The sequence below is a fragment of the Lampris incognitus genome, chromosome 9 (assembly GCF_029633865.1).
Source record: "Lampris incognitus isolate fLamInc1 chromosome 9, fLamInc1.hap2, whole genome shotgun sequence".
NCBI classification, from domain to species: Eukaryota; Metazoa; Chordata; class Actinopteri; order Lampriformes; family Lampridae; genus Lampris; species Lampris incognitus.
In genome coordinates this window covers 3,225,269-3,297,138 of record NC_079219.1, presented here as the reverse complement: position 1 = coordinate 3,297,138, position 71,870 = coordinate 3,225,269, and the positions used below count along the sequence as shown (strand labels likewise).

At 44.2% G+C, this 71,870-nt stretch overlaps 3 protein-coding genes and 1 non-coding gene across 4 annotated transcripts; 2 read left to right on the top strand and 2 right to left on the bottom strand.

Moving 5' to 3' along the window:
- Positions 1 to 19,239: 19,239 nt before the first annotated feature.
- Positions 19,240 to 22,506, bottom strand: themis2 (thymocyte selection associated family member 2). The gene is made up of 4 exons (XM_056286676.1): positions 22,401 to 22,506; positions 21,922 to 22,062; positions 21,416 to 21,841; positions 19,240 to 20,698 (listed from the first exon to the last, which is right to left on the bottom strand). The coding sequence occupies exons 1-4, from the start codon at positions 22,504 to 22,506 to the stop codon at positions 19,350 to 19,352; spliced, it is 2,022 nt and encodes a 673-aa protein (XP_056142651.1). The 3' UTR covers positions 19,240 to 19,349.
- A 15,755-nt stretch (positions 22,507 to 38,261) lies between these two features.
- On the top strand, positions 38,262 to 55,110 carry ppp1r8b (protein phosphatase 1, regulatory subunit 8b). Its single transcript, XM_056285789.1, has 7 exons — positions 38,262 to 38,314; positions 39,025 to 39,085; positions 40,408 to 40,561; positions 40,801 to 41,018; positions 42,741 to 42,885; positions 45,264 to 45,328; positions 51,334 to 55,110. Exons 1-7 carry the CDS (start codon positions 38,262 to 38,264, stop codon positions 51,685 to 51,687), a joined length of 1,050 nt encoding a protein of 349 aa, XP_056141764.1. The 3' UTR covers positions 51,688 to 55,110.
- On the top strand, positions 40,148 to 40,316 carry LOC130118742 (small Cajal body-specific RNA 1). Its single transcript, XR_008810796.1, has one exon. It is a non-coding gene; the product is annotated as a small Cajal body-specific RNA 1 (non-coding RNA).
- A 285-nt stretch (positions 55,111 to 55,395) lies between the features above and the next one.
- On the bottom strand, positions 55,396 to 69,569 carry LOC130117651 (cytochrome P450 4B1). Its single transcript, XM_056285788.1, has 12 exons — positions 69,322 to 69,569; positions 65,980 to 66,124; positions 65,743 to 65,787; positions 64,401 to 64,528; positions 62,990 to 63,114; positions 61,974 to 62,128; positions 61,695 to 61,801; positions 60,403 to 60,593; positions 60,105 to 60,238; positions 59,242 to 59,306; positions 58,359 to 58,441; positions 55,396 to 56,392 (listed from the first exon to the last, which is right to left on the bottom strand). Exons 1-12 carry the CDS (start codon positions 69,520 to 69,522, stop codon positions 56,215 to 56,217), a joined length of 1,557 nt encoding a protein of 518 aa, XP_056141763.1. The 5' UTR covers positions 69,523 to 69,569; the 3' UTR covers positions 55,396 to 56,214.
- Positions 69,570 to 71,870: the final 2,301 nt, after the last annotated feature.

Below are 71,870 nucleotides of genomic sequence, written 5' to 3'. Positions count from 1 at the left end.
TATGGCCTTTGACATGGGTGGGGAAAGTGACATGCTGGGTGAGGTTGAAATTGTCTAGTAGAGTGATGAATTCTGATGCAAACTTGGAGGTGGGTAAATCAATGTGGATGTTAAAATCACCAAGCAGTAGTAAGTGTGAGGAGAGAGATGAGGCTATTGTGAGGAGTTCAGAGAGGTCAGACAGGAAGAATGGATTTGGTGTGGATTATTGGTACCGTAATACAATGAGTAAAGGCGCCATCAAATAACAACACTTAACACCCCCACTCGCTCTTAGCTCACTGGGTTACCTGGAGAGAGAAAAAAAAATTTCTTTACCTTGACAATGAGAACACACTCTTTGCACTTCTAAGTGCCAAACATGTCTTGAGCAAACCTCTTTAGCTTGGTGGCTGGCTTTGTCATTACATCAGCGATCATTTGGTCAGTAGGACAGTATTTCAAGATTACCTTTCCATTATTTACAGTTTCCCTTATGAAGTGGTACTTAATATCAATGTGCTTCCACCAATGCCTGTTTACTGGGTTTCTGGCTAGGGCTATAGTACCTTGGTTGTCTTCGTACACCTTTGTGTATATTTGTATTTGTCTATACCTCTGAGTAGCTGTTCTAGGTACATACATTCCTATATAGCTGATGCTAAGGACATGTACTCTGCTTCGCAAGTAGATAGTGCTACTGTCTGTTGTCTTGTCTTCCATGAGATCAAAGAGCTTCCTTCACTTAGACTGACACAATAGCCTGATGTACTACGTCTGATGCCCAGTCAGCATCACTGTACACTCTTGGACCTAGTCTGTGTCATTTCTCTTGAAGCGTAACTTCTGTTTTGCTGTACCTTTGAGGTATCTGAACACGTGTTTTACAGTGTCCCAGTGTTCTTCTGTTGGTTCAGCAAAGTGCTGAGATAGTTTACTGACCACGAAACTTATATCTGGTCGAGTGCATGTGGACAAGTAAATTAAACTTCCCACTGCCTCTCTGTACTTTCTTGGCTCTTTCATTTTTTTCAGCATTTTCTGAGTACTCAAGTTTTGGCTCACATGGAGTCTCTCTGGACCTGCAATCCTGCATTTCAAATCTCTCCAGTATTTTGCTTACATATCTCTTCTGTGACATTTGAACTTGACCTTCTGCTTGCTCAAAATCTGTCCCCAAGAAATGTTTCAACTTTCCCAGGTCTTTCATTTTGAACATTTCGGTGAGCATCCCCTTTACACTTTTCAGTACACCCTTGTCGCTAGCTGCTATGATCAGATCGTTAACCCATATTATCAAGATTACATTTTCGTTATGTTTTTCTCTTGTATACACACAGTTATCAGTGGGGTTCTGTAAAAAAACATTTTCACTCAAACATGTATGTAACATAGCATTCCAGTTTCTGCCTGACTGCTTTGGACCATAGAGAGACTTCTACAACTTACATACTAGCTTTTCACACGTTTCTGGCTTTTTCTCATAACCTTCTGGTTGCTCTATATAGATTTCACAGTAAATTGGTGCATGCAAATATGCTGTCTTAACGTCCATCTGGTGTAAGACTACTTTCTCCTGCGCTGCCTTCTGCATGACCACTCTTTCACTTGTCATATCAGCTGTGGGTGAGAACGTCTCCTCGTAGTCAGTTCCTGGTTTCTGACTGTAGCCTTTTGCTATGAATCTCGCCTTGTATTTATTTGATCCATCTATGTCACACTTGAGTGCGTAGACCCATCTACCCCCCACTGCCTGTTTACCTGGTGGCAACTGGGTGAGGCTGAAGGTCTCGTTCTCCTCCAGTGACCACATTGCCTCGTTCATGGCATTTTTTCACTGCCTTGATTTGGTTGACGTTATGGCGTCCTGGTAGGTTTGAGGAATGTCGCATACTGCTCTATAACAAGAGTCCACGCATGTTTGCAGTTTGTCCTCTGTATCCTCAGTCTCAAATTCCTGTAGGTGAGCTGGTCTCCTCTTGGTTTGCGGTGGGTTCCTTCTGATTATAGTTTCGGTGACTTTGCCCGGCTGTGTGCGTTCAGTCTATTCAGATAAAGTCCCAGAAACTCCACTCTGAACACCCTGACCTGGTACATTTTCCACATTTTCATCAACTTTTTCTTCGCTGTCGTTGACCCTGGTATGTACATTCCTATCACCATATTCTATGTATGACTCAGGTGTTTGTGTTTCCTTTTTTTTTTTGGCTGTCTTGGTTGTGAACTTCACCAACCTGTGCTTTTGGACCCTCTCTGTGTCTGGATAGTACACTAGATAAGCTGAGCTGTTTTTATCGTAGCCAATGAAAACACCTTGCTCGCACCTACAGTCTAGCTTCCCTTTCTCTTGCTTGTAAGCAAAACACATTGATCCAAATTTCTGTAGTTTGGATATGTTTGGTTTCTTGCCTGTGAACAGCTCGTATGGCGTTTTCTTTGTGCACCTACTCCTCATATAAGCTGCTGTCTGTATAGCGTCGTTCCATAGCTTATCTGGTAACTCGCTTTCTATCAGTAAGCATCTGCTGATATCATAGAGAGCTTGCCAACCTCTCTGCTGTGCCATTTTGGTGGGGTGAATAGGGTGCAGACATCTCGTGTCTAATCCTATTCTTGGTTAACAGTGCCTGGAAGTCTCGGCTTGTCAGTGCCGTTATCTGAACAGATACACTTGACTTCTCTGTAAGGTGCTATGTCTGCTAAGAACCTTTCTGTGGCTTGCACTGTATCACTCTTGGACCTTAGAAAATACACCAACACGGTACCTGAGTAGTCGTCTGTAAAAGACTGTGCATATCTGTACCCTTCTGTGCTCGGTGTTGGCATGGGACCGGCTAAGTCAGTGTGGACTAGTTCTAAGGGTTTCTTAGCCTTTCTGTCTGGCTCCCTATTTCTTGTCTTTGTGAATTTGCCCTGTGTACACACTTCACATAATTGATCTGGTCTGACTGCACTTCCTTTTATCTCTATGCCTTTCATCACACCTTGTAACTTTTGTACATCTTCGTAGTTACAATGACCCAATATTTCATGCCAAGTTTGCATGTCGTGACACCCTTGACATTGGTCAACACTCTCCTCAACAGTTGGCAATAAGCAGATAAACCACTTAAAGAATCTTCAATAGGATTCGTAATAGCCTAGAAGGACTTTAATTCTAGGTATGTTGATATTATTTTTTTTAAAAAGCATCAAGGCCTAATTTCCGCTATTACGATCTCACCTTTATGACATTGCAATTATTGACCCACGGACTGGACCGGAAAAAACATATCTCTTTATGGTGTGGACCAAAGAAAAGCAGCACCATTTGCCGGCTAAAGAGAGATGAGTGTTTTCTTCTTGAAAATCTTCCCAAGGCTGAAGTCTTCTTCATGGACCACCTCCTTCCGGAACTTATCTGCCGCTGCAAAGACCCCCACCTGGCTGAAGAAATCAAATGTCTGTACTGCAAAAGGCCTAGCTTTGGCAAAATGATCAAGTGCACAGACTGCTGCCAACACTTTCACTATGCATGTGTGAACAGTACCGGATACTCAAATTTTCTTAACTGTGAATGAAAATAGATCGAAATCATAAATAGAAAGAAGTGCACTTGCAGTTTTGCAGACACTGAAGATAACACTCAAAATTCAAGAAGAAATAAATAATTCACCTCAAGACAGAAATCTTACATATATGTTCATTTGGTATTATTATCCACATCTGTCGTTGGAAACACAAATTTACATTTCATTTTACATTGAAATTTACATTTCATTTTGATTACGTTATTTACATTTCATTTTAAATGCAATGACAATAAAATCTATCTATCAATATTGTATTATTATCATTTGTTTATTGTCCTTTATTATTGGTTATAGGCCTACCCTGTTCTAATGTCCTGTCTTGACGTTCTATCTTAGTGTCATCTTCTTAAGTGTTCATTATGTAGTTATTGTTCACTTGGTATTGTCTGTTATGTTCTTGCACGGTTAAAAAAAAATCTCTCTATCTATCTATCTATCTATCTATCTATCTATCTATCTATCTATCTATCTATCTATCTATCTGTCTATCTATCTCTATTGATGACTGATTTTGAGACATTTTCTGTTCCTCTTCTGATTTGGCTGAGAGATACGGTGGTTTTCCTCTCGCAGGATGTGATGGATTCTGATGCGTAAGAACAACTTGACCATGTAGATGAGTGCCTCTTGACGCTTGTTACACGCCACTCTGTTGCACTCACTCACAATCTGCATGCTGTCTCCGTCTGGGTTGAGAGGCCTGAGCAATTCTTCTGTCATCTGGTAGAGCAGGGGGAGGGATGTTATACTAGATTTCATGTGTTTGTCCATGCATCGAATGCATAAGGCCTTGTACATAGGTATACAAAAACAAACTCCAATAATCAACACTAATATTATGACCAATATGGGTCCGGCCAGAGAGGACAGCCAATTTCCCCATTTGCCGAACCATTTTGACATCGAGTTTCCAAATGGGTCATTTACTCCCGAATGTTCCTGGAGCTCGTCTGAGAGCATCTTTAGACCTGTCAATGCCCTGGTAAGTGTGCCATCAGGCACGGTGTTATTTGGGATAAAAGTACAACACTGAGAGCCGAACATTGCACATACACCTCCCGAATGTCGGGTGCCGCCCCGTCATTCCACAGAGGTATATGTCATAACCTCTCCATGCCTGGGGATTCCCCCCACAGTTAATTACATCGCATAGGTCAAATTGGAAAGTGTAGCTTTTCCCTGTAGTATAATTTAGTTCTATTCCCCCGTAAATTGATAAACATTTGTCCCTTAGAGCTGTGTTGACTGCTCTTTTAGTTATGTGGTGGCGTAATTGGGTCAGCTTGGTATCGTTAGCGATGTCAGTTAGTGGGGTTCCAGGTCTCTTAATATGAATTGACTCTAGGTTAGATCGTTCTCGTAAGGCCTGAGCCATTTTCCACCACAACAGTGGTCCTGCTATCATCAGTGAGAGACACCATAGGGTGATCAGTCCTTGGAGTCTGTCACATCCGAGTAGCCTAAATGGATTTCTTGTGTCATGTCTAGGTCTCGTCAGGGTTGTCATAGTCACTGTCGAGGTCCTTCAGGTTTTTCCTGATGTCAGTCAGTGTCCGCTCGGTCGGAGCGTCTGTCTTGCAGCACTGAGTCTTCTGCCATCAGTTGCTTAGTGTGCCTGTTTGCAACCAGACTTTCAGGGAGTAGTCAGTAGCTTGGGCCACTTGGAATGGGCCGAGCCAACGTGGTTCACTCCAATTTCTTCGGTGTTGTTTCCTCAACACCCATTCCCCTATTTCCACCAGTGGTGGGACGACGTCGTCTGAATCATGCAGAAGTGCTTCCTGTACCTGTTAGGACAAACACTTCACCGCTATGTTAAGCATTGTTACATAATCACCAATCTGTTCTCTTTTTCCTGTAAGAGTGTGTTTGTCTGTGGTAGGGCAAGTAGTGAATGAACATGGCATTTTTCTACCCGTTAGCACCTCATGAGGGGTTAACCCATGTGCTGCATTTGGTTGAGAGCTCATGTTGAACAGTACCCATGGTATGGCGTCTAGCCATTTCAGGCTTAGTTCGCTACATAATTTCCCCAATTGTTCCTTGATTGTCCTATTTGCTCTTTCCACCAGTCCCTGCGAGGCAGGGTGATAGACTGAGCCATATTTGTGTTTGATCCCAAACATTTCCTCAACCTTCTGAAGGTCCTCACTTGTGAAGTGGGTACCGTTATCTGATCTGATGGTTCTTGGCAACCCGTATCTGGGCACGAGTTCTTTAACCAGCCATTTAATTACTTCCTGTGCTGTTTCCGTTTTGGTCAGGATTGCCTCAACCCAACGGGAGAACGTGTCCACTGCCACTAGAATGTATCTAAATCCCCTGACTCTGTTGTCTACACCCATATCAGTGAAGTCTCTAACCACATCTGACCATGGGTAGGATGGGACCGGGAAGCCCCCTTGTCCTGTTTTCAATGTAATTTGCTTTCAGTCTGTTTCATGTCTAGCTGGCTTAACGGGCTGTACGTTACCTGGGCCTGTCCTCCCTGTCCTACGGTAGTGAGCAGGGGGAATTGCCCCTTGGGGGACTTCTGTTTTCTTTTTGATCTGGGATGGGTTTCTATGATCAGATCATATGAAGAGCAGCCCTTTTTATCCTGTGCGGCTATCCTTGCTGATCGTCTTATTTGTGCCTCGTCTTCCGAGCTGCTTGTATCAACTTCACTGCTACTTTCTTTCTTTTGTACACTACTTTTTCTTCTTTCTCTTAACCTTAGTTGGGTTTTCTTGCTTCTCCCTTTCTTCATCTTTTGCCAATCCATTCTACGTTCTCTTCATCCTCTCTGTCTGCTTTTTGTATAACGTCCTCGTCTCCTTCCTCTATCACTTCCACATATCCCCCTAAGTTGCTAGCATATGCTTTTCCTTGTCTTACTAGTTTTTGAGCGGTCATTCCCCACAGCTCGATTATTCCTTTTTTTTTTTTATCTCGTTCATGTGTTTGCTTATCAGCGTGAGTTTCTGCTCCAGGTCTGCTTGAGTGACGGGAGAGTCTTCTGCGTTGTCTGGGGCGATGCTTACACGTATGACCCTGCTTTTAACAGTCATTAGAGGGGCCTGTATATCTTGTCCCCTAGTTTGGGCCCCCCTTTTTCTGCTTCTTCCTCCTTTACTTTGGTTGCTTTATCCTGCCGTTTTCTGCTTTTCTGCTTTGTTTCCTGGCTGAGTTGGTTTCGACGTTTTCGGCATAGTCTGTAACATTTCGAAAAACCAGACGACCATGGTGGCCTGTCTGTCTGCCTCATTCTGCTTTTCGTATCTGTGACTTCTTTGTTAGACATCCCGTCTGTCCAACTTTTTCTTCCGCCTTAGCCGCTTTAACGCGGGCTTGTGCCTCATATTGTTCTAGTTGTTGTGCACTGGGTGGTGGATCAGTCCATGCCCCTAGCAGGCGTTCTTCCTGCATTTCATGTGCCCAAATCACTAATTAATTTTTTATTTTTTTTATTTTATTGCCAATTTCTTTCTTTCTCCGGGCAGAGTCCTGTATGCTCTTAACATTAGGGCTTTGTGCAGGACCCTGCCTAATGTCTCTTGAGGTAGTTTTTGCCAGCCATCTATCACTGCTTTAATTTTATCAGACATTTTTAAAACACACTTTTTCATATACACTGATGCGCCAACCAGGTGGACTCTAGGTCCGGGGGAGGGCGGGGAACTCAGCCACGGGAGAGGTTGGGGCCCCGTCGGGTCACCCAGTGTCAACTGCCGGTTCTTTGATCACCTGAGCGAGAACGATACAGCAGGCTTCTACCCACACGGGGCGGCTGTACCTTCACTTCAAATCTCGCTCAGGTATCACTCCCCGAGTGTCCCCTTTTACTCTGGAGGCGCTATACAGTGTTCTAGGTCCCTGACCTTATCTCTTTCCCCTTATATAAGTCCCTGACCTTATCTCTTTCCCCTTATATAGGTCCCTGACCTTATCTCTTTCCCCTTATATAGGTCCCTGACCTTATCGCTTGTCCCTTATATAGGTCCCTGACCTTATCGCTTGTCCCTTATATAGGTCCCTGACCTTATCTCTTGTCCCTTATATAGGTCCCTGACCTTATCTCTTTCCCCTTATATAGGTCCCTGACCTTATCTCTTGTCCCTTATATAGGTCCCTGACCTTATCTCTTGTCCCTTATATAGGTCCCTGACCTTATCTCTTGTCCCTTATATAGGTCCATGACCTTATCTCTTGTCCCTTATATAGGTCCCTGACCTTATCTCTTGTCCCTTACATAGGTCCCTGACCTTATCTCTTGTCCCTTATATAGTTCCCTGACCTTATCTCTTGTCCCTTTTATAGGTCCCTGACCTTATCTCTTGTCCCTTATATAGGTCCCTGACCTTATCGCTTGTCCCTTATATAGGTCCCTGACCTTATCTCTTGTTCCTTATATAGGTCCCTGACCTTATCGCTTGTCCCTTATATAGGTCCCTGACCTTATCTCTTGTCCCTTATATTCTGCTAGGCCTTCCCCGTTTGACAAGCAAACACACTGGTTTCGGAGCCTGGTGTGTGTTTAAAACTTCCACACAGGCAAAAAGGTCTCGTAAACCAGGAAACCACCCCACAGTTTGTGAAAAAAAACAAATCTTTCCCTGTGTCCTTATTCTTTCTCTTACTTATTTCTTCCTAAATTTGCGACAACTCTCCGTTTTTACAGGAAAGAAAAAGACGGTCCCAGACTCGTTCTTTTGATTACGTCTTATTTTGTTGAAATGATTTTGCTGTACAAGTAAGTTTTTCCTAAATTAGCGACAACTCTCCATTTTTACAGGAGAGAAAAAGACGGTCCCAGACTCATACTTTTAATTACGTCTTATTTTGTCCAAATGGTTTTGCTATACTAAACTAGGACACTTATTTTCTTTCCCTCGTGGTGTTTCTCTATGTGTTTTAAACATTACATGTGAAACACATTCATTGCATGGTATGCCACAATACAATTATATTTTCTCATACTTTTTAGTAGGGACCTTTTCTCCTCCATCTCCCCCTCTCCATCCAATTTGCAAACGGACCGGGGTCCAGCAGAATTATTATAGAAAAGATATTCTGCTTACCTTAGTTACAGAGCTCCTGCAATTTGGATGGAGAGTTGGTGACGGTTGGCTGTAGTCCCAGAGTGTGTCGAATTGTCCGTCGAGCCAGAATCCGGGTCACGGCACCAATTGTTGAGTCTTATCTCTTGCAAAAGGCTCACCCGGTTCTTTGATTCAGGTCGACATAGGCAAATAAGAAGTCAGACGACTTCTTGCTGGTTCGTGATGTTTTATTTAGCACACAACAAATAGTTCACAGGTAATGCTGCAGCGCTGGAGACGTACCCTCGGTGCAACCGGGAGTCGTCTGCCAAATAACAGAAACACATAGTGATATATACTAAAACAACAAGGCGTGGTGCTTTTCGGAGACAGGCGTGATCTTCTTCTTGGGTTCCTTTCATCACTGTCGGTCCCGTTTCCCTCATGTTTTCTTGGAGGTGTAGCACGTGTCTTAATCAGATTTATGTGCATAGCATTCCTGCTTCAAGGCCGTCCTAATGAGGTTGGTGCACATAGTGCTTCTACTCCAAGGCCGTCTCGATCAGGCCGGCGTACAATGTTCCTACTCTCAGGCCCAGCTCCAGTGGCGCCCCCAAGGGGTGGCCAGGGGTGGCCATGGCCACCCTGATACTATCCCTGGCCCCCCCGCTGGCCCCCCCAGCCACGAGTCGCATATGCAGAATATGCTTCTGATTATGCATAATATGCTTCTTCTATCTGATATCTTACATTAGGTGCTGTTCATTTAAATCAATAATGTATATTTTTCTTAACTCTCATATTGACAGTTTTCAACCAGCCTATACAGTATACTACAACAGCATCATAGAATTCCCGAAATTCAGTCATGGCTTTTGGTTTTGGTGTGCCACCCCAAGATTTTCAGTGGCCCCATTTGGCCCCCCCTATGAAAAATTTCTGGGGGCGCCACTGCCCAGCTCCTTTAACAGTTAATAGCTGAACACTGTTTTCGATTTTTTTTTAAATTTGTTTCCGCGGAATCCGCGACTGTTTGACGTTAGTATTCATGCTGACTGACTGGTCTTGAGATTTCTCCAGATTTCAGTCCATAATGGCGGAATCGCTACGTCAGCGCCCTCTTCAGGCTGTTACAGAAAAACGATCGAGTGTCCGCTCTTGTTATCTAAGCTCTTTGACAATAATACGGCTGGCACCTGTAGTGTATGGAGATACACACGAAAGCAAATGCTTTTATTTGCAGTAATATGTATTTTATGTTTGACCTCTGACCCTCGATGTCTATTGGTTGTGTATGTTGTATAAATGTACGCGCGCCACTCTGGTGCGCGCCCTTGGAAGAAGACAGAGCAAGAGGGTCACTCATGCGTTTTCGTGCCTGCTTAACGCAGTCGTTTTGTAATGTTACTATGGTCTAGCAAATAAAAGAGGAAGACCAAGATACACCTTGATCGTTGTATAATTCAGATATCCTGTAGATACACGACAGTACCGTAATACAACGAGTAAGGGCGCCATCAAATATCAACACTTAACAGTACGATGCACAGGATTTGGGAATGTTTGCAATCACAGAATCACAGTATTGTAGCGAATTCGGGGGACAACGCAACCACGGGAACTGCCGCGGCCGGGAAGCGAATCTGTATCGCCCGCACCGCAGGAGACATCGCTAACTGCTCGACTAAAGGGTCAGACCCGCCGGCCAGCGTGTCTACTAATCCATGCACGTTACAGTATTGTGAGATGGCAACATATGTACTCTTAGCCCCCCACCCTCGGTTCAGGGATGGTCGTTCCGTCTTCACCTAGATGGCCTCTTTGACTCCCTGTTCAAACCAGCGTTCCCCCCTATCAAGGATGTGCACATCCTCATCCTTGAGAGAGTGGCCACTGGCCTGTAGATGGGTGTAGACTGCGGAGTCCCGACCTGATGCGTTATCTCTCTGTAGTTCCCCGGTGGCGGAACGAGTTATCAAACTCCATTCGATCTGATGAGTCCTTCTCCATCTTTAAGAAGAAGCTAAAACCCCAGCTCTTTCTCAAACACCCCCACACCTGATGGTATTAAAAAAAATCGCTTCTATGCACCTTTGCCTTTGTGCACTGCTTATTGACACATATGTCCTATCGGACTTGAACCTAGTTTTTTGACAGTTGCATTGTGGCCTCCTGACTAGATCCTTGCTTGTCTTGTATTAACTCTCAGATGTACGTCCTCTCGGATAAAAGCGTCTGCTAAATGAAATTGTAAAATTGTAAATCCTGTGTTGTGCCATCCTCTTGGCCCGCGTCTGTTTAGTTTCCCCAGTGTACAAGTCACGGCAATCCTCCTGGCACTTAACTGTGGAGGAATCAGTAATACCGCAGGGGACTTTTATTTTGAAAAGCTACCGGGAATAGACTCCAGAGTGTCTTCCGAGTTATATGGACTAAAGACGTTCACATTATTCTAGATAACAGATTGTTGGAATCATTTACGCATAACACGGCATGGTGTCAGAAGCGGGGTTGCAGTAAGGACTGAACTTTGTGACAGCTAGGGAGAGCTTTAAGTTATTTAGTCGTAGGTAATATCTGCGAACGGCGAGATGTCCCAAGACAACAACGGTGCAGCAGCACAGCCTCCCCAGCTAGCAGCTAACCCTGCTAACACACCTCCTAGCACAACTTTCACAATCCAGCCTCCAGAAGCGTTCGACTTTTCAAAACCCCAAGACTGGGAAAGATGGATGGGGAGGTTTAAAAGATTTAGACTGGCCAGCAACCTGCATCTTAGTTCAGAAGCTAATCAAGTGAACACATGAGTCTACTGCATGGGAGATGACGCAGACGACATACTGCGGGGCCAAGTTTTAACCGATGCAGGGAGACAACAGTACAGCGCGGTAAGAGACACTTTCGGGAAATACTCCGTGCCCAGGAAAAACGTAATATATGAGAGGGCAAGCCAAGATTCAACCAACGAGTGCAGCTAGCTAATGAGACTGTAGACTCTTTTATCACTGCATTGTATGCCCTAGCAGAAAACTGCAGCTATGGCGCACTTCACGACGAGTTAATCAGAGACCGCCTTGTAGTACGACTGAGAGATGCCAGTCTTGCTGAGAGAATGCAGGGCCAATGGACTTAGTCTGTATAGACTTCCTCTCCGTGGAGCCAGACTCCAAGGGTATTGGCAACGTGCTAGTGGTCACTGATCACTTTACCTGCTATGCACAAGCCTACCCAACGAAAAACCAGAAGGCGCTCACAGTCGCAAAAGTTCTCAACGAGAAGTTCTTCGTAAACTATGGTCTGCCAGCAAGGATCCACTCAGACCAAGGCCGAGACTTCGAAAGCCAGACAATCAGAGAAATGCTGAAAGTGATGGGGACACAAAAGTCCAGAACCTCTCCCTACCACCCACAAGGAGATCCACAACCAGAACGGTTCAACCGTACCCTGCTGTCCATACTAGGCACACTGAATCCAGAGAAGAGGAGGCGATGGAGTGAGCAAGTGCCCCATGTTGTGCATGCCTACAATGCCAGTAGGTCTGATGCAACCGGCTACTCGCCATACTACTTACTATACGGGAGAGAGGCAAGGCTGGCCGTGGATGTGTGTTTCGGGACGTCTCCCGATGGCTGTGATGTCGGTCACCACTCAAGCTATGTGGCTAGACTCAAAGAAGATCTGCAGAAGGCATACCAACTGGCCTCTGCCACAGCCGACAAAACACACCAGAGGAACAAGAGAGCCTATGACAGCAGGGTGGGATCACAAACCCTGGAACCTGGCGACAGAATGTTGGTGAAGAATCTCGGACTCAAAGGCAAGCACAAACTCCAAAGCCGATGGAAAGAGATTCCTCATGTGGTTGTGAGTCAGACGCCAAACTTACCTGTCTACAGAGTGAAGCAGGAGGATGGAAACGGAGGAATCAGAACATTGCACCGAGATCATCTCTTACCTATCGGGCAACAAGTCAGAATGCAAAGAGAAGAGAGCGACCACAGACCACCACCAAAGCCAAAGACAAGAGCCGACACAAGAAAGAAGCAACAAACCAAACCGTCTCAAACAGTCAGTACAGAAGAAGAGGATAGTGAAGAGGGCTCGACCGACTCATCTACAGAGTCTGAGTACGAGAGACCGATACCAAGACCCTACAGCACTTACCTGAAAGATGTCCTGAACAAGCGTAGAGCTGCACGGGAACAAGCAGTTATCCCTCAGGAGGAAGAGGAACCTCCTGGTGCTAGAACTGAAGAGCAGAATGACGAAGACCAAAAGTGAAGAAGAAGAAGAGAGGGAGAATGAGTCTGAAGAGGAGTTAGCTCAAGAGTCAGAGTCTGACATAGATGATGGCCAAGCTAGCAGCGTAGATGAGGAAGCTAGTCCCCAAAGACAACCAGTAGGTAGGCCGAAGAGGTTAGTAAAGCCAGTCGTAAGACTTGCCTATGATGAGCCAGGAAAAGCCAGAGATAAGCCTATAACTGTAGTACACAGAGGTGTCACTATCAGGATAGGAAAGAATTAGTGCACCACACTTAGTTTATACCCTCAGATGTTCAGAGACCTTACTAGTTAGATTTAGGTGAATGAGGGCATTCACACGTTCAGTAGGGGGAGGGTGTAACCCTGTGGTTAAATTATAGGCCTTAGATATATTGCACTATTAGATAAGAGTTTGGCCTATGTTTGTTATTTTGTTAACCTTTTGAATATGAATATATTATATTGTCGATATTGTTCTGCAAAACAGTTGTTTACCAATGTGAAATGCATTTACTTTTATTGTTGAAAACTTACCATGGTTGTGATTGGTTGGCTGTGGAGAGAATAACTTACCTTGAATGTGATTGGTTGAGAGGGCAGCGGGGAACGTCAGCGCGAGCAGACTGAACTGGGAGAGAAGGGAGGTCACTCGTCCCTTGTGTGAGCAAAACGGAGCAGTTTGATGTCGAGTTGTTATATGCTATGTTGCGGCGAGAGAAATGTAATTGAAGTTTAGTGAACAGTGACGTGTGCGGGTGTCTGACCGAGACCTGTTTGTGTGGACTGGGGAGACAAACTGACTACTCGTCAGTCCCATATGTGGACCCAGCGACGTTACGGAGCGAGCTAGCCAGTCGGTGTTCGTTGCTAGCACAGCAAGACGCGCGAATGGACTGGATGCGGTAAGGGGCTTGCCCCACAGTGAGTCGAGCCGTCTTCTAGTTTAGCGAAGTAACGTTATCAGTTACAGTGTAGTGTTGTGTTCATGCGACCATCGAGGAACGCAGAAGGAGTCGTCTGTTGCCGTGTTGTGCTGCCGAGGCGAGCGCACGGTTCGACCGTGAGATGGTGCTAACGGCTAACTAGCCAGTTAGCTAGGAGGGCTGCCTGCCTGACGTTCGCTGCTGCGCTGCGGTGGGAAGCGCGAGACGAAGAGGAGCACTCATTCTTTGTGAGTACAAGCTGGATATGCGGGCTCCCAAGGGGAGCGAAGAGGGCTGTTTAGGGTCCCAACGTACCCGATAAAGAAACAGGCCTGCAACTGGGGGTTGACTTTCTTTTATTTTTATTGCCGGCTTGGTTGTGAGTGTGGATTATTCATGTGTGTTTATTCCTGTGGTGTCTAGGCTATGGTAAGTGACATGCGTTAGCCTTAAAAGGGCCGCCCACCATATTTTTACAACCTTAAAGGGTTAGTCCACCTTTTTACTGGAAGTAATCTAGTGACACCCAGAGATGTGTATACCATAGTATACAACCTTAAAGGGCTAATACACCATATTTTAGAACCTTAAAGGGCTAGTCCACCGTTTTAATATAAGTTACTCGGTGACACAGACCAGTGTTTCTCAACCGGGGGTCCGCGGACCCCTAGTGGTCCGTGGTGTAATTGCAAGGGGTCCGTGAAAATACAATATCTTTAAAAAAAAGATCCTATGACATTTATAGAAATAGGATTATTTTACTCAAATGTGACTGAGACCTTTATCTACCTAAACTATAAAGGGTAACAGGACTTTTTTCTCTAATTACATCTGTTTCACAAGTGTAATTTATTATATTTTAATAAGAGATCTCGCTCCCGTTTGCATTGTTAAAAGTTACTGCATAAAAATTCTGTTGTTACAAATATCTGAAAGTTACTGAATACATATTCTGTTTTGTTACATATATTTGAAAGTTACTGCATAAGAATTCTGTTTTGTTAACTATATCTAAGTTACAACTGAAAGCTCTTATTTTTGCCCCAAAGAGTGAATAAATGCTATAATGCAATTTAAAATGCAGTTTCTACTGTTTCTATCAAATTGCAACCCCCCCTCCCCCAAGATCAGGTGGAGGGGTCCTCAGGGTAGATCAAAAATACGCAGGGGGTCCAGGACCCCAAAAAGGTTGAGAACCACTGGTCTAGACCATGTTAGATTGCCTTAAAGGGGTCCTGTGCCATATTTAAGCGCCTTAAAGGGGTAGTCAACCTTTTTAGTTGGAGTTACCAGATGACACTGTAAGACATTTAGAGCCTTTAGAACATACTTTAAACACATAAGAAGCGAAGTTAGCATACTTCAATAGTTTATTGGATACCGAGTTGTATAGAGAACTCAGGAGCATTGTCCTTGACAGTTAAAAGGGATAGATAGCGCTACACTAGGCTCCATAGATGCAGACACAGGCACAGACCCATGGTATGCAGATCTGACTATCAGAAACCATAAAGTCGGGTTTAAAATAGATACGGGAGCTGACGTCTCCATCATTCCAGCTCAGACATACTACACTATAGCAGAGACAGACACCCATTTGACTAAAACAGACAGACCACTAGTCAGCCCGGGAGCTAAGCCACTTCCTGTTTTAGTCAGGTACACTGAGTCACTAGGCAAAGGTGAGCTAGTGATCCAGGGGGATGTGTATGTTATAAAAGACTTATTAATGGCCTTGTTAAGCAGACCAGCTAGCGTGAAGCTTAACCTCGTGTCCAGGCTAGACAGTGTAGACAAAGCTGAGATAGAAGAGTCATATCCAAAACTGTGCCAGGGCTTAGGAATGATACAGCAGCCATACTCTATTAAGCTCAAGCCTGACGGCATTCCCCTTTCCCTGGCAACACAGAGACTTGCCCCCAGCATTCCTCTCTACTCGTCCCTGCTCTTCCTAATGGGGCCGATGTGGCAGCCAGAGAAAGAGAGAGGAGGTCAGAGGTCACGCAGGTGTTCAATAAAAGACACAGAGTGAGGGACTTAAGTCAGCTCACACCTGGACAGTCAGTGTGGGTCACTGATACCAAGTCTCAGGGCACTGTGGTTTCGTCTCACTCCACACCTGGTTCATATTTAGTGGACGGCCCTACAGGCACCATCAGGCAAAACAGACACCATCTCGTCCCCTTGCCTGAGACAGCACCTCAGCCACAGACACCCAGCACACCAGCTTAGCGAGCTGGGTCTGCTCTGGCTACCCCAGACCACCTTGAGTCTCCAACACAGACTCCAAAGACAGTCATGCCCATCCGTACCAGGACTAGTTTTGGCAGAGTGGTAGTAAAGCCTCACAGACTGGATTTGTGAGCACGTAGAGAAGTGAGAGATTTCTATCCTGTAATGCTCCAGGTGTTATGTGGAGAGAGAAAAAGAAGCTAAGTTCAACATGGCTTGCCAAGTATGTTCAATGTGAGATGTGCAGAGAAATTTATTGATTGACATTATTATTGGTTTGTTGTCTGATATACTTTTGGTACAGTCTGCGCTGTTTTTCTTAGAAAGGGAGATGTGGAGGAATAAGTAATACCGCAAGGGACTTTTGTTTTGAAAAGCTACCGGGATAGACTTCAGAGTGTCTCCCGAGTTGTATGGAATGAAGACGTTCGCATGACTCTCGATAACAGACTGTTGGAATCATCTACGCATAACACGACATTAACAGCATGAAGCGCCTTGGGTGGCTGTTGCATCTAGAAAAGCGCTATGTAAAACGCAACTTCATTGACAGACTATATTGCTCAGCGTGCACTAGACTGTGGTCTGTGGATCACACTGAGAACGGTTGCGTGACCTGCAATTTTGAGCACGAGGTTGCGTTTATGGGTGCCACAGGGCGGAAGTGGTCGTGCGTGCATGTTTTTGCAGGTTGTTGAAGGTCGAACAGACAGTGAGACAGAGTTGGAGTATATTTAACGAGGAACTAAATGGTCTCAGGAGCTGCATGTCTCGTATCAAAGAGGAACAAAGTTTTATGTGCAAAATCTATAAAAAAAACTTTATGCACTTCTGGTTTGACTTAGCAAAAGGCATGTTTTAGAGACACGGTGTTGCTAATAGTGTACACCCATCACAACTGCTACCGATATTTCGATGTATTTTTTTTTACATTTTTTGCCACCAGAAATTCATAGTTCATTGCCTTTTTGATGCTGATACTATAGAGCTGTGCAAAGGATTGCATATTCGAGTGCACAACAATATAGTGTCATAATTTGTAACTAAAGAATTTCATTCCACAAAGAGAGATCAACAGTTCGAATGAGGAAAATGTTATCTAGATGTGAAGCGCTACTGATATCGAGTCCGAACAAGCAACAACTTGGTGAATGTGTAGGTAGTAGACTTGAGCTATCCTCTGGACAACAGTGTGAACGTGTTTCCAGTACATTTGTATTGTTTTCTATGCAAGGGTAGTGCTTTGCAGGGATCTGACCTCTTTTTAGAGCCCGCTCCCCCTCAATTCAAAATTGAAACAAGGCATGAGAGATGAGAGGAAACATTACGTGACTTAGCAGCAAATATAAGTGAGCGGAGAGCTTAATGCTCCAAGAGGCAAACATGTTTGAATGATGCAAAAGCATGTGTACCAACATTCTTGAGCAGCTGCGATGGTGAGAAAGTCATGCTTATGTAAAGCTTGGGGTCGTCTTTGCCTGCAGGGGCCAACATCTTGGGCCGATTGTTATTTTGTAAATGGGAGAGCGCTGTGTCAGGATGCATAATCCCCTAAAGGTTCATTAGAATCGTAATGGTTGTGTGTCCGAGATAGAAGAAAGAAAGAAAGCCACTTTATTTTTGTCACTGTACAGGTTACGGCGAAATGTATCTTATGCATTTAACCCAGCCGACTGTATAGGAGCGCTGGACAGCTGCCGTGCCTGGGGAACAACTCCAGTTCTTCTTTCCATTGCATTGCTCATGGTTGCAGGAGTATTAACCCAAACATGCATGTCTCTTTGATGGTGGGAGGAAACCGGCGCACCCAGAGGAAACCCACGCAGTCACAGGGAGAACATGCAAACTCCACACAGAAAGGACCTGAGATGGCCTGAGGTTCAAACCGAGACTCTTCTTGCTGTGAGGCAACAGTGCTAACCACTGGGACACCCTAGTTCGTAGTCTCCCACTCAAGTATTTCAGTCGGCAACCATTTTAGTTTCTGCTGAAGTGCACAGCTTATCAACGTCACCTGTAGTTCTACCTACCATTAAGAATAAAGGAACGGCAGGACCAAGGAGGACACAAAACTCTTAGATCTTTCTCTGAGCAGATAGGAGAAATGGAAGCAAATGAATGAACAGAAGAACCCTGTTTAATCCCTGTTTTATTTACATTTCGTTTGTGCATTATCGCTACATGAACAGCAGAAAGCAGGAGGAATATTCAATTCTAGTCAAATGTATGTAATTATCACACAGCACTACCCCCACCCTCCCCTGTAGCGACGGACCAATCATTGTTGGGTGTGCAAGCACTTTTCAGTGTCACCCATGACATGTTTTTAAATATCCATCCATCATTGTCTTAACCGTTTATCCTGCTCTCATGGTCGCTCATTCCAGCAGTCATTGGGCGGCAGGCAGGGAGACATCCTGGACAGGCCGCCAGGCCATCACAGGGCACACACACACACACACACACACACACACACACACACACACACACACACACCCAATCATTCCTAGGGACAATTTAGTATCGCCAATTCCCCTGACCTACATGTCTTTGGACTGTGGGAGGAAACCAGAGCCCCCGGAGGAAACCCACGCAGACACGGGGAGAACATGCAAACTCCACACAGAGGACGACCCGGGATGACCCACCAAGGTTGGACTACCCCGGGGCTCGAACCCAGGACCTTTATTTAAAATTCTATTTAAAATTCTTTTAAATAATGAACAATAATTTAACTAATAATGACCAACAATGTTGCATTGCATCTAAAAGGCAATGTATAGTGGTTAATAGGATCATCTGTAATTCTAGAGCACATTTTAAGACAACTGTTTGGTGTATTGGCAATTAGGAGAAGTAGCCAACCACTTTGCGATATTTATACGGCATACAACAAATACAGAGTTTAAGTGGGTTCAGTAATACATGACACTGTCTTCTGCTATCTTCACCATCTCAACCACAGTCTCATAATCATGGTCACTGTTCACATCTTGCAGTTCATCATGTGGTGGTGCTGTGGAGAGAGAGGAGTCCAATTTATTCTCTTAAGCATGAATGACTTGTTTTATCCTTCCTGCTTAACAGCTAAAATTAAAAGCTGCAGGTATAGTATTAAAAAATGTTATCATACTCTATGATATTGAAGCCAAGCATAAGGGTTTCACCGTGTTTCTCAGACTTGCCCATTTTCGAGTAGGCATTTTGCACAGCCTTGCCTGATTCTGACTCAGCCCTGTGCTTTCTGGGGGTAACTGGTGGAGGTGAATCACATGAGATTACCTGCAAAGCAATAGGAAGACAAAAGACCTTTTAAACAGTTGCCTTCTCTGTCTTGACAAACTTAAAATAGGATCAACCTATACTTGCATTAAGCTTAGACAAGGCTTTTTCAAGAGCTGTTGCCACACAACATTGAGGGGGACTATGCAAAAATAATCAAAGCTCTTCAACTTCTTATAGAGTTCCCCATGGGTAATATTTACCGGTGGTGGGGGAGCGAGTGGCCTCTTTTTGTAGGTAATGGACATGTTGTGCAAATGTTTTATCAATAAGTTACTTCTCGTAGAATCTGGAGGGTGTTCAGGAGTTTCCCTCTCAGGTGACTTTTTCTTGGAAGGCTTTGACGAAGCTTTCTTTGAAGGGTTTGAAGATGTGAATTGATTTGGCTTTGGTGGTAGTGGGGGTGGAAGGTCACCTGAGGAAGTCCGCTTGCAGAACTCATAATAGAATGACTGTGTCACCTCAGTCACGCTTTCCACTTGACACTTTGGTGGTTGCTCCTTAGGCCATGGCAGGGGATCTTTGGTTAAAAAAATGGTCATAGAGAGCCAGCGGGCGGGGATCCCAAAGCAATGCTGTAGGCTGTTTGGAAGGCTCGCCTGAATGTTGGGCTCTAAAGTTGCTTCCTCTAGTCTGAGCGATGTGAGCCCACACAAAGGATCCGTCTCCGATTTTGATTCACGACTCACCACCTTAACATTTACCGGCAGAGTTAATTTTTTAACCAGGTCCTTCAGTCTGTATTTCTTTTTATCGCTTATCTTTTCAACAAAGTGACACTGCATGTACAGCGGCAGACTAAGTTCTTCACTCTCATCCTTCTCGACTTCCTCCTCTTCATCATCATTCTCATCCAGGTCTTGGAGGAGCCGACAAACTAGGACCTCAGTGGTCTGCTTCTGTCCTTTGCTATCTCCACAAGCGGACTTCGCCTTTTCACAGCGTACAACCTCCAGCTGGTCCCCCACACTGAGGATAGGTATGCCATCCTCCTCCTGCTCCTCGATGTTGCTTGTTACACTAACAGTGAGACCTGGTGTCCCGGCAAAAGCAACATAGAGCTCATACACCGATTTGAACTCCCTTGGACTCTTCTTAAATTGTCCATTGTACTGCTGAGATATCAGGAAGAACTGCTGTGCCTTCCGACCCTTCCTGCTGGAGGCCAGGACCATAGCTGAGTTTCCTTTACTGTGGAGGACCAGTTGGCAGCCCTTTCTAATTTTCGGCAGCCAGCTGGTGCAAAACAAAGCGTGGTTCTCTGGGTTTTCCAGTACCTCTGCCATGGTGGGAAAGACTTCATCTGGCTGAGAGAGGACCTCTCCCAAAGTTAACGGACTAATGAAGTTCATTTCCTTACACCGCTCAGTCACATCAACCACATCCACTTCTAAGTTGGAGGAGAACTTCACTACAGTCTTCCTTACTGTTGGGGAGGAAGTGTGGGAGAAATAATATCAGACAGTGTAATAGATATTGTTTGGATCAAATATAAATGGACGGTGAGTGTTTCTGGTGTCCTTCACTGTAGAGCCAGAGCCTATAGTACGCTCAATATGTTTAAACTTAGTGTTGTTGGTAAGCGTTGGTCATTTCCGATAGCCAGTTTAGCTAGTTTAGCCTCAGATTCCTTAAGTTGACTACCGTGTTTTCAAATATGAAAAAAAAACATGCTATTTTATCATTTATATGAGCTGCATGTAGTTTTTTTTTAGAGGACATACAATATAAGTTGGTCTTGATATGGTATTGTAGGTAGTTATGCTTTGGTCAAACTGTGTCATACTGTATTCAGACATGTTCAGGGACAAGTGTAATGTTCTTTAAAACTAAGTGCAGAATCCTCCAGATGTATTTATATCGGTGCTTCTCGCAGAACTATTTCTAAATTCATATGATACACCTAATATGCATGTATACATAACCTTTTATTTACTGCTTTTTAGATACTGGAGAGACTAATTATTTCCTAACTTGTATTCAAATGATTTAAAAAAAAATATAAATCCTTGCAACTTACACATCACATCCAGTACTTAATAAGTTTGTGTTATGTTTAGGGTGATCCATGTTAGCAACCCGTGGAGACAAATTCCTACATGGCGGATAAAACGGATTCTTATCGAGGTTCATTTGTACTTACAGTGCATTATGGCCTGCACCTGGTATACAGGGCTGAGGACAAGCGGCTGATTGTGCGTGGTGGCATTGGTCAGGCAGAATCTACGGGTACACATGTAGGGTGAGGACATGATCTCCTTGAGGGTGAAAACGTCATTACTCTCACATTCGTAGAACTCCCCTCGGCAGGAAAAGGGTATCATCACTTCCACCAAAGCTCCTTGATGTCCTTTTACGTGGCAGCGCACCCGGCCCTCGTGCCCCTCAACCTGCTCGACGGAGAGCACAGTCACCTTTGTCCTGGCTTCCAGAGTGATGCTGTCGACGCTCACCTCACAGTGGCTGGTGAAAGTGAAAGGGAGCCAGGAGCCCAGGCCCGCTGGCCTTAGACTCAGCATTTCCTCCACTGTGCTGTAAGGTATGTCCTCTGGAACCATCTTGAACAAGCCTGAAGGGTAACAAAACATCCCACGGTCAGAAACATAAAGCTGCTTCGGAAAAGTGTTATTTTATAAGGCTCAGTCCTACCTCTGTAGTTGATAGGGAGTTCAAACTTGTCATTGTTGCTATTGTCTTCACAGGTGACTGATGATAACTCAGTATCAATAACTTTAATTAGGTCCCCAGTGGACAAGCACATTTCGGTCCCAGAGAGCTCATATACTGATCCTAGAATCGAAAAAAGATGTTAAATTCAGTGAGAAGCTGTAAGATATTCAAGGAAATTGTTTCTTCTCGGAGGGTGGGGGGGGGGTGTTCAGTTAAGTTCCCTTTTTATTAGGTAATGATTGGTCACACAAATTGAAAGTATAAAAATATAGAATAGCTACCAAATGATAACGGCAGTTTCAAAATATTAAAAGCTGGTCCACCAGCTAATAAGAAACTAATCAGGCTGGGAATAATTGCGCTCCTTACCTTTCAGCTTTTTCCTCAGTCAAATTAGTAATACACATGTGCATTGAGAATGATGATCATTAAATGAGGAAACAGGCGGAAAGGCTTACCTTGATAGTAAACCCCTGAGCAAACCTCTAGAATTTTTGGCAGCTGAGTTTTATCAAACGATGCTATGAGTTGTTGTAGTGGCATAGCAGTCGCTGTGCCTGCCATGGCTTCTGCCTTTAATGTAGGGCAGAAACAAAAAGTAAGCAAAGAAACGATGCCGAATGCAATTTACAGTTAAGAGGGGTGGCTTGTTTTTCAGCCAAATAAACCACAAGAGTGAAAGAGGAAGTTAGGTGTAAGGCTCACATCCATGTCAGATTGAAGCGCCACCGTTGCAAAAGCCTTGCAACATGAACAGAAGATAGCAGAATGTTTGATTAAACTTTTTTAAAAAGCTGCTATTTTACTACCATATTTCATGGCGTGTGACATAAAGGCAGTTAAACTTTGGCAAGCAAAAAAAAAATTTGGTGTCACAATTTCCTGAAAATCAAAGAAGTAATGAAAGTCACACAAGTGAGGGCTGATTAAACTGTCTTGCACCTTGAGTATTTGTAATCCACTAAACGACAGATGGTAAACCGGAAGTCGTTACTGTGGATGACAGCGGTGCCAAATTTATGACGCCATCGGCAGACAGCACAGTCGTCCAAAGTGAAAATATGTTAACTGTTTTTTCCCAGAAAGGGTGAGTCGGTCGCGTTTAGCCGCTCCTCCGGATGACTTCGTCAGTCTCAACTGACTACAGGTATCCCCCACCCTTATAATCATAATAATGTTATTTATATAGCACTTTTCTAAAACAATGTGTTTTACTAAGAAATAAATCCGGACAAGGCAAAAATGAGAGTGTAAACTACTAATAAGACACGTTAGCCCCTAGCTAACGTGTCTGACCCTTTAGCCGAGCGGTTAGCGATGTCGCCTTGTGGTGCAGTACACCCCGTGTCGAATCCCGCACCGGGCAAGAAAATAACCGGTTACATTGGCGGCAGCGGCGGGATCCGGAAGTGTGCAGATCCTCAGAAGTCTCTTCGGAGCGCGGGAAGAACAAGCGGGAGGGCGCGCTTCCGGGAGAGGGTGACGACTGTAAACTACTAATAATAAGACACGTTAGCCCCCTAGCTAACGGGTCTGACCCTTTAGCCGAGCGTTAGTGATGTCGCCTTGTGGTGCAATACACTCCGTATCGAATCCCGCACCGGGCAAGAAAATAACCGGTTACAGGTACAAATTAAAACTATGAATAAATAAGATTCATTTATTTTTACAAATGTATTATAAATTCCTTGTATAACCAGAGTGAGAGCTGTGCCCGCATTCTCGGCACAAAGTCCAACACGTTTTCGGTGGGTGGTGGACTCCGCCAAGGTTGTCCCTCGTCTCCGATTCTGCTTGTGATAGTCCAAGCTCGAACGAACCTCCCCACACAGCAAAAGGTCCACAATTTCAGCTGTTTTTTTTCTTCAGTTTTTTTAAGTCCTTTTTTTTTTTAAAGTGTGTCCCCTTTTTGAATAACGATGTGCAATTCTAAACTAATCTAAAAAAAATAATCCAAACGAAACTGAAGCCCTAACATTGTTAAAAGCACCACATTAGAGCATAGTGTAACGTGCATGGATAAGTAGACACGCTGGCCGCTGGCTGGCGGATCTGATCCTTTAGTCTAGCGGTTAGCGATGCCTCCTGCGGTGCGGGCGACACGGGTTCGCTTCCCGGCCGCGGCAGTTCCTGTGGTTGCGTTGTCCCCCGAATTCGCAACAGTATTAACACTGGCGAACGTCACGAGTACATACGGGTACTGTGTGACGAACAATGATAACAACCAATGAAACACGCTGAGATTGACACGTGATCTGTGCGTATATAACAGTGCTTCTGTCAATAAAGTCCCTCTTTCTACGTTATTCCGGTAAGGGAACAGAGCTGACGTCCCACTGTGTATGTATCCCTCCGTAAAGTTAACAAGTATTTCGGTCCAGCATTGGGTATATACGCCAGAATCGCTGAACAATTCGACTCTGACAACAGTTTCCTCCGAGTGGACTAGCCCTACTTCCTTCCTCAATCAAACGGAGCGTCAAGTCGTGTTGCACTTCATGGTTTTGTATGCTTTAAGCATGTTGTCAATCAGCCCAATGTAGTTTGGTGCTCTGTAGTTGCCAAGAAAATTCTCAGCAACACCCATAAATGCCTTCCGTGATATTTCCTCTGGCCCCGCTAACAGATCTCCTAACTCCCTGTCATTGATGACCTGTCTTTGGTGGACCAACAAAAATGCCTTCCTTAATCTTGGCATCACTTATTCTTGGAAACGTCTGTCTCAAATGGCGAAATCCAACACTTTCTTTTTTCATTGCTTTCACAAAAATTTTCTTCAGTTTTCGTTTCTTAGAGCAGTGGTTCTCAACCTTTTTGGGGTTCTGGACCCCCTGCGTATTTTTGATCTACCCTGAGGACCCCTCCACCTGATCTTGGGGGAGGGGGGTTGCAATTTGATAGAAACAGTAGAAACTGCATTTTAAATTGCATTATAGCATTTATTCACTCTCTGGGGCAAAAATAAGAGCTTTCAGTTGTAACTTAGATATAGTTAACAAAACAGAATTCTTATGCAGTAACTTTCAGATATATGTAACAAAACAGAATATGTATTCAGTAACTTTCAGATATATGTAACAAAACAGAATATGTATTCAGTAACTTTTAACAATGCAAACGGGAGCGAGATCTCTTATTAAAATACAATAAATTACACTTGTGAAACAGATGTAATCAGCGAAAAAAGTCCTGTTACCCTTTATAGTTTAGGTAGATAAAGGTCTCAGTCACATTTGAGTAAAATAATCCTATTTCTATAAATGTCATAGGATCTTTTTTTTAAAGATATTTTATTTTCACGGACCCCTTGCAATTACACCACGGACCACTAGGGGTCCGCGGACCCCCGGTTGAGAAACACTGTCTTAGACTGATAAATCCCCTACGTCACTCTAACGGAACGCAGGTTCTACTGCGCATGTCGGCTGCAGCAGGGGAGCGGCCGGCGTCACCGTGTTGTGTTGTGCAGTCGGTTGACAGAATCGTTTTGACCAACAAAACGCTCAAGTTTTACCGAATTCCGTCAACTTGCACCCCTTTTAAGGCTACCCGGAGACGTCGTTGGTGGCAAGCGACCAGAAGAAGCGATTGGAGCGAGGAACCAATTAAAAATGCCCGCATTTGCAGTGATCACTTCTTAACAGGTACGTTAACGTTAGGCCTCAGCTAACAGGCTAATCAGCCATAACGTTACATCGCTCGTTTTAACTTAGAACAACAAACTTTAAATAACGTAATTATTGAGTCCTATGCATATATAACTAACAATGTTTGCAAGCAACAGAGTAATTATGTTCAAGTTTGAGCTGAACTAGCTTAGAAGCTAACGTACCTTGGTTCAGTTTCGCTAAAGTTGTGTTGCTAGTAACTGTTTACGTAGTAATGGTAGGCCAATGAGCAGTTTTGGTGTGTTAAGGTTACTGTAAGTCACTGGGATACACTTTATTTGTACAGGAGAGGCATCTGAGGACTTCGACAGTCCTGACTTTGTCCCATCTGTCTTCTCCTACTCAACCCAGTCCAGCAAAGGCGATGCAAAACATGAGAGGTAAATATGGTCACTTCCTTGTGGTTTGTTGTTCGCTGTGATCACCCAGCATGACTCGACATAGCATGACTCAAAGTGCAGAGAGGAAATGGTGAGTAATTTAATGAAGCTATATTTTTGTCAGGATTATCTGTTAGGCCAGATAGTTTCTGTTCTGTCGACATTATCTCATGAAGCCCTTTGAGGCGTGCTATGTGATTTCCACTGACTTGAATTGAGGATGTGATAAACCTGTGGTCAACTGAGTAAATTAACTGTTTTGCACTAACCACTTGCTCTCTTTTGTGTGTGTTAGATATGAGAGAAAAAAAGAAGGGATGAAACCCCCCACAGACCGCCAGACAACGGACATCAGTCCACAGAGAAGTTGTTGATGAGGCTGCATCGGAATCCACACGCACTTCCCTCTCCCCAAATGATTGCAGAATGGAGCCTGGTGCTGGTCCTTGCACTGGTAAGAACTTCTAACATCTTAACTATTGTACAGTAGGACAGTCACGACCAGGATTAATCAGGTTGTCCTGTTTATATATTTGTTGTGAAAAAGTATTTGGCCATGATTCTGTTTGGCACAGTCTGAATGATCACCCAGAGTAGCCGTTTCCCAGATATGAAAAATAGGACTGAACATTTTCTATTTATCTCTATATCTAATCTCTTTTTCAGAAGCCACGGTCCCAAGGGTCTCCATGATGACCTCAAACAGAAGTACAGTCAACTTTCTACCGAATGGGACAACCTGCGTGTGTGGACATCAACAAACTCAAAGCCGAGAATGAACAACTAAAAGCAACTCTCGAGAACACACAGTTTTCCTTTAGCTCTATCAAACGCAAAGCAGCACAGGTTCTGTTTCTCACAGGTCTGACCAGTGTCATTTTTGAGTGGTTGCTCCAAACAGTTAACGACAGTGTAGAGGTTGTGCGTGGCTCTCTGACCGTGGGGGACCATCTATTGGCTATCCTGATGAAACTCTGATTAGGGCTCAGCAACAAGGATATTGCATTCAGATTTAATGTTACCGAATGTGACATCTCTAAAATTATGAGAAGTTGGCTCCCTGTTATGTCTCAGAATCAGAATCAAAATCAGAATACTTTATTCATCCCTGAGGGGAAATTGAGTTCTGTTACAGACGCTCTAATAACTAAAAGCTAACAAGATACTAGATAAGAAAATAGAAACAGAAACAAACGGAAATAAAAGATAAGAAATGGAAATAAGAACAAAATATATCAACAAGCATGGTGCACATAACACCCTATCTATACTGCACTACCGCAGCACACAACAAGCAGCACAAACAAAACTCGACAGGGCCGGTCCAATGACCATTAACTGCGAGTGTCTGACAGTCTTGAGTCTGAGGGAGGAGTTGTAAAGTTTGATGGCCACAGGCAGGAATGACCTCCTGTGGCGCTCTGTGGTGCTTTTTGGCAGAATGAGTCTATTACTAAAAGTACTCCTGTGCCCAACCAGCATGTCATGGAGTGGGTGGGAGACGTTGTCCATGATGGCACGTAATTTCAACAGCATCCTCCTCTCAGAACCCACCACCAGAGAATCCAGTTCCACCCCCACAGTGTCACCGGCCTTGCGGATCAGTTTATTGAGCCTGTTTGCATCTGTTACTCTCAACCTGCTGCCCCAACATACAACAGCAAACAGGAGAGCACTGGCCACCACAGACTCACACCACACCCTGAGCATTGTCTGGCAGATGTTGAAGGACCTCAGCCGCCTCAAAAAGTAGAGACGGCTCTGTCCCTTCTTGTAGAGGGCATCAGTGTTCTTAGCCCAGTCCAGTTTATTGTCTATATACACCCCCAGGTACTTGTAGTATTCCACAGTGTCCACACTGACCCCCTGGATGGAGGCAGGGGTCACTGGTGTCATGTCCCTCCTCAGGTCAACAACCAGCTCCTTTGTGTTAGTCACGTAGAGCTGCAGATGGTTCTCACACCACATGACAAAGTTTCCCACCACAGCCCTGTACTCAGCTTCCTCACCATTACTGATGCATCCAACTATAGCAGAGTCATCAGAGAACTTCTGAAGTTGGCAGGACTCTGTGTGGTAGTTGAAGTCCGTGGTGTAGAGGGTGAAAAGGAAGGGAGACAGGACCGGCCCCTGCGGAGCCCCAGTGTTGCTGACCATTCTGCCTGACACAGTGTTGCAAGCGCACATACTGTGGTCTCAGGTTTTGAAACCTCTCACCAAGTGGCCAAGCAAGCATGCAATATTAAGGAATATGCCAAAATGTTTTAAAGCTAAATACACACGTTGCAGATGCATTACTGAATTTCTCATTAACAGACCCACGAATCTAACCTCCAGAGCCCAAACATATTCGAATTATAAGAGCCACAAGACAGTTAAGTGTTTGGTTGGCATGTCATCTGCAGGAACCATTACTTTTCTGTCCGCGGGTTGGGGTGGGCATGTTTCTGATTACAGCTGAGTCTGGATTTTATGACCTAGAAGTAAATGATGAGATACTAGCAGTTCGTGGTTTTACCATCCGAGATGAGCTTGCCGTACACGGTGCCACCCTTAGAATCCCTCACTTTACCAAAGGTAAAACGCAGCTCTCTGCTCAAGAAGTGGAAACATCAAGGGGTTTGTCTAACGTGAGAATACACACTGAAGGAGTAATAGGTAGATGGAAGAATTTCAAAATTCTGACAAATAATTGAGATTATTTCAACATTCAATTGTTTTAATGTAAGATACAAGTACAGGCAATGACAATTTATTACTGCATTAAATGATTTGTTTCACAGTACATCTTTTTCACTTCATTTTTTGCACTGTTCACAATACCAATCCACAACCTTTCTTTTGGTTTTTGCACATTCGTGGTGGAAATGGTTCTTGCACTTTGCACAGTTTCACAGTGGGAGCAGACTGTAGGTGCGTGTATGTTTGGGCCCATGCTGCGGGTTAAGAGTTCAGGCAAAACACTGAAGAACTGTTCAGCAATAGGTCTGTTCGCAGCATTTCTTCATCTCTGGCTAAGCGAGTGGTAATTACATCCTGCTCTGTTCAAACCACAAAGTCGCAACCCTGGACGCCGCACACACACGTGTGAAGCTGAACTCGGTGGTCGTATTCATGGTACTTCTTGAAGTGTGATGACTTGTCTAAGCAAGACTCTGTGTCCTCACTGCTTCCTGTCCGACCATCGCGGTATTTGTATGGGCACTTAATCTGGACAGTTCCTCTCCCTCAGCGGGTGCAGTCTGCCCTTCCATCTGGTGATGCCCCAAGACGCGGTTTGTCTGGACGCACGACAAGACTGCAGAGTTTCACGCCGAAGTTTTGGTGTTGTGCTTTCATTACTGCTGTGTATCGTTTTCTGGCAGTCCTCATTCGTTCTCCCCCAGTCTACTGCATTTACATGGGACGAGTCTTTGTCGTCGTAGTGCGTTAGCTGTTTGGCTAAGTTCGTTTTGGCTGTCTCGGCTCTTACAGTGCATACACCATGTACGGCGATGCTAGTTATCCGTCCAGCTCTGTGTGTGCCAAGCCTGGGATTGGGCCTGATTTTCAGTGATACACTCGTAGAGCCGAAGGAACGGAGAAGACCGTAGGTTCACACTTTAGCCGTGTAGGCAACTTTCTTTAATCAACGGTAAATCAGAGAGACAACAAAACCCTTAGTTCCTGGGGTGAATTCTATCCCCAATACGTATCCACCACACACTCAAGGTTTACGCACTGCTCCTGCGTTAATTCCTGCTGTTGTAGTAGGCGGGAAACATTTTTAAACTAAAATCAAACCGTTGTAACGTACCGGAAGTTGTAGCCGTCTTCATACCAAGCCGACACGGTAATCAACGGTCGCGTAACGTTCTTCCTGCAGCCAAGCTGCGCGCGCATCCCCAGTGTTCGCTAACAAATAATTCCGCTATATTCCGGTCGGGTACCCGCCCCCGCCCCGGTCCGCCAGAATACTGTCAGTATTAAACCGGTCGGGGGCCCCTGATCTAAGTGATAGTATAAGAAGAAAATCGACATCTCAGTTTTGCAAAAATGAAAAAGCAAAATGTGTTTTCTTCTTCAAGAAACTCGTTCAAATGACATGGACGAAAAATTCTGCTCCAACCGGGGGGGGGGGGGCAAAATATATTGTAGTCACGGTGCAAACAGGTCAGCAGGAGTTGCTATTCTTTTAAACGATTTCCTTGGGAAATTTTTAGCTACTAAAAGGGATACTTTTGGTCACATGTGTTTTTGAAATAAATGATAACTTTCTTATCTTAGGTAATATATGTATTGTATATATGTAATATGATATGGGTATAACAACCTAAAACAAAACTATGATTACTGAAATATCCAAAGTTGTAAAGGCTCTATGCCGAAGGCAGGGGCGGATCTACAGGGTGGCAACAGGGGTGGCAGCTGCCACCTCTGGGACACAGTCTTGCCACCCCATTTATAAATCAGATAATATGTTTTTAAAGTATACTTTGTGTACATGCATGGTGAAGGTCAATGAGACCCGCACCAAACTCATCTCATACAGAAGTCGCCGATTTAGAATCCCCCTCCCCCTCACAGGCGCGGATCTACGGGGTCAGATGCGCAGTCTTGCCACCCCTTTGCCACCCCAGGAAAAAATCTCTAGATCCACCACTGGTCGAAGGTATCCTACTGAAGATCTTATATTTGGAGGTGACTTTAATATGGTGATGGATAGGAATGTCCCGGTCCGATCCACGGTATCGATATCGGGTCGATGCTGGCCCAGAATGCTGGATCGGACATCGGAGGGGAGAAAAAATATATATGATCCGATACCTCTGCCATACAAACCATGGGGACATCTAGTTTAAATCATCGCCTAAACGCTTGCATGGCCGTGACTGCGGGTGGGAAGTCGGGTGTGGGTGTTTGTCCTGGCCGCCGCACTAGCGCCTCCTCTGGTCGGTCGGGGCGCCCCCCCCCCCGGATCCGCAGAGAGCGGGTGGAGCAGCGACCGGGACGACTCAAAAAGAACGAGGTTATTGGCCAGATACAATTGGGGAGAAAAGGGGGGGGGGATTGAAGAAGAAAAGAAAGAAAGCTTGTATGGTATATCACCATCATCATCATCTTCTTCTTCTTCTTCTTTTTTCTTCTTCTTTCTGGCTTTCTTCACATTAGCACTTCCTGTAACGCGCGCCTCCGGTTCAGCGGCACAGCGTGTCACGTGATTCCAGCGGTGGCCAGGTGGTCGCGTGTGTACGAGCGTGGAACAGTGACGTCAGTGGTGTGGAAGCGTTGCAACCTCAAAGAGGAAAAAAACAAGAACAGCCGAATGCAAAATGTGTAATGCAAATGTTTTGAGGGGTGGCAGTGCTGTTGGTCGGTTTACCACCACAAACTCAGTTAAGCGTTTGGGGAAAAAAACACACACACGGAACAACACCGGGAATTCCTGCGTGCAACGGTTGCCAAGGCAACCAAAACGGCCGGAAGTCAGAAGTCAGCCTGCATTGCACCCTACCCCAATGCTCATCCCCGCGTGTGGTGGGTCCACAGGGTGGTGGCTCCATGTTGTTTTTTCGGGCTGGGCCCGACCGGGCCCCATGGGCCAAGGCCCAGCCACCAGATGCTCGCCGGCGAGCTCCCCTCCCAGGTCTGGCTCCAGGAGGGGGCCCCGGTTTCCCTTTTGCAGGCGAGGTGCTGTAACTCTGCTGGTGTAAATTCATCGGGTTTTTTTGGGAGTCGCTCTTAGTCTGGCCCCTCCCGTGGGACCAATTTGCCTTGGGAGACCCTACCAGGGGCTATTGGCTCCGACAACACAGCTCCCAGGATCACCAGGACTCACAAACCCCTCCACCACGTTAAGGTGACGATTCTCGGAGGAGGGGACTATCTCAAAGAACTCCCCCCCCATATGTTAATAGAAATCTCCAAAACCCAAATTCTTCCAACTACTATAAAGCAAGAGATCATCCCCCTCATCCCCACACCAGACAAAGATCCAAAATTAATTGACAATTTAAGACCCATAACCCTGCTTAATAATGACTATAAAATTCTAACTCATATTTATGTGAACAGATTGAAAACCGGTATCACACAAATTATCTCAGACACACACAATCAGGCTTTACGAAAGGACACTCAGTTCATAACATTAAATGACGTATGCTTTACTTATTGGATTACAACTATTTGATTGAAGACGACGCTTTTATTTTGTTTTTGGATTTCTCTAAAGCCTTTGACACGATTGCACACAAGTTTATGTTTCGTACTTTAGAATTGTTTGGATTAAGAGAAAACTTTAGAACTTTAGTTAAACTAATTTATAAGGACAGTAATAGCACAGTCTTATTACCACAAGGTCCATCTCAAAGATTCTTAATTGACAAAGGAATTGAACAAGGTTGTCCCATCCCTCCTCTGCTTTTTATCGCTGCAGTGGAAATGCTCTCCATTCTTGTGGAAAATTCAGACTGAAAAATTGACAGTCTAAGGCAAACAGCTGACGATCAGCCAACTGGCAGAGGATACAACCATATTCATGAAAAATGGTAATCAAATTCCAAAAATTCTCAATGCAATCAATTTCTTCTCTAAGGCATCTGGCTTAAGATTGAACCTTAAAAAATGTGAATTACTTCCAATTCATAACTCTCCTCTGACAAAGACTCATAATATCCCTGTTGAATACTTAGGTATACACATTACAAAGGATAACACGCTGGATAATCTCAACATTTGGAATAATCTTGATAAATGTAAATCTTATCTGAATTCGTGGTCTCAAAGAGACGTCTCTATTATTGGTCGAGTTTTTCTCACAAAAATGGGGGATGCATTTCAAGATTCATTTACCCAGCTTACTCAATGTCACTCCCCCCAAAATGCAATAAAAGCAATAAACCAGGTCAACTTTAATTATATCTGGAAAAGAAAAACATTATACTAGAAAAGGAATTATGGTTAAAGATTTTGAGGAAGGAGGGCTAAAAGCCATTGACATTGAATGTATTAATGGCACTATCAAAATGAATTGGTTAAGGTCCGTTGTGAAAAATAGAAACAGCTTATGATTCCATATCCCAAGCCAAATTTTTATGAAGCTTGGAGGCATCAACCTTCTTCTTAGATGTGATTATGACTCTAAAAAAACTCCCTATCAAATTATCAGCGTTTCATCAACAGATATTACTATATTGGAAAATGATGTACAAGCATAATTTTAGTCCTCATACCACTCTTTTGTGGAATTACAGGTATGTGATATTTAGGAATAGATCCTTGTTTTATAAAAATTGGCTTGAGAAAGGAATATGGTCTGTAATGCACTTAATGGAAAATACAGGAAACATTACATCTTGTGACATTTTTTGTTCAAAATTTAATTTAAATGATAACTGTTATCAATGCAATCCCACACTCTGTAGTAGTGATGTCTTATAATTTGTGTCAAAGTAATGTAGATACGCACCTTCCTAAACTTGTGGTGGATGGACATGATCTCATTGGTCTAAAATTGCCCAACACCACAGTCCGGAGAGTCTTTGTCAAAGAATTAGATCCATTTCATCGAACAGAAACTCAATTTTACAATATTTCTCCAAAGATAAACTGAACATTTGAGAACAACATTCTTTAACTTTCCAATTGCACCAAAAGTAAAGGAAGTGCACGTTAAAATGCTTAATGGAACAGATCCTTCTAGAGACTTTTTAAGACATCCAACTGCTCATTTTGCAATGAACACACTGAAACAACACAACATGTGTTTTATGATTGTCAGTTTGCTGCTGCTGCCTTTTGGGGAGATCTGCATCACTGGTGGTTCCCTAAAGTTGACAATTTCTCTGAACTAAAAAAAAGGAAGCGATTTTGGTTGTGGTTAAAGACGACGCATGGTTTGGCAATTAACACAATTTTTATCTTATTATTTTTGTAAAGTTCTTTTTTTTACAGAACAGTTCCCCGAAAACGCAGCCAAACGTCGTCATATGAGGGAACTGCGTCATTAGTTCTCATCACCGAGGTTCATGGAACCATGGAGGAGAAGAAGAACGCTGTGGGTTCTCTGAATTGATAGCGAAAGTTGAACTTGCAAAGAACCCCTAGGACTCACCTCCCTTTCATTTATGTATTTAATTTTCTCCATTTACTTTACTTTTATTTTCCCCCTCTGTCTTTTGTTTTATGTGTTGTATGTAGAATTTAAACATGTCAATAAAAAAAATGTGTCAATAAAATATATGGAGCTCTTAAATGTTATTGCGCAGAAAGACCAGCAGGTGGCGACACATCTTGAAGTTTCCTCGGTGTTTTCCGGAACGTCGAACCATCTTCAGAACGACCTTCTCTTGGCAGCAAGTGACACTTCGACGGAACATTCACCATGAGGTAAATGCAGCCCCTTTCGTGTCAGTACAAGTCGATGAGACCACTGACACAAGCACAGCTATCTGTTGTATGGTGGTATGTCTGACAAAATGGAGTTTTGTTTTTGTTTCCCCCCAGTTGTACCCGGCCAATTACCTCACTCTTCCGAGCTGTCCCGGTTGTTGCTCCACCCCCTCTGCCGATCCGGGGAGGGCTGCAGACTACCACATGCCGAACAGGCTACGTTTGTTAACTAGTGTAACCGGTTATTTTCTTGCCCGGTGCGGGATTCGATACGGGTGTGTACTGCACGACAAGGCGACGTCACTAACCGCTCGGCTAAAGGGTCAGACCCGTTAGCTAGGGGCTAACGTGTCTTATTAGTAGTTTACAGTCGTCACCCTCTCCCGGAAGCGCGCCCTCGCGCTTTGTTATTCCCGCGCTCCGAAGAGACTTCTGAGGATCTGCACACTTCCGGATCCCGCCGCTGCCACCAATGTAACCGGTTATTTTGCTGCCCGGTGCGGGATTCGATCCGGGGTGTACTGCACCACAAGGCGACGTCACTAACGGCTCGGCTAAAGGGTCAGACCCGTTAGCTAGGGACTATTATTAGTAGTTTACACTAGTTAGCTAGCTGGAATAGCTAAGGTATGCTGGCGTTAGCTAGCTAGTTATGAACGTTAGCTGTGAACATATTTTGGAGGGATAATTTTTTGGTTACCTGTATGACAAACGTAAATCAGTTTAGACTGATTTTTTTTTTTTAGGGAGTCGTTCCTTATCCGATGAGAGGGTCTAAGGACAGGATGTTGTGTTGCTGTTAAGCCCACTGAGGCAAATTTGTAATTTGTGATATTGGGCTATACAAATAAAATGGATTTGATTTGATTTAAATCGGTTTAGATCGCTAACGTTTTAGCATAAGTAAATGGGGTTTTACATTGCAAAAATTAGCATGGCGGCTGAGCGGAGAATTCTGGCTGAGTTGATGAAATCAATTAATGCATTTATGACACTGTGTGGGACATAGCTAGCTACCTTATGTAGCTAGCTAAGAGATATTGGCCCCAGATCAGTTTACAACTGGTTTTGTTTAACGAAGAAGTACAGGATAACTTCAAGTTCTTCCATTGTGCTGTGTTGTCTCGTGATGGGTTAGGGGTTAGGTAACACAAATGCGTGCCGTCCTATGCCGTACCGTACTGTATAGTGGAGAACTATACAAATACATAATATACAAAGCATATTTCAATGAATGATACAGTTGATTGTACTGCTGGTAGGCTATCTCGCGCCAATACAATGCTTGTTTTCCATACCAAATCAAGTTTTCAGCTGTCAATCACAGAGATAAATTAGTTTTGTTTTTGTTTTTTTTGTGTGCATGATTTTGTTGTTGACTGTAAAATTAGCATGCACTAATGGTGGTGGTGGATAGCTGCATATACCTCCACTACACCACTGACTTAAGATCTATCTATATGTTTACAGATAGGGAAGTAGGTCAGGGTAATCCACAAGAACCCAGGGGAGGTCAGGATGATGCAGAACCCCTCACGCAAGGTCAGGGGGACAAAGACATGGACAGCAACAAGAGAGGCATTGACAGAGAGTAGAAGAGAGCCAAGTGGGGACGATGAGAGGAGATGAGAGACATCAACAGAGAATACAAGGAGAGAAGGAGCAAACTAGAGGGAGGGCAGAGACAGACAAATACTTGGACAGCAAAAAGACAGGAGAGGCATTGACAATGATCACAAAAAAGCTAGAGGAGAGGAGAGAGATACTGTCCAGAAGAGATAGACAGCAACATGAGAGGACAGGAGGGAAGACATTAACAGACATGGAACAGGAGAGACACGAGGAGAGGAGAGGAGAGGAGAGGAGAGGAGAGGAGAGGAGATGAGAGGAGAGGAGAGAGACAGCAACAGAGAAAGTGAACGGAGAGGAAAGAGACAGGCTTGACATGCAGCAGAAGAGAGGGAGAAACAACAATGAGAAAGGAGAGAGGAGAGACAAGAGAAGAGAGGAGCGGAGAGAGAGGAAAGAGATTTGTAAGATGTATTTATTTAAGGGACAGTGCATGTTAATGAACATTTATAATCAAATGTAACACGCCACATTTAGCCACCAGACTCATTTTCATCTGTTGTGCATTGGCAGATTGATGTCACAGAAAGAGAATGTGAGAAGAGGGGAAAGAGAGACCAGACCATTACAGAGACAATAGCAGACTGAGTAGTTGGACTGATAAGTGTGTGTGTGTGTGTGTGTGTGGCTCTGATTTTGGTAAGCAATGAATTTGAGTTATCAAATATGTCAATATCTTGGGGCTGTTGAGTGGTGTAGGTCATTTGGCAGTAGCCTGCATTATATTCCATTATATTTTGAATTGACACCCAGGTGCCCGCGTTTTGTGTTTTCTGTTACATATAAAGGCATTTCCAGCATAAAGTGATGCAGAAAATTTCACCAGAACCCCCCACTTAATGTGTCCCCCGAATTAAAAAAAATCTCAAAAGGTCCACATTTTCAGAAAAAAAGAACCACCCCTTCCACCAGGCTGGCTACGGGCCTGGGCGGCCGAGGCGGACGTGGCCTTGGCACTGGTCTGGTGGGGGGCGGTGCCCCCCGGGTGGATGGGGGGGTGTCGGCGCTGGGGCCCGGGGTAGGGATCTGGCCCTCACGGTGGGGCGAGTTTGGGCTCCGCGGCAGGTTGATGTGCCGGAGGTGGCGGGCTCCCGGACGAGGGGATGGCCTCTCGCAGCCAGTGGCGCCCCCAAGGGGTGGCCAGGGGTGGCCACGGCCCCCCTGATACTATCCCTGTAACTTAGATATAGTTAACAAAACAGAATTCTTATGCAGTAACTCTCAGATATATGTAACAAAACAGAATATGTATTCAGTAACTTTCAGATATATGTAACAAAACAGAATATGTATTCAGTAACTTTCAGATATATGTAACAACACAGAATTCTTATGCAGTAACTTTCAGATATATGTAACAAAACAGAATATGTATTCAGTAACTTTCAGATATATGTAACAACACAGAATTCTTATGCAGTAACTTTCAGATATATGTAACAAAACAGAATATGTATTCAGTAACTTTCAGATATATGTAACAACACAGAATTCTTATGCAGTAACTTTCAGATATATGTAACAAAACAGAATTCTTATGCAGTAACTTTCAGATATATGTAACAAAACAGAATATGTATTCAGTAACTTGTGAAACAGATGTAATTAGAGAAAAAAGTCCTGTTACCCTTTATAGTTTAGGTAGATAAAGGTCTCAGTCACATTTGAGTAAAATAATCCTATTTCTATAAATGTCATAGGATCTTTTTTTTTAAAGATATTTTATTTTCACGGACCCCTTGCAATTACACCACGGACCACTAGGGGTCCGCGGACCCCCGGTTGAGAAACAGTACAACAGCAGCATAGAATTCCCCAGATTCAGTCATGGCTTTTGGTTTTGGTGTGCCACCCCAAGATTTCCAGTGGCCCCATTTGCCCCCCCCTATGAAAAATGTCTGGGGGCGCCACTGCTCGCAGCTCGTTGGTTCTCCGGATGGGCCATGGCTCGGTGGGGGCGGGGCACTACGGGAACGCCGAGACCCTCCGCCGCCGTAACAAATACAATAATTGTTTTTGTTTTTTTGCATTTGTTTTTATTTTGTTTTGTTTCAATTTTTTTTTTTTTTGAAAAGCTACCATAGGGACAGAAAAACACCCTTAACTGAACAGTCACCCAAATAGAGGAGCGTCGCCGTGGCCGTGCGCCGTACGGCGGCCCACGGGGATTGCCATGACAACCGAGCGCTCCGCTTCACGACTACGCATGCTCGCCACGGCGCATAAAAAAAAACACAATGACGTATCAGGAAGACAATAGTGCAACAAGATGGCGACTAAAATAAGCAGAGACGCGGCTCCTCCGTTTGAATGCCCTTCATGGTGAGGAAACGCACGCACAGGGGCCGCCGGGCGTCACGGTGCGATGAAGTATTGTTACCCGGCTACAAATGCACTCGCAAGGGGGTTTTGGCTTTGACTCCCCGGACAGCCGTTACCCTCGCTAGGCGGGCGGGCTAACGCTGCTAGCGGGTGCTAGCTAGCCGCAACGGCGTTCGGATTACCTGCGCCGCGGCGGCGCGACCGCGGGGGGCGGGGGGGGGGGGGGTTGGTCTGCCTTCCGACTAAACGAAATGCCGACCCCGCAGGCACGCCGCTTTTACCCGGACTCGTGTGTTCGTGCGCCCCGCGCCGTGCCGTCGCCGCACCGCTCACGGAGAGCGGCGGTGTTAGCCTGACTGGCTAACGGCTCACGTTTCCATGAGTGGCAGGGCCAGACACGCGCGCTGTAACACAGCATCTCTTGGCTGTCAAACGGAAGATTTGCGTTAATCAAGTAACAGTAGGATTTAATGTTCATTCTGTGTTCACAAAGTTGTAAGCGAATTTTTGGGGCAATTTTAATGGCTGCGTTAAGATATTACCGTTACTCGAGTCTGTTGTCTTGTTATGGACTTTGTTGCCATTCTTTGGTGACGTTAATCGAGTCTTTACAAAAGGGGGAGTGCGGTTTGGGCGAATGATAACGGTTGTGTTACAACGTTGCTATGCTGCGGTGACGTGTATGTGTGTGATGCTGCTTTGCTTTTTAGGGCAGGTAAACCACCGCCAGGGCTCCATCTAGATGTGATGAAAGGAGATAAACTTATAGAGGTAGGTTCTTAGGTCTTCTTTCTCCTCATCAGAACTCATATGTCTGATGTGCATGTTGTGGATAAGAGTAAGTCATTTTTCTTTGTGATTTTGTGATACACCCTCCCCAGCACCCTTCCCAGTGACCAATGGGGCCCGACAAGGTGGAATACTGACACCTGTTCTATTCAGTTTGTTTATGGATGATCTCTAAAAAGTTAAAAGGCTGTAAGACGGGCCGTATGGTGGGGGATAGTCTTATTAACCATCTGATGTACGCTGATGACTTGGTCATACTGTCCCCTTGTAGTGCTGGCTTACAGCAACTGCTCAGAGTCTGCTCAAGTCATGGTGTACAGCATGACATTAAATTTAACTCAAGAAAGAGCGTTGTCATGATTGCTAAAACCAAGGAGCATCAGAAGCAAAATTTTCCTTCGTTCTTCTTGGCAGACCAAGAACTAAAGGAAATGTGATTAACAAAATAAGATTTCTGGGTCACATCATCAGGCATGATTTATGTGATAACGATGATGTGCAGCGCCAGTGTTGCAAACTGTATGCACAAGCCAATATGCTGGCACGCAAATTTCATATGTGTACAGATGATGTTAAAACTGCCCTTTTTAGGTCCTGCTGTACTCCACTCTATACAGCCCACTTGTGGGGCAATTATAGCCAAGCAAAAATAAAAAAGCTGCAGGTAGCATATAATGATGCATTCAGAATCTTGTTCAAGCTTCCAAGATGGACAAGTGCAAATCATGTTTGTGACTGGTAATGTTCCCACTTTTCATGCTGTATTGAGGAATTCTATGTAAAAATGTATGTGCCGATTAATTGATTCCAAGAATATAATTATAATGGTCTTAACTGAGCCTACACAGAGTGACACAAGGCACTACTCTTGTTTCTGGAAACATTGGAACAAATGTCTGTATTGGTTCTAATCATTGTGGACTTGTGAACTGCTGTTAGCTATATTTTTGTGTTGTTCTGTGTTGTATTTTTCTGTTTAATATGAACCTATCTATGCATCTGAATAAAGTAAGATTTGATAGTAGAGGTCAGGTTTCTTGTAATTTGCACCAGATACGAACCCGACAGCCCCCCCACACCTGCTTAGTAATTTTGTGCACTGGGGGTCTGGTGACTGTCTGGTTACAAAATGGTGCTACAGCAACATGAGCCCTGAGATTTAAGCTTTTCAGTGGAAAGCAACACTGTTGAGTTATGGCTCAGAGGCACAGAGATCTTGCAGCCCAGTAAAGATACAACTCATGAGGGAACTTCACCATTAATTGTTCATAAGACTGACACACTGAAAACGTCTCTCTCCGTAGAAACTGATTATAGATGAGAAGAAGTACTATCTGTTTGGAAGGAACCCAGACTGGTGTGACTTTACCATTGACCATCAGTCATGTTCCCGCGCCCATGCTGCCCTGGTCTACCACAAACATCTGAAGAGGGTGTTTCTCATAGACCTCAACAGTAGTAAGAGAGCATTCAAAGTAACACTGTCACATTATAGTTGATACACTTGTTTGATATTCACGTTTTTCTCAGATACTCATTTTTTTGTTTCACATAAAATCATAGTAGGACATCGGTAACGGCACATGATTCTGGATGTTTTGTTCAAATAAAATCTTAAAGCTAACCCTAATTGTCAGAAAAGTCTTTAATATCACAAAGACATCCAAACATCACAGAGTCTGATTGGTCCACTTTAGCTCACGGCACGTTCCTGGGACACATCCGCCTGGAGGCCCACAAACCTCAGCAAGTACCCATAGATTCCACCCTATCTTTTGGTGCTTCAACAAGGACTTACACAATCAGAGAGAAGCCCCAGACCCAAGGCACAGCTGGAACAGGAGACAGTAAGACAGGAGAGGATGAGGAGCTGAAAGGACTGCTTGGACTACCAGAGGAAGAGACTGAGTTGGAGGTAATTTCATTGATAGTTTTCGAAGTAACATCAACGATGATAATGAGAAATACTACTATTAATAGTGGTGGTACATACATATGCTGTAGCTTCTCTCTAAATGGCAGCAGGCTTACACTGCATATATACAGTTAGCTTGTCTGCTTCTCAGCCATTTTTTCAAATACTTTCCCACCCTTTGGAAAGATAGCTGAGTCTGAACAAGGTGGGAGTGGGATGGGATGGCCTCAAGTTATGTGGATGAGCTATTTTATGACACATAAAAAAATAAATTGAGATGGTTATATAGGGGCCAACAACAGACCAAAAGGGGAAAGGGAATAATAGAAGTCCTTCCACTCATCTTTCCACTACATCTTCAGACTTGAGAGGATTTATTGCTAGAAAATGGTGATGATTTGTTGGTTACCTTTTAGTATTGCTTTATTGAAAGTAATGACCTTTATCCCATCACTCCTACACAATGTAACATATTAGAATGGCACGGTTGGCACAATGGTTAGCACTGTCGCCTGACAGCAAGAAGGCCCTGGGTTCGAACCCTGGGATTGTCCAACCTTGTGGGTCATCCCAGGTCATCCTCTGTGTGGAGTTTACATGTTCTCCCCGTGTCTGTGGTGGGTTTTCTCCGGGTGTTCCGGTTTCCCCCACCATCAAAAAGACATGCCTGTTAGGGTTAGTACTCCTGTCTGTGCCCCTGACCGAGGCATGGCAAGACGAACTGGAGTTGGTCCCCAAGTGAATAGAATAGAATACACTTTATTTGTCATTTGTACATACATACAATGAAATTCACTCTGCGTTTAACCCATCCTAGCTGTGTAGCTAGGAGCAGTGGGCAGCCGCCGTGCAGCGCCCGGGGAATGGTTTACCCTTTCCGGGTACTGACAGCTGGGTAGACTGTGCCAGGGGATTTGAATTCAGAGTTACCTTCTCCTAGCCTTTGCCTAAAGAGGCATCAACCCACAAGGCAGCGGGTGGATTTGAAATCAGAGTTCCCTTCTCTTTCCCCCTCTCTTCCCTTCCTATCCCAAAGTGTTGGCTGGACTGGGCACCATGGGGAGTACCATACAGGCATGCAGGAGGACCGGTGCTGCATGGCAGCTGCCCACTGCTCCTTGCTACACGGCTACAATGGGTTAAATGCAGAGGAGAATTTCCCTTCGGGGATCAAAATCAAAAAAAAAGAAAGAAAGAAAGAAAGAAAGAATCTGAGATTTTCCCTTAGATGTTGACTTTACTGGTCAAACAGACAAAGTGTTTCTTTCAGGATACAAGAGTTTTGTAAAATAGGGATGCATCAATATTACCTTTTCAATGCCGATACAAATTCCAAGTACAAATCTTCAAGTATCAGCTGATACCAAGTTCCAATCCATTGCTTTTGCTGAACAGTGCAGACTGTTAAATTATTTTGCCCATGGGCAAAATAATTTAGATAAAATCAGTTTTTCCCCCACCATTAAAGAAATACAGGGTTTTATATGACAAAATGCAATGAATCAAGCCATTTTGCTTTTGTTTATGACGTGTTACTCATGGCTTTAGGTATTGGATTTAAGTATTGGGTAAAATCTCAAATACCGGTAATCCATTTTAGCCCAAAAACCAGTACCAGTATTGATATCAGTGCATCCGGAGCTTTTAACTAAGATGATGAAATATTTCTTGAGTTTATGGTATTGCAACATTATAGATTCTTTCTTTCCTACATTATTATAGAACCTGACAGAGTTCAACACAGCTCATAATAAGCGCATCTCCCTTCTGACTATTGAAGAGGGCAACCTTGAGATCCAAAGACCTAAGAGGAAGAGGAGAAACTCAAGGGTCACCTTTAGTGAAGAGGATGACATCATCAACCCAGGTATAGACACATGTAAAGATGGCACTCTTTCAGTCAGGTTCCTCTCATTTTGCCCATATTTCGGTGTGTTTGAAACATGGAAGTACGCTGACATACAGATCCACATCTCATGGAGAACTTCAGAAATGCATGCAAAACACCAATTAACCCTCTCTATATGTTACAAATGGAATTTTTAAAATTACGTGTACAGACAGGTGACAAATTAAAGGAAAAACCTAAATGCTTGACCCCTACAGTGAGGGGGTCTGGGGGGGGCTCTGTTATCATGTGGGGGGCATTTTCCTGGCATGGTTTCGGTTCACTTGTCCCCTTAGAGGGAAAGGTCACCGCAGATCAATACAAAGTCATTCTGAGTGATCACCTTTATCATGATGAAACGTTTCCATGCTGATGGGATTTGCTCTTCCAAGATGACAATGCCCCATTCCACATGGCACGAGGGGTCGTCGAATAGTTTGACCAGAATCAAGTTTATTTAGGTTTCACATACATGGAATTTGACTCTGGTTTTGTGGCTCTTAGAGTGTACTTAACATAGAATAACAACACAACAACATAGCAAACTTCAGATATATACTCAAGAATTGACTATATACAGGCGAAAAGTGCAATGGTGCAGAGAATATATCAGAGATGCTGAAATAAATGTTAGCAGGTTACTTACATACATCCCTGAGGTAGATGGACATGACAGAGCTTACCAGTATACGTACAATGTACAGTACAGTATATACAAAATGGTTGGATTTATTTGACAGTGTTAAGTGTTCATTTGAATGACAGCCTTTGGAAGGAAACTGTTCTCGTGTCTGGTCGTTTTGGTGTACAGTGCGCTATATCACCTACTAGAGGGGAGGAATTGGAACAGGTTGTGACCAGGGTGTGATGGGTCTGCAGTGTTGTTGCCTGCCCGTTTCCTGACTCTGGAGATGTATGAATCCTGAATGGAGGACAGGTTGGCAACTGTCTGTTGTAGTCTTTCCCTGTCCTGTTTGGTGGCCAATCCAAACCAGACAGTGATGGATGTGGAGAGGACAGACTGGATTATTGCAGTGTAGAACTGAATCAGCAGTTCCTGAGGCAGGTTGAACTTCCTGAGCTGGCAGAGAAAGTACATCTTCTGCTGGGCCTTTTTGATGATTGTGTCTATTTTGGATGCTTAGGTCCTGGGAGATTGTGGAACCCAGAAATCTGTAGGTTTTCACTGCAAACACCATGCTGTTGAGTATGGTGAGGGGGCAGTGTTGGGGAACTCTTCCTGAAGGCCACTGTCATCTCCACAGTTTTGAGTGTGTTCCGCTCCAGGTTGTTATGGCCACACCAGAGGGCCAGCTGTTCAACCTCCCGTCTATATGTAGACTTGTCACCATCCCGGATATGGCCCATGATGGTTGTGTTGTCTGTAAACTTCAGGAGTTTAACAAATGGGTCTCCTGAGGTGCAGCTGTTTGTTTAGAGGGGAGAACACACATCCCTGGGGGGGCGCCAGTGCTGATTTTCTAGGTGCTGGATGTGATTTTTCCCCAGCCTCACCTGCTGCCTCCTGTCTGACTTGAGCTCGGCTGGTGTTGAACGCCGAACTGAAGTCCACAAACAGGACCCTTGCGTGTCCCTGGACAGTCAAGGTGCTGGAGTTTAATGAGCTCTCTGGCTCGCTTACCCCTTTGGCATCTTTGTCGTAGTCCGCACAGGGCTGCATCAGCCGAAAGCTCGGCAAGACTTTTGTTTAAACGTTCAAGTTAAAGTCGGTAAAAAAGTGTTGACTTTGTCCAGTGGACAGTTGGAGGCTTAAAAGTTCTGCTCTGATCAGTGAGTGGGTGCTGGAAACTTAACAAATAAACAAAAACAGAAAAAGTACAAGAGAGCGCAGAACTGAGGCCACCAACCGCAGCGCCATCTTGATGACGTAATCTTGATGTAAACATATGCTATGGCCTTCGCAGTCACCAGATCTCAGCCCAATTGAACACCTATTGGAGATTTTGGACTGACCTGTTGGACAGTGCGCTCTACCACTATCATCAAAACATCAAATTAGAAAATATCTTTTGGAAGAATTGTGTTTCATCCCTCCAGTAGAGTTCAGAGACTTCATGTCAAGGAGCACTGAAGCTGTCCTGGCAGCTCGCGGTAGCCCAGCAGCACCGTACTACGACACTTTATGTTGGTTTTTCCTTTCATTTGTCACCCGTCTGTACATGTTCCTGCTATTCCATATGGTATGGTTTTGTTCTTTAAGTTCTGGTGTTAAGAAGGAAAATGATTCTTAACAAACGACTTTTCTGATATGCATATATCAAGACATTTTATGAAAGGAGGATGGAGCCCGAGAGTCTCTGAAAAATTAAAACATGTTTCATAATGAATGATTACAGAGGATGTGGATCCTTCAGTGGGCCGTTTCAGGAACATGGTGCAGACAGCGGTTGTACCCATCAAGGTAAGCCATAGATCTTATTCCAACATGCTTGCCTCAACTGAAAATGTATGAATGGATTTAGTTTTGACTTGAACATAGTGTCAGGAACAGCTTTTTGCTCTTTGTTCAGGATTACCAGGGCCAGAGGGTTTGCGTTTTTTTTTTTTTTCCACCAATTATGTTTAACCACACTACGCAGAATGTACGCCGTGAGAGGGTTTGGTATCATTTGGATTTTGTCATTTCCACTTATTGAATCCAGTTCTTAGAGAATCCAACTTGGGATTCTTATTTTGAATTATTTATAATTATTTATTTAAATTATTTCAAAGGCAAAAACTATTTCAATATGATATTCTAAATTACTATACAGAGACGGTATCATTCTTTGAATGCAACTTCAAATGTTACTGTTCATAAAGTTTTTATACCAGTTATATGAACTTCTGATAACACTTTCTATGAGGCTTGCATCTATAGCGCCCTATAAGCATCTATAATGCCCTATAAGCATCTATTGCATCTTTAATGCCCATACTTTCCTATAACGTGTATTACAATGACTAACGGCTATGGCTGAAGACTGTAGAATAGGACTGAAGTCTCATTATGCATCTCTACAAAACTTCAGCAAAACAAGTTGGCTATGATGCATTATGACATTTGACAGATAAACAGGCTAATGATGACATTTATAATGCATAAATCCGTTTTAAATTGACATAATGTACCATAAAGGTGGTTATGAGGTGTTGTGAGGGCGTATACATGGTTATAATGACTCTTACAATGACTTATGACTACACTTATAGGGCGTTATAGGTGCTTATAGGGTGTTATAGATGCAAGCTTCATAGAAAGTGTTACATTCAGTCAATTTTAACATGGATAATAGCAAGATATGTAAAAATATCTTGTAGATAGTAGGATATCAGTCATGCATTTTACCTAAATTTAAGGTGACTCAGCGGTTAAATCGTAACAAATCAAGTTTATTTATAAAGCACATTTAAAAACAACTGGAGTTAACCAAAGTGTTGTACCATAAAATAACAATAGTAACAGCAAAAAAAAAAAAAGTAGAGGTAACATAACATCACTATTGCATAAGCCTACACAGTAAATAAGTAAAGGAACAGGTGGAAAATTTTAAAAACAGAAGGCAAGGTAAATTTACTTATATTGCACATTTCAACAAGACAAAAGTGCTTTAAATAAAAAGTAAAAGGCAGGGTTTTTACTGCATAGAGAATTACTCGTCCCGCCTCCAGCTCTCAACGGGGGTCTTCATGAAAAACAGTTTTCTAATAATAAGCGTTGTACTCGGTGGATGTCATTTTTAACTGCAGTTGCGGCATTACGCCGTCACTGATGTGGTGGGGCTGTATCATAATCAGCACAGTACACCCGGAAAGGTGCTGCCAAAACTGCCAAAGAGGAAAAAAGCTGCAATTTTCCAGAATTGTCCAGTGTAAATTAAAGCAAAGTCTTTTATATTATATTTATGTTCAACTACACTGCAAGAGGGCCCATGTGAACTTTAAATGAAAACAATAGCTTATGTTATATTTGATTTAATTTTAAAAAACTTTGCTGTTAAATTTGTAAATGAACACATTAGCATTTATGTTGTATTTAATTCAATGTTGAACAGGGTGCCCTTATTTTTTTTAAAATAAAATATGCTTTAACCTGATAATTTTCATTTTCTACAATCATACATTATTATCAAGTTACATCCGGCCGTCCGGCCGTGGACGTATCACCTGTTTGCTGGTAGGTGCAGGTAAAAGTTTGTTGACAATTCTGTGCATGTCGGACATTTATCCATGGTAAACCTTGCAGGCATTGCGAAAAATATGCCATTGTCAATAGCACACACCAACAAACAGGAAACTGGTATGACTGCTGCGGTAGAAACCAGAAGTCAGTGGGCTACAGTTATGCAAAGAGCCGATTGATTTTAGGTGGCCTTAGGGACAACGCGTGCCCTGTACCTAGTATGAGGGCACTGGCTGGCTGTCTAATTTTCTGAATTTTGTTATTAAAGAGGGAGGCAAATTCATTGCAAGCACTGGTAGATAGAAATTCAGAGGCTACTGCCAGTGTGGGGGGGGGGGGTTGTTAGCCTGTCCACAGTAGCAAAACAGGCACGTACATTATTATTGTTTTAGGCAATGATGTCAGAGAAGTAAGACCGCCTTGCATTTCTCAGTTCCAAATTATAAACGCGTAGTCTCTCTTTATAGATTTTGTAATGAACAGTAAGTTTTTCACCACTTGAGTTCAGCTTTACGATGCTCTTTTTTCTATTCTTAGCAGCGTGGCACATCTCCATGGAGATCTTTTCTTACCAGAGACCACCTTCACCTTAGCAGGTGCAATAGCATTGATAACATCTGTAATTTTAGTATTAAAAAGATCTACAAGCTCATTGACTGAAACCTTAGAGAGGGCAGCTGTGGAAGAAAAAGCCTGAATAAATATTTCACTGGCGCTTTCAGTGATACGCCGTTTTGTGATTAACTCTGTTTGAGCATTTGTGCGCATGGAAAAGTACTCTCAGAGAAAATACAGGAATGATCGGAGCGAGTGACATCAGTCACCATAACTTTTGAAATGTACAGACCCTTGGAAATTAAGTCCAGAATGTGCCCCTTGTTGTGTGTGGGCTCCGTTACATGCTGAGAGTTCATAGTTATGAAGAACACAACACAGTTCTTTAGTTCCTCTGTCCTGGGGGTTGTCAGCATGGGTGTTTAAATCACCAGCAATAACCACACTGTCAAATTCAATGCAGAGTACAGACGGCAGTTCAGTTTAATCATCTAAAAAGTTTGCATTGCATTTAGGTGGTCTATAGATACCTAGAAATATAACTCGAGAAGAGGAATTCAACTGAAGAGCCACATATTCAAAAGGAGCAACATTTCCGTAAGATATCTTCTTGCATTGAAGCGAATCATTAAACGAACTGGCAACTCCACCTCCTTTCTTATGCTGTGTGGTTTCACTCACAAAGCTGAAGTTAGCAGGGGTTGACTCAATAAGAACAGAAGAGCAAAAAGGGAAACACTAAAACCTCAAGGACACTCAAAAGCCTGAGAAAACGTGGTTCTTAAGGGTAGCCTTAAAAATGTCAACAGAGGGGGAACCCTTAATTGATAATGGTAAACTATTCCAAAGTTTTGGGGCAGCTACTGTGAACGTACGATCACCTTTACCCCTTAGCCTCGATTGTGGGACAGCCAAGAGCAGCTGGTTTGAGGATCTAGAGGTGGAAGGGGGGCAGAGAAGTTCAGAAATGTAGTGGGGCACCAGGCTGTGTAAAGCTTTAAAAGCAAATAACAGAACCTTGAACTCTGTCCTATATTTGATAGGTAGCCAATGCAGGGTCACCAGTACAGGTGTGATGCTGTCTCTCTTCCTGGTACCAGTTAGGAGTCTAGCTGCAGCATTCACCAGCTGCAAGTAAGATGGATGACTGACTAATTCCCAAATATAGACCATTGCAGTAATCCAGGCGGGAGGAAATTAATGCATCAGTGACTGCCTTCAGAGAGTGAAATGAAAGGAACGATCTAAGTTTGGCAATATTTCTTCGCTGGAAGAAGCAACCTTTCACTAATGTGTTTGTCAAATTTTAAGGCTGGATCAAATATGACACCAACATTTCTGGCATGGGCATGAAGTTTAGGCACTACGAGTATAGGTTTAGGTTTAAGTTTAGGCCCTACATGATTAGCTGTACCCCCGATGGAGTTGGAGGGACCAAATATGATGACCGTGGTCTTACTTTCATTTAATTGAAGGCAGTTTTTTGCCATCCAACATTCACATCCTGGAGGCAGTCAAAGAAGGACCTAACTGTATAATCATTAATACTAGGTTCCAGTGGAAGGTATAGCTAAGTGTCATCTGTGTAGCAGTGATAGGAGATATTGTGTTTTTGGAAGATAGAACTTAAAGTGAGCATGTGCAAGGCAAATAATACGGGCTGTAAAATGGAGCCCTGAGGTACAGAGGTGGTGGGAGCAGACGAGGAAGAGGTCTCCAGTTTTGACAGGGAAAGATCTATGTAGGAGCCAAACCACTGGAGGGCAGTACCCTGGATTACAACTTGGTGCTTGAGTCAGTTTAGGGGAATAGTACGGTCAACTGTATCAAAGGCAGAGCTAAGGTCTAACAGAACTAGTATAGCACATTTACCAGAGTCAAGAGATGGCAGTAGATCATTGGAGATTTTTAAGTAGTGATGACTCCATGCTGTGACATGCCCTGACACCTGACTGAAATTTTTCCACGATATTGTTATTTTATAAAAGGGACAAAAGCTGTTAATAGACAATTTTCTCCATGACTTTGGATAAAAATGGCAACTTGGAATGGGTCGGAAATTATTTATTACAGTTACATCAAGGTTAGGCTTTTTAATAATTGGTTGTACTACTTACTGCATGTTTTAAAGTAAGAGGGAACAAATCCATTAGCTAGACTTCTGTTTAGGATGTGTGAGATTGTAAGACCAACAGTATTGAACGCTTCCTTCAACAGGCACATAGGAACAACATCCAGTAGTAGACTTTATATGTGAGACTTCATGTTTTTAATAAGAGCAAGAAACAGGTTCAAACTTACTGAAAGCTGCAGAGTATGGAGGAACCGCGAAGGGGTCATAGGCAGGAGGTGAAATATTAGATCGTATTTTATCAGTATTGTGGAAAAGTTTAGAAATTCTTCTCAAGTGATTGTGGTTGGCACAGGGTAGGCAACAGGGTTAATTGTGTATGAATTATATCAAGCAGTACTTTGGGACTATGGGAGTTTTTGGAAATTATATCAGCAAAGTGTTTTTCCCTCACTGCTTTGATGGAGTGCTGATAATTAACAAGACTTTCCCATGGTATCATACAAAACTTGAAGCCTGTCTTTTTTCCACCTTCGCTCTGCTTTCCTATATAGTTACCTAAGAGTACGGGTGTCATTTTTGAGCAAGTGTTGAGTTTTAGTTTAAGTTTTCTGGTTTTGAGTGAGGTAACAGAGTCAAAGATGCCTACATAAGTTGAGTTAAACAGGGTGATTAACTCCTTAGTGCTCAGGCAGGAAGAACGGGCCTCATTGTTGCTAGAGAAGAAACTATACAACCATCTGAGAATTTTCTAGCTGCAGAAGGGTTTATTATGTGGGAGTAAAAATCAGATGATGGAGGTTTGAGGACAGTTTGAAGCATGGTGGAAAACCTGACACACAGATGATCTGAGAATCCCACCTCCTCCACATCCAGACAGGCAGTGGTCAGACCAAGTGTAAAAACTAAATCTAATGTGTGGCCACGGTTATGAGTTGGGCTGGAGACATGAATGGAAACATGGCCATGGAAACAAAGTTATGAGTCCATAACACCAAGAAATTCCGTGACATTGACATTTGATGAGAGGTCAACATGAAAATTAAAATCCCCAGAGATTAAAATTTTGTCATAATTCACAACAACTGAAGATAAAGACGGAACTCGGTGAGGAAAATGGCATTCAGCCCTTGGGGGGGGGGTACACAAGTACACAGAGGACTGGACTTGTACCACCTCTTTTAAACATCAGGACTTCAAAGCTAGAATAATCATTACAATTAATGGGAGTACACTTGTCCTAGTTTCTGAAAATGACAGCTAAGCCCCCCCAGGGGCCACTGGGCCGAAGGGAGCTGTAAAAGTCACAGTCAGGGGGACAGCTGGCTATGTTCACCAGGTTTGGCTAGGTTTCTCTCAAGAATAGGAAGTCTAGGTGGGTGGAGGAGATATAATCATTTAGAATGAAAAACTTATTCGAGAGAGACCTCACATTTAGAGGAGTCAGATTACGCAGGGCAGCAGGTGATGAGGAAGCCAGGACACTATGTTCTATGTAAAAAAGGTTGTTTTGTCCACACCTTTGGGAATACCATGTGGACGGGAAAACCTGTCATAATAGTCTGAATGGGGAGATTAACAATTGAAGGGATTCTGTTCTCTTATGCCCACCCTATAGAAACGAAGAGTGGAGGGCCAAAACACTCTGGGGCTTGAGGACCTGACTTCAAAACGCATCCATAACTACACCTTTAGTGGTGGTCTGTATGGGGACTTGCCTCCCACCAGCCACGAGAACCAGCCTACAGGAGCCCCGGGAGGGGCAGCCATCGTCGGTGGGCTCCCTTTGCCCTTCCCCAACCTAGCCCCAGAAGTGGACCTGGCCCCAGAAGCCCCCCAACGGCCTGTCACCCTCAACCCTACACCAGTCACAGGCCCTTACCTACCCGACACCTACAACGAACCGCGCAAGAAGAAGTACGCCAAAGAGGCGTGGCCAGGAAAGAAGCCTACCCCCTCCCTACTCATCTGAGCCCCTCCTCAAAGCAACAGACTCTCAGGTTACCAGCAGAGACATCAGGGACTGTGACCTGGCAGGTTTTTTTTTCTTTTTCTTTTTACTCCCTATGTCACTCCGTGGTCATCACAGAAACTGTTCACAAGGCATCTCACCGATATTCATGAAGCTTGTCACAAACTCTAGTTAACAGCTTTGTGTCAGTTTTTATGGCAAAACAAGTTATCGGAAATTCTCAAGATTTGGGCTTGGAACGTTTGTGTCCCAGAGTGTTGGTTTGGTCTGTCTGTTTCAGAAAACACAAACATGGTTGGTCATTAAGTTGTGCTTTTTGGTATTTTGGATGGCAATGTAGGTTTTGTATTTTTTTGTTACTAAACAAATGTTTTAACTTTTTCCTCTTTTTCCACTTACTACTTTATTCATAATTATCCTGATAATACTGTAAAGTAATGAAAAAAAAATCCCCTTTTGTACCAGCTTTATCGTGGAAAGTGGCACAGATCAAAGTATCTGGCCAGAAAGTCAGTTTCACCCAACGAAAAGATGGACCTTTTGAAAGGTAAGACCATATGAGAGGACTGATTTCTGTCTCTACACACGCAAACACTTTATCTAGATGTTTGACTACAGCACTAAAATGATGTGTGAGAATAGGTCTGGCTATGTGAGAATACGTTTGACGGTGCTGCTCCCTTGTATTTCATCCTTTACGCCACTCGGTGGAGATGTGCAGACATGACAGAGTCCTTTGGTACATTGGACCTCGCTCATCAATCTTTTAAGTCAGTTGTGTTTGTATAGCCCAATATTACAAATTTGCCTCAATGGGCTTAACAGCAATACAACGTCCTGTCCTTAGTACGAACGGATTTGTTCTTGCACACCCGTGGGAGTTTTTAGCCCTGAAGTTTGTCTCAGACCAGTGTAGAATGTGGGTAACCTCTGAATTTAGACACAAATTTGCTAACACTGATGTCTTTGCAGTGGCACAATGGCACAGTGGTTAGCGCGGTCGCCTCACAGCAAGAAGGTTCTGGGTTCGAGCCCCGAGGTAGTCCAACCTTGGGGTCGTCCTCTGTGTGCACTTTGCATGTTTAGTTTAAGTTTTATTCAGTCACCCACAATTAACAAATGTTTACAATACAAACAATGTACTCAAAACAGTGACTGAAAAGGCACAGGCAGAAACATAATGCTTATATTTAAGCCTGTCCTTTAGGACAAATTAAGCTACCCATCAACAGTTTTTACAAGACCAAAAAAAGTTACAGTCTGTAGAAAAAAATAATGAAACAAAATCATAAAAATAACACAAAAAACCTTTACAAAATCATGGACACTTGTAGCCCTCGAAAATTGCTTTACAAACCATCCTTTTGAAAATCTGAAATGTACTACACCTTCTTAAATTAATATCAGCACCGTTCCATATTTAAACACCTAAAACAGATAAACATCTCCTTTTTAGCCTTTGGTACCGTAAATTTACAGTCATCTCTTAAACCATACTTTGTCTCCTGAGATGAGAAAAACCTTTGTGTGGTGACTGGGAGTAGATTTGATTTAGCTCTATACATTATTTTCATTGTTTTGTAATATACCAGATCATTAAATTTCATAACATGCGATTTCATAAACAGTGGGTCAGTATGTTCATAATAGCCAACCTTATTAATAAGTCTTATGGCTCGTTTTTGTAAGAGAACTATTGCATCAACAGTTGTTTTATACGTTGATCCCCAGACTTCAACACAGTATGATATATAAGGAAGTATGAGTGAGCAGTAAATAATATGTAAAGCCTTATAATTTAATGTTTCTTGATTTATACAGTATTGCTATTGCAGTATTGCGATCCTTCGGGTGTTCCGGTTTCCTCCCACAGTCCAAAGACATGTAGGTCAGGTGAATCGGCAGTACTAAATTGCTCCTAGGTATAAATGTGTGTGTGTGTGTGTGTGTGTGTGTGTGTGTGTGTGTGTGTGTGTGTGTGTGTGTTCGTTCTGGGGGGGGGGGGGCTGTGTGATGGCCTAGTGGCCTCTCCAGGGTGTCTCCCCACCTCCCGCCCAATGACTGCTGGGATAGGCTCCAGCATCCCCGCGACCCTTAGAGCAGGATAAGCTGTTCGGATGGATGGATGGATGGATGATGTCTTTGCAAGCCTGGGTGATTGCTCGTTGCAAGAGGTAGACGATAAGGAATTACAAATAACCATCAGGCTTTGCTTCTGACTGTCAGACAATGTTGAGCTGGGAAAAAAAAAACCCATGGGTGTGTAAGAGCAAATTTGTACATACAATTGATGAATGAGGCCCAATACATTTACCGTCATGAATGTTGTGCGCCCCCTGTTGTCAGTCAGCGTATTTGAATGAGAATGGGTTAGTTGCCAATTCTAACCCAACTCGAGTACACTGAGTGTGTTATGTACTTTTTTCTAGGGTTAATTCATGTGACATTTTGAAGATGGTAAAGATAAATTTGTAAACTGGGTAGCAAAATACCCCCATTGCTGGAAGTCAACATGTTAAATAAAGCTATGTCAGACAACCCCAAGATGTTTGGCCGTGTGGGCTTCAGTAATGGTTCCATTTTGTTTTTTGTTTAAAACTTATCCTGTATAAACATACACGTTTTTCTAAGGCTGTAGTGTAATACACAGTATAAGCTACTGGTAGGACTGTCCATGTAGTGAACCAGATTCAGCCATAGCAACTTGTATAAAACATTTGAAATATGTCACAATCTCTACATTTTGGTCTATGTCAACTACAGGCTGTAAATGCTTTCACACCGTGGTCTTTATTATTCTTAAGAACACGAATTTAAGGCTCTGCAGGTTGTAAAAGTTGAAATCGGAACTAAATTGTGTTGTTTAATTTGTGTAGACTTTGTACCCAGGATGCACCCCAACTTTTTGTCTTCCCCTTAGGCGAGTGTGAGTTTTGTTGTCACAAAATATGTTTTTGGACACATAATAACATGTCTCCTCTGTTATTAGTAATGGTTAATTTGTTCTTTGTTTTTCATACTTCATAAATGGGCTCAAACTCAAGTGGCGCGCTCATGTGGCACATCAGATGGGTATTGCACTTCCTAAACAAGTCACTTAGCAGCTGTAGCTTAGATCGAATTAAACATTCGTTCATTCACTCCGGGGTCGGGTCATGGTGGCAGCAAGCCAAGTAGGGCACTCCAGACGTCCCTCTCCCCAGCAACACCCTCCAGCTCCTGAGGGACTCCAAGGAGTTCCCAGGCCAGATTGGACATGTAGTCCCTCCAGTGAGTTCTAGGTCTATCCCGGGGTCTCCTCCCTGTTGGCTGTGCCCGGAAAACCTCCAAAGGAAGGCATCCAGGAGGCATCCTAATCAGATGCCCGAACCACCTCAACTGGCTCCTTTCGACACAAAGGAGCAGCAGCTCTACTCCGAGCTCCCTCCGGATGTCCGAGCTCCTCACCCTATCGCTAAGGCAGAGCCCAGACACCCTACGGAGGAAACTTATTTCGGCCGCTTGTATCCACGATCTCATCCTTTCGGTCACTACCCAAAGCTCATGACCATAGGTGAGGGCTGGAACAAAGCTTGACTGGTAAATTGAGAGCTTTGCGTTCCAGCTCAGCTCCCTCTTCACCGCAACGGTCCAGTACAGCGTCTGCATTACTGCTGATGCTGCACCAATCCGCCAGTCAATCTCCCACTCCCTCACTCGTGAACAAGACCCCGAGACACTTGAACTCCTTCACTTGAGGCAACAACTCATCCCCAAATTAAACATGAAAATCATATTTGAAAGTTCTCCAAGTACTTTTGACACAAATGGAGATGTAAACTATTGGCGATCCAGAGTACTGTGGTCATACCTTACTTTGCATGTTTCCAAGATGTTGTGCAAGAGTTAAACATTGGCCAGATCCATTCCTTGTGTAGAATAGTAACCTCACAAAAGCAATTAGATAAGATGCTTTATTGTGTCAGTGACAAACAGACCAGGTTTATTCATGAACTGGCTTTTCAGATAGCTGATGACAGAAAGTTGATGAACATGTTTGCGGGACAACTGGATTTCTGCAGTAATTTCTACTATTGATATTATGGGGTTATTCATATTAAGTCAAATCAATTTTATTTATATAACCCAGTATCACAAATTACAAATTTGCCTCACAAGGGTTATTCATTCATAAACACGTCTGAGAAGATGGCATAATAGTACAGATATTGTTAATTTTCACAAAAAAATATTTTTTGACATTTATTTGAAATGATTTGGGTTGAAATGTTGAAAATAAAACAGACAATATCAGTCATTTTCTCAAATTCAAAAAATTGCAGTGCCTCATTACAAACAAACAGGGAATTTAAAGTTCTGATAAAATAACGAGGGAAATTAAAAGGCAAAATGTACAGATGAATTCATTCTGGCGTTAAGTTAGTCACACTTCTCTTTATTTTTCTATACATCCATTAATTCCTACCAAAGGGGAAACCTATTGCCTGAATGTGAGCGATGAAATTCCAGTGTTGGCGTGAGTTCCCTTTATGCTGGCGGGTCCACAGGCTTGATTTTGATGTGGATACCATTGAGCGAGCGAAGCACCACTCTAGGAATCATCTTGGGTTTCCTGGTGGGGTCCTCTACGAGCTGATATCTCCTCAACGTCTGCGCTATCACCACCTTGATCTCATTCATGGCAAAGTTCTGACCTATGCAGTTTCTATGGGAGGGAAAGAAGCACTAAGCACCGCGTTTTTGAGAATATCGGCAATAATCAAGGGTACCTATGGCGTGAATGATAACGTAAGAAGAAAGCTCGTAGTATCATATATTATCAACTCATATATTATCAAGTGAGTTAGGGTGAGACATGGGAGGCAGATCAGGGTTTTTCATGGTGATGCTCCTCAAGGCAAAACAATTATCTTCTCCACTCCCTTGAAGCTAATATGAGAAAGCTATGCAGGAAACTAATGAATGGTATATCAGAACGTGGACATCAAAAGTTTCATTTGAATGTGAGGGGATGCAATGTTTACAATTTGTTTTACTGGATTTGTGATTTGACAGATTGAACTTCATGGGGTTCATCAGTTGGGCGTAAAACAGGGACTAACTACCAGCGATTAAGTATTTAAGTTGGAACATCTCAAAACTGAAGATGAGGCATACCAGCACAATGACTCCAAGATGGATTGAGGACTCAAGACTTGTAACTACTTGTCAACTTGTCCTGATTCAACCAAAACCACTATTTACTAGCTAGATAATTACAAGGCAAGCATGAGGAAACACTTCCATGCTAAATGCAAAAAGAGTAGAAAGGAAACCTGAAAATAGGAAATCGAAAGCGATATGGCAAAGTAAATAAATGAACCTTCTAAAATGTACTGATGAGCGTTTAAGGCCTGAATTCCTGGACTAAAATAACTATTTCGAGTACACTTGTAAATGTGTTACTGTTCCTCTGACCAGCTGCATATTTCACAGGGTTCAAACTACCACATGCAGTGTTGCTTATCATTAATGAAGTGTTATGTCGGAGAAGAAGAGGCCAGAGCTTGGCTGCATGCACACAGATTACAGCTGTAGTCCACCTAAATAAATGACCATCTACTGCTACTACTACTACTTCCAGCTGCTCCTGTTAGGGGTTGCCACAGTGGATCATCCGTCTCCATCTCTTCCTGTCCTCTGCATCTTCCTCTGTTACCACCAGCCCACCTGCACGTCCTCCCCCACCACATCCATAAACCTCCTCTTTGGCCTTCCTCTTCTCCTCTTCCCTGGCAGCTCCATATTCAGCATCCTTCTCCCAATATACCCAGCATCTCTCCTCCACACATGTCCAAACCATCTCAATCTTGTCTCTCTTGCTTTGTCTTCAAACCGTCCAACCTGAGCTGTCCATCTAATATCATCATCATCATCATCATCATCAGGTCGAGTGTCCTCGGATGGATCTGACCCTCTCACGCCACCCGTCTCTATCCTGCATAGCAGCTGGAAGAACCTCAGATGGACATCCTGTGTCGTCGACAAGTTGACTGATGTAATTTCTTGCAGGCCTTCCCACACGTGTCTTTCCACGTTCGGGTGACCAAAACAGTGTTGCTTGCAAGTTCTTCCTTGCTCCTACTGCAATGACCGGCAAATCGAACCCTTTGTTCATTGGGTCGGACCCTGTAGCCGACTGGTTAACGTTGTCGCCCGTCGTAGGGGAGATCCGGGTTCACGTCCTTGCTGCGGCAGTTCCCAGGCTGCCCCTCCTGAAATCGCTACACTACTACTACTGCCCTCTAATATACTCGTTCCTAATCCTGTCCTTCTTCGTCACTCCCAATGAAAATCTTACCATCTTCAACTCTGCCACCTCCAGCTCCTGCTCCACCTCCTGTCTTTTGATCAGTACCGCTGTCTCCAAACCATACAACATAGCTGGTCTCACCACCATCTTGTAAACCTTCCCTTTAACTCTTGCTGGTACCCTTCTGTTGCAAAGTACTCATGACACTCTTCTCCACCCACTCCACCCTGCCTGCGCTCTCTTCTTCACCTCTCTTCTGCACTCCCCGTTACTTTGGACAGTTGACCCCAAGTGTCTGAACTCAACCAACATACAGATGTGAAGGGACAACTGTGGCTGTACTATATGCAGTGTCAAGTGGCGTGACGTGCAGTCAAACCTGGGGCCGGCGGAGAAGGGCACGAACGCATGAGGCGATCTCTTTGATACGTTCTCTGGCAGGAAACGAAGCGGGTCAAAGTCCTTTATTGATAAAACAACGGGGGGGGGAAAGATTGTGTCAATATGGTGAAAAAAGAAAAGGTTTCCCTCGATTACTACTACAGCGTGCATGAGATAACACATAACCCCATGATGAAGCCCCGTCTTCTTCCTGTATTCACCGAGGGAGGTTCACTGAGGAAACATTCTTTTGCAGACAGCCTGCTTCACGTGCCTACACAGTTAAAACACATTGATAAAACTCATTCAAATCTTTTTTACCCCACTTCCGAGCCGTCCCGGTGGTTGCTCCACCACCACCCGCCGATCCGGGGAGGGCTGCAGACTACCACATGCCTCCTCCGATACATGTGGAGTCGCCAGCCGCTTCTTTTCACCTGACAGTGAGGAGTTTCACCAGGGGGACGTAGCGCGTGGGAGGATCATGCTATTCCCCCCCCAGTCCCCCCTCCCACCCAAACAGGCGCCCCGACCGACCAGAGGAGGCGCTAGTGCAGTGACCAGGACACATACCCACATCCGGCTTCCCACCCGCAGACACGGCCAATTGTGTCTGTAGGGACGCCTGACCAAGCCAGAGGTAACACGGGGATTCGAACTGGCGATCCCCGTGTTGGCAGGCAACAGAATTGACCGCTACGCCACCCGGACGCCCTCATTCATATCTTTTGAACTGCCCATATAATGGCTCCACTGGGGTTAAGTGAGGGTTGAGCACCTTGCTGAACGTCAGCTCAACGGCAGGAGACATTTTTATTCACTTTACTGAGAACTGAAGTCCACAGGGCTTGACTCATACTGGCCACAGAGTGTTGACTTACGTTTGGGTTTTCCCACACAGTCTGATTCCTGTGAATCCCAAACACACTGGTAGCAACAATACAACCTACAAAAAATGAAAAAAGAAGAAAAAAAGATGCAAACGACGGCTTTTTAAAGTGGACATGGAACTGAATAAAGGCAATGGCTTCAGCATTTGGAGCATCATAATTATCTACAGCTGACGAGAGCTTGTGCGACAAAGTACTGCAGGCTATTTCCCTGCTAGCTGCCTGCAGATGATTGATGTATGAATAAGTCAAGGCAATTTTATTTGTACAGCCCAATATCACAAATTACAAATTTGCCTAAAGGGGCTTTACAGCAACACAACATCCTGTTCTTATACCCTCGCATTGGATAAGGATCAACTCCCTCAGAATACCCTTGGAACAGGGCGAGAAAACAGGAAGAAACCTCAAGGAGAGCAACAGAGGAGGGATCTCTCTCCCAAGACGGACGACGTGCAGTGGATGTTGTGTTTACACAACTTACACAATGCAACATTGAAAGAGGATAACAGAATTATAATGGAATTATAAGATATATGATGAGCAGGATGCCAAGCAGTGTCCAGACGCCACCGGAACAGCCCAGGACCCGAGCCGCATGACCACCATCACCATGTTAAAAAAATAAATGAAATGTCACGTGTGCATGCAATATCATACGTAGACAACAAGGCAGACTAAAAATCATACCGGGTTCATTGGACCGTAACACCTCCAGAGACCAAAACAAGCACAGGTTAATGTTTCACCCTTCGTAACTAGCAAGGTGAAAGGTTACGGAGGAAGCCGCTGCAAAAACAGCAACCTACCTACAGGTTATCTCACAATTACATAACAAAACAAAACCCTGTTACCTTCAGGCAAACTCCTTCCATCAAAGAAGGTCATGGGTTTGGTTAGTTTTCTGGCCATTCCCGGCACGGGGGGGTAAAGACGGAGAGATTCCTTAATGCACATTGTGGTGTATGGGATTTTGCCCAGCTCCTCCCTAAAAACAACACGTTATTGGCTGCACCGGTCATCAAACACGACGACTGTTGTCATGACAAATGCAAAATTGAACGTGCCGACGTCATATCGGCGCACAAAAAAAAAAACAGACCGTCACTGACCTCTCCGCATTATGGAAACAGTTATAACACAGCGCCCTACCACTCTATGGATTCCTTGCCCTGCAGGACCCGTAGGATCTCCTCCCTGCAGATCTGCTGGTGCTTCGGGTGGCAGGCGAGGCAGTAGAGTATGAAAGAGATGCCGCTGGCTGTGGTGTCGTGGCCCTCGAACATGAAGGTGTCCACCTCCGCTCGGATGGCCTCGTCCGAAAGACCCTGCTGCTTCTCATCCTGGAGTCGAGACAAGGCCCCAGAAAAGGGCGAACGTAATGAAACGGCAAGACGGGTTTGCATTGAAAACAAATGAAGAAAAAAAAAAAACACCCCGAGGACTCAACGGTGCATTCTTTGCTAATGCTAACGCTGGCTCCTATGTGCCTAGCATTAGGAAAGAGTGCCCAATGTGTGTGTGCTGATAAACACTTACCTACGTGTAGCCTAACACCTTCTGTTTCCCCTGGCAGTTTCCCACAAGTGATTGATAGCCGGAGTTGGTATTCCGGAACATTTGTACCCGGCCAATTACCCCATTTTCTGAGCCGTCCCGGTCTCTGCTCCACCCCCCTCTGCTGATCCGGGGAGGGCTGCAGACTACCACGTCTCCTCCGAAACATGTGGAGTCGCCAGCCGCTTCTTTTCCCCTGACAGTGAGGAGTTTCACCAGGGGGACGTAACGCGTGGGAGGAGCACACTATCCCCCCCCCCCCCCGCTGAACAGGCGCCCCGACTGACCAGAGGAGGCGCTAGTGCAGCGACTGGCTACCCTCCCGCAGACACGGCTAACTGTGTCAGTAGGGACGCGCGACCAAGCCGGAGGTAACACAGGGATTCGAACCGGCGATCCCTGTGTTGGTAGGCAACGGACTAGGCCGCTACGCTACCCAGTTGCCCTGTACTGGCAATTTAAGCCCACTACTGCTGACAGGTAGAGCTCAGTATTGAACCACCTATTGTAGAAAATATCTCAACGAAACGATAAAGAATCAAAGCTGAACTGATGGATAAGCATGGCTTATGGTTCCTTTGTCATGTCAAACATGACACGTGGGACATGCCATAAAAAAAAGAGACATGCATGTTAGGGTTAATACTCCTTCCTGTCTGTGCCCCTGAGCAAGGCAACGGAAAAAAGAGCTGGAGTTGATCCCCGACCGCTGCAGCTGCCCACTGCTCCTATACAATAGGATGGGTTAAATGCAGAGAACACATTTCACTGTAACATGTACAATGACAGAAAAAATAAAGTGGCTTTCTTGCATTAGGTGAGTGTAAAACAAAAAAAATTAAATCTATTGGTGATGTCAGTGTTGAGGTTATGATTACGTGACCCACTCGTGCAGAGAGGAGGATGTCCAGAAAATCCAGGTTCCTCTTGGCCTGTAATTTGTCTAGCTCCTTCTCGTCCTTCAGTGCTTCTTTCCTCTTTCTTATGACTTCCTCTTCAAAAAAAGAAAAAAGAAAAAAAAAGGCCTCATGGGTCATGGGAGAGTGTTGGATGCATACAATACAAATGAATCAAATCCTGTATTGCTCAGTTTCGATGGCTCATCACGTTCTCGTAAAACCAAACACCCCTCCACATTCAGTAATATCAAGAGCTTCACATCCTACCTGTGTGCTGTTTGGACACCCTGCATGCTCTCCTGAATCTGAAACCATGTGGGCTGAGATGGAAAATGATATCGCTGTGGTATGGAAATGTTCTGACTCGCAGGTTCACCAGATCACTGAGTTCATACACCGCTTTGATGTACGCATTTGTTCCTCTGAAACGAGAAGATGGTGTTACAACTGGCCGACTCCGTTCACATCGGCTCTAGATATAGATGAAAATGAAAGAGCACTCGTAAAAATTATATGACATATGGTGACATGTGACATGATATGACATAACAACATAATATGACACAACATAACATGATATGATGACATGACATAACATGACATGACATGATGACATGACATAGCATAACATTATATGACATAACATAATATGACACAACATAACATGATATGATGACATGACAACATGACATGACATGATGACATGACATAGCATAACATTATATGACAACATAACATGTTATGATGACATGACATAACATGACATGACACGATGACATGACATAGCATAACATGATATGACATGATATGACATAACATGACATATGTCGCATGACATAACATAACATAATGTAACTGAACATATTTCCGCCCGCTGCGGGATTCGATCCAGGGGTCCGCTGCACCACGAGGCGACATCGCTAATCGACTGACTAAAGCGGGCCGACCCCCTGGATCCCGCAGCGGGCAGAAATATGCTCAGTTACATGGGTGGCAGCGGTGGGATGATGAGACCGTGAGGCCATCGGAAGCGCGTGCGCCCAGAGGCGCGAGGGAGCTAGTATGCTGAAGCGCGGGGACGCGCTTCCCGAAGGAGGGGGGGGGGCAGTGTAACGTGCACGGATAAATAGACTCGCTAGCGACCCTTTAGTCGACTGGTTAACGCTGTCGCCCGTGGTGCGGGACATCCGGGTTCGCATCCTGGCTGCGGCGGTTCCCGGCTGGCTCCCCGAATTCGCTACAATAACATGACATGACATAACGTGACATAACATGAGACATACCCCTCTGTCTGACAGTTGCTGTTGCTGCTAAAGGCACATTTCATGATACTGTCCAGTGTCATGAGACTAACATGCTCAAACAGTTCAAACGTCTCGTTGGCTTTGGCGTAACCCTCCCATTTGTCCTGGAAGAGTCAAGGGAACAGATGTGATCCCCCCGCAGCAGCTTCACACCAAACAACCAAAAGACTGCCGAACTTCTGTCCATTCAGAAACACACGTCAGATATCACAGAAATCTGAATCGGTTCATCTGGAAGCAGCATTTATTGGGAGAATGGTGTCGCCACTCGTCTAAATCAGTGGTTCTCAACCTTTTTGGGGTCCTGGACCCCCTGCGTATTTTTGATCTACCCTGAGGACCCCTCCACCTGATCTTGGGGGAGGGGGGTTGCAATTTGATAGAAACAGTAGAAACTGCATTTTAAATTGCATTATAGCATTTATTCACTCTTTGGGGCAAAAATAAGAGCTTTCAGTTGTAACTTAGATATAGTTAACAAAACAGAATTCTTATGCAGTAACTTTCAGATGTATGTAACAAAACAGAATATGTATTCAGTAACTTTCAGATATATGTAACAACACAGAATTGTTATGCAGTAACTTTTAACAATGCAAACGGGAGCGAGATCTATTAAAATACAATAAATTACACTTGTGAAACAGATGTAATTAGAGAAAAAAGTCCTGTTACCCTTTATAGTTTAGGTAGATAAAGGTCTCAGTCACATTTGAGTAAAATAATCCTATTTCTATAAATGTCATAGGATTATTATTATTATTTTTTTTTTTAATTTATTTCTGATTTTTTCCCCTTTTTTCTCCCAATTTAGTGGCCAATTGATCCCTATTTTAATTCAAACACCCACCCTCGTATTGCATGCGTTCGCCAACTGCATCTCTCCGGCCGGCAGTCTCGAAGGAAAGCGCCTCCCCACTTTCGTGACAAGGCGAATCCAAGCCGAACCACTGTTTTTCCGACACACACAGAGACGCATTCATATGACGAACACAAGCCGACTCCGCCCCCCTCCCGAAGACAGCGTTGCCAATGATTGCCGCTTCATCGAGTCATCGAGAGGATTATTTTTTTTTAAAGATATTTTATTTTCACGGACCCCTTGCAATTACACCACGGACCACTAGGGGTCCGCGGACCCCCGGTTGAGAAACACTGGCCTAAACGACCTCTTCGAATCTCAGCCGACGAGACGAGGGGTGAAACGTTTCTCTCGGCGGACGCTGTGTCCAGATGAACCCATTCAACTTTCTGGGCTTGAGCATCGCACCAATAACATGACGATTCGTTAGTTTGTAGTTTCACAGACATCGTTCATATTTCATCCCATCTCATAACACCGACTGACTCTGTCTGTCAACAGCAGCTCGCTGTCCCAGCAGGCACATACCAGCATAGTGGAGGCAGAAACGGACATCAGGTGGACGTACGGCTTCAAGATGTTGTAATGGAAACCCGGCGTCAGCAGCCTTCTGTGGCGAAACCACTTCTGACCTTCTGACACTAGCAGACCATCTCCTAGAGAGTCAAGGGTAGAATGAGATGAAGACAGACGGGCAGACAGACAGACATACAGATAGATAGATAGATAGAGAGAGAGAGAGAGAGAGAGAGAGAGAGAGAGAGAGAGAGAGAGAGAGAGAGAGAGAGAGAGAGAGAGAGAGGGATGGATGGATGGAGAGAGAGAGAGAGAGAGAGAGAGAGAGAGAGAGAGAGAGAGAGAGAGAGAGAGAGAGAGAGAGAGAGAGAGAGAGAGAGAGAGAGAGAGAGAGAGAGGGGGATGGATGGATGGAGAGAGAGAGAGAGAGAGAGAGAGAGAGAGAGAGAGAGAGAGAGAGAGAGAGAGAGAGAGAGAGAGAGAGAGAGAGAGAGAGAGAGAGAGAGAGAGAGAGAGAGATAGATAGATAGATAGATAGATAGATAGATAGATAGATAGATAGATAGATAACAGAGACAGACAGACAAATAGAGATGGACAGACAGACAGACAGACAGACAGACAGACAGGCAGACAGACAGAAATAGATAGATAGATAGATAGATAGATAGATAGATAGATAGATAGATAGATAGATAGATAGATAGATAGATAGATAGATAGATAGATAGATAGATGGCTGGATGGCTGGATAGATAACAGAGACATACAGACAAATAGAGAGATGGACAGACAGACAGACAGGCAGACAGAGATAGATAGATAGATAGATAGATAGATAGATAGATAGATAGATAGATAGATAGATAGATAGATAGATAGATAGATAGATAGATGGCTGGATAGATAGATAACAGAGACAGACAGACAAATAGAGAGATAGACAGACAGACAGACAGACAGACAGACAGGCAGACAGAGAGAGATAGATAGATAGATAGATAGATAGATAGATAGATAGATAGATAGATAGATAGATAGATAGATAGATAGATAGATAGATAGATAACAGAGACAGACAGACAAATAGAGATGGACAGACAGACAGACAGACAGACAGACAGGCAGAGATAGATAGATAGATAGATAGATAGATAGATAGATAGATAGATAGATAGATAGATAGATAGATAGATAGATAGATAGATAGATAGATAGAGCGAGACACAGATGGAGATATAGATAGACAGACAGACAGCAGAGAGACAGACAGAAAGACAAACAGGCAGACAGATAGAGAGACAGGCAGACAGATAGAGAGACAGGCAGACAGACAGAGACAGATGAAACTTACCAATCCAAGGTATAAGGAAATGATATGCAAAGTCATCTTTTGGCTCTGTTGAGGAAACAAAACTGTTATAAAGGTGTTTGTGTTTCAGAAGGACACCCGAGGCAGTCCTCATGAAACATTGACAGAAGTGACATATTAGGTACTGCACAACTAAAAGACCATAAACATTAAGCAATCACACACACACACACACACACACACACACACACACACACACACACACACACACACACACACCTGTTGACGCCAGCACGGTCTTTGCGTACTCGGGATGGTGAATATTGAGCAAAGAAACAAAGGGTCCAAACCACAATGACAGTGCAAAAGGGTACTGCTCTCCCCATTTCAGCATCTTGAACAGGTCCGTCCCATCTTGTTTAAACTGCAAGACAAGGGGACAACATGAGCCACATTCACAGCAACGTACACTAATGAAGAGCTGCGACACCCGTCTGTCCTCTGTAACGTCTCTTTGCACAGCCATAAAATGAGGAGGACGCCGCGTTTGTGTTCGCCGAGAGGCTCGTGGTTTCCAGGAGGCTTTGGCTGACATGAGCTACGCGACACTACCCAAGATTCCCACTGAAACCCCCGGAAAAACACACCCAGTTACTGGACCTTTTCCCATCTGTTGATCAGACATGTCCATCCATCCATTATCCGAGCCGCTTAGCCTGCTCTCAGGGACAGCATCCGGATGTGGGCCACTTCAGGCAGTGAGGAGGCACTGATGGTCTTCTTCTGGCCCTGACAACATGGATGTGAGCCTGAAGTGGCCCACATGTATAATAGCAAATATGGCCCAAATATGCCAAATCAAATGTGGGCCTTTTGTGGCAAAGCTGCGGTGCTCTGGGCAACATGTAATCTGGATGTGACCCTGAAGTGGCCCGTGTGGTAAATGGTGAATATGGCCCAAATATCACAAAACAAATATGGGCCACCTTTGGCAAATATGTGGCACATGCGGCACTGCTCTGGCTTGGTTCTGGCCCAGATCTGGCAAACAGGAGTGGACCGCCCAAGTGCCATCATTCCATGTGGCACATGGGCCGGATGAAAGAAAGATGAGTTGGGTGTGGGACGGGTCCGGGCCACAGCAATTTTGCTATCTGGGCTGTTATTCAATTCAAAATTGTACACCGTCTGCACTGGTCTAAAGTCAGACTTTCTAAGATCAGAGCCGACGTAGATCCCACATGTGATGGATGCAGGCAGGCTCCAGCCACTCCGCTGCACAGGTTCTGGACGTGTTCAAAGCTTTACATGTTCTGGCAAACCAGCTCTTGAGACCTTCTCTAAGATATTTGGGAAAGCAGTAGCGCCATCCCCCTTCACTGCCCTGTTTGGTGTGGCCCCAGTGGACACCCCTCTTAGTAGATGGGAAATCAGCATGTTGGCCTTCTGCTCTCTTTTGGCCAGGAGACTGATGCCGTTTAAATGGAAAGACCCAATGCCACCGACATATAGCCACTGGATCAGAGAAGTCATGTTCATTCATCCATTCATCCACTATCCAAACCGCTAATCCTTACTCGGGGTCATGGGGATGCTGGAGCCTATCCCAGCAGTCATTGGGCGACAGGTGGGGGGGACACCCTGGACAGGCCGCCAGGCCAGCCCCCCGAGGAAACCCACACAGACACGGGGAGCACATGCAAACTCCACACAGAGGAAGACCCGGGACGACCCCTCAAGGTTGGACTACCCCGGGGCTCGAACCCAGGCCTAAGACATATGGAAGAGGAGAAAATTCCCTGTATCATCTTATGCCGTTTTTTTTCTGAGGCTGGTTCTTCTAAATCCGTTTCCCATTCATTTCCAAGGAGGTCTAAAGGCGTCAGTTTGTAGGTGTATCGTAGTTCGTAAATTGTACTTGCAGCCTGGTTTTTGAGCGGTTTACATTTAGAAACGGACTCTAACGAGAGACGTGGGAGGCCGAGATGGAAAGCACTCACAGTTTGAGGCCGCAAAGTTCCAGAGCGCCAAGGGCCCGGGTGGTTCTTCCGTTACGGGAGTTTTTCAAGAGGGAAAAAAAAACAACTTTTATTTGTTATAAAATAATTGTGTTTGTTAGAGTTGGGTTGTGTTAGCTATGAAACAAAGAGTTGTGTGTCAGTGAGGACATTTTAACACTTCCTCAGTATGTTGAAACTTCAGATGTGTCAGAGTTTCACTGTTTTGGGCTGGTCCCCAACCCAGACTTTTTAACTTCCCCCTCTATAATAAAGTCATAAAAATGGTTAAATTCATCAAAGCTTTACTTTGCATTCTCTCATAATAATTTAAAAAGACATACTTCACATTCATGTGGTTTATATTTGTGCAATTTGCACGTTTTTTTATAGTTATATATCGCTGTCCCTCATAGACGTCATCCCCATCCCACCCAACATTTTAGAGCGACGTTTCTGTGGTTGCCATGGAAACGTGCCAGAGGCGTCTGACCAATCACGGCACGAGCGCGACTTGTTCATGCGCACAAAAGTCAGTCATGTGAAGATTTACACGTCCTGACCTGATCAGGCCTCACCACCAAAACAAGTTACCAACGGAGGGCAATAAGAAATGTTCACGTATAGTCACGGCACATTGGACGCCAGCTAACAAGTTCGGTTGGCGAGTCTAACACTTGGCCGACTTCTTCTCCAAAAAGTGTGAATTGTCATTACCGTCACGTGTCATTACGTCACATTTTGCTGTTGCAGCGTTGGGAAAAAAAGCATCATCACATCGAACCTGTTTTCTAGGACGATCAAAGCTGCGCCGACATATTTGCTCCACGCCACTTAATAGGAGCTCTTGGAACAGAAGGATATATTGTAGCGAATTCGGGGGGGGGGGGGGGGGGGACGACGCAACCGCAGGAACTGCCGTGGCCGGGACGCGAACCCGTGTCGCCCGCACCGCAGGAGACATCGCTAACCGCTAGACTAAAGGGTCAGGCCCGCGAGCTAGCGTGTCTTCTTATCCATGCACGTTACAATATCTATATTTTAAAGACATTTTTTTTCAAAATTTCAAAAGCCAAAAAACAAAAAGTGCCTCAAATGGAAGAATCGCCCACTTGTAGGCTGTTTTTTGACCGGTTTGCTTTAAAAATGGACTCTAACAGAGAGGTGGGGGGTTGTGGTGGTGGTGGGGGGGGGGGGCGCATGACGGAAAGCAATCGCAGTTCGTGGCTACAAAGTTGCAGAGCTGCAGGTACCTAGTATAAAAAAAAACAAGGTTGTGGTCCGGGAACATCACATTTCTGCAGCTGGACTGTGCGAAGGAGGCGAAATTGCAGTCCATATAGAGGCCGGACAGTGCGGCCGTACCGCCCTTCCGGACCACGGCTCCACTTTTGTGGACATGTCGCTCATTTAAAATCCAGTGCATCCATCCGCTAGCCGACGCCGAGCGCTAACCACAAACGCCTTACATGGCCACGCCACGCCGCAATCGCTGCGCCGCGCGCCGGCGGCTGCTCTCGCGCGCACCGTGCACGTAGCGCTCAGCTGCGGCGCAGGTTTGCGCAGTTTTGCAGCTAGCGTGTTGTTATTGCGCACGGTGGCGGTGGCGGTGGTGGTGTCGTACCTCGTTCATGTGCCCGAAGAGCCAGTGGTGCGGCGGTCCGGGGAAGGGCTGGAAATCACGGAGCCACTTGCGCCTTCGGAGGAGCAGCGACGCGATTTTAAAGGTCGCGACGGCGAGAACGAGCAGGACGAACAAGTGGTGCAGGCGAGGCGACGCCGACGGAAACCGCGTCAAAGTCTGTAGGACCTCGGCCAGTTCCATACCGGCAGGACCCGCGGCTCCGGCTGGACTCTGACAAGCGGACGGTTTCTCCCGTCGGTTTTGGTCTCGCTGACGGATGAGAGGAGTCTCGCGATTTGGTCCATGTCTCTGACGTCATCCGCAAAGCGCGGAGGACAAAAAACAAGGAAAATACTCCTTGTCTGGAATACTGCGACTTGTTGGGAAGGTTTTGCTCGGTATATTCGTCGTGACAATTTTCATCACTCTGCAAGGACGTGCTGTTCGGGTTTCTATGATGTATGCAATTCAGAACAACACTTTCTATGAAGCTTGCGTCTATAACGCCCTATACGCGTCTATAACGCGCTATAAGCATCTATTGCATCTATAACGCCCACGCTTTCCTATAATGTGTATTGCGATGACTAACGACTATGGCTGAAGACTGTGAAATAGCAGTGAAGTCTCATTGTGCATCTCTACAAAACTTCTGCAAAACAAGTTGGCTATGATGCATTATGACGTTTGACAGATAAACGGGCTAATGATGACATATTTATAATGCATAAATCCGTTTTAAATTGACAATGTATCATAAAGGCGGTTATGAGGCGTTATGACGGCGTTCGCAATGACTTATAGCTACACTGATAGGGCGTTATAGATGCTTATAGGGCGTTATAGATGCAAGCTTCATAGAAAGTGTTACCCAATATTATTTTATAAATATTTTCACTATGGTAGCAACATTTTACATTCACAAAAGTAAATTTTCTAACAGAAAACCTTTGTTCAAACATTTTAATAAATGAAGTGCAACAGTACATACAAGCTATTCAGCACTCTACAAACCCCAAAGCCTTAAAAACTCTTGACGTGTGTAAACTATATAAATGTCTGAACTGCTGAACTTCTCTTTATTTATCCAAAGGAGTTGAATCAAGTGCAACTGGACTTGGTATAGATCCGTGAAGACGTTTCGCCTCTCATCCAAGAGGCCTCCTCAGTTCGTGCCTTTCTGACTAGACCAAGCTAGTCTGACTGGCTGGTGATGAGACTCTTTATTTATTTATTTTTTGTTCTTTAAATTAATTTTCCTTTCATTGTACATTTTATTTACCTCATAACCCCCGGCATGTACGTCTGTATATATTGGTGTTGCTTGACTGATGTTTATTCTTGCAATTTATTAAAAAAAAATTGTTAAAAAAATAAAAAAACAGGCAAAACATTTTTAAAAATCATAATGAGAGTTACTCCTACTGTCACGTCTAGTTTTTGCTGAAGAGCAAAAAGAAACAAACGTGGCTTAAAAAAAGAGAACAAAAACAAAACGAGGTCAAAACTAGCCGTATATTGGTGGACCATGTATGGTCACTGTTCAAAATTGTGGCCAATTAGTTACAGAGATAGTCAGTGGTAGTGTCTATGATGTGAATTCCTGGATATTAAATGTTCATCTGTAATTTCCTGAAGTGGTCGCAGTAATATTTGTTGTTAAAGTAAGCAAGCAAGCACTTTTTTGATTTATAGAGCACTTTTAAAAACATACATAAAGTGTACTGAAGCAGCATATTTAAGCTGGGTTCGAGTAAAACAAGGTTATACATGCAGTTGCAAGAACAGTACTTTCCACTCATATGTTGGGATGTTTGATTTGAAAAAGAACTTAATTTAATTGTAATTATAACTATTCTAATTATAACCCCCACCCTCCTCTTTCTTGTACACAGCACTCGCAACCACAATCTGTCCCGTCTCAAGATCCGATTCACAAACTGTATTGGCGCTAATGATTTTACAGCACAAACACGCTCATCAATGTTTTTCAGCTGTGTGCAACTTGCCCTTGTTTTGCGTCTAATTGCAATTATCCATGTGGCAAAGTATAAATGGTGGTTTTGTGCCAAGGAGGCTGGCTCAATGTCATCCTTGATGCTGAAGTATAGCAAGCATTGTTTGACCTGGCAACCTGTACCGGCCAATGATTTCGGCCTCAGTTAAACCAAAAAGTGATACGTAGGTGATATATAAACAAGCAGGCCGGGCACGACGAGGCCTTCACCTGGCTACAGTCACTGCTGCCATGATCACTGGAGCGTCTGGGCGTCAGTTACCACCAACTTTCTGCAGACGCCAATAATGTCCGCTCCAACTGCGGGTGGCTATTAGCGCTGGTGTTTGTGAACTGGACTTTTTTTTCTTTCTTTCAAGGATTGATGCTCATTTGCATAGGAGGGGGCCAATTTTATGTCAAATGTAGACATATTCAGGGGTGTAGCACAAGAGCAGTCTATGTGGGCCCTGTACTGATGTGTCGTAGGTTAGTTTACATTATCGCGACGGAGTTCTAGCATATTGTATTGTAACGTGCATGGATAAGTAGA

Bases quoted from the DNA above. Each gene is read 5' to 3' on its own strand.
- LOC130117651 (XM_056285788.1), bottom strand. From the start codon at position 69,522: ATGGAACTGGCCGAGGTCCTACAGACTTTGACGCGGTTTCCGTCGGCG. The intron at 65,788-65,979 runs GTGTGTGTGTGT...TTTCCTCAACAG, and splicing joins GACCGTGCTGGCGTCAACAG to AGCCAAAAGATGACTTTGCA. The intron at 60,594-61,694 runs GTGGGTCACGTA...TCTCGACTCCAG, and splicing joins ACATCCTCCTCTCTGCACGA to GATGAGAAGCAGCAGGGTCT.
- ppp1r8b (XM_056285789.1), top strand. From the start codon at position 38,262: ATGGCGACTAAAATAAGCAGAGACGCGGCTCCTCCGTTTGAATGCCCT. The intron at 41,019-42,740 runs GTAATTTCATTG...ACATTATTATAG, and splicing joins AGGAAGAGACTGAGTTGGAG to AACCTGACAGAGTTCAACAC. The intron at 45,329-51,333 runs GTAAGCCATAGA...CCCACCCTATAG, and splicing joins CAGCGGTTGTACCCATCAAG to AAACGAAGAGTGGAGGGCCA.
- themis2 (XM_056286676.1), bottom strand. From the start codon at position 22,506: ATGGCAGGCACAGCGACTGCTATGCCACTACAACAACTCATAGCATCG. The intron at 22,063-22,400 runs GTAAGCCTTTCC...TTTCGATTCTAG, and splicing joins CTCAGGGGTTTACTATCAAG to GATCAGTATATGAGCTCTCT. The intron at 21,842-21,921 runs GTAGGACTGAGC...GTTACCCTTCAG, and splicing joins ACTCCCTATCAACTACAGAG to GCTTGTTCAAGATGGTTCCA.